Genomic DNA, 72,089 nt, shown 5'->3' on the forward strand with positions numbered 1-72,089 from the left:
CGTGGACGTTATTTCACTCAGACTGCAGTGGCAGGCCTGTGTAAGAATTGTCAGAGCTCCCTATGGGTGGCAAAAGAAATGCTGCAGCCCATAGGGATCTCCTGGAACCCCATTACCCTGGGTACCTCAGTACCATATACTAGGGAATTATAAGGGTGTTCCAGTATGCCAATGTAAATTGGTGAAATTGGTCACTAGCCTGTTAGTGACAATTTGTAAAGAGAGAGCATAACCACTGAGGTTCTGGTTAGCAGAGCCTCAGTGAGACAGTTAGGCATCACACAGGGAACACATACCTGTAGGTCACCAACCTATGAGCACTGGGGTCCTGACTAGCAGGGTCCCAGTGACACATAACAAACATACTGAAAACATAGGGTTTTCACTATAAGCACTGGGCCCTGGCTAGCAGGATCCCAGTGAGACAGTGAAAACACCCTGACATACACTCACAAACAGGCCAAAAGTGGGGGTAACAAGGCTAGAAAGAGGCTACTTTCTCACACCTGTGCTCCAAATAGCTAAGGCTCTACCCGGATGATTTCATCCGCCGTGACCCTTAGCTCCTCCTCTGAGAATCAGTGGTGTCTTTGTGGTGCCATGGGTGTTGTGTAAGTAGTGTGCGTAAGGGTGTTTAGGGTGATGTGTTGGGGTGTGTGATATAAGGTGTGTGGGTGGTGTATAGGTGATGGTGGTGTGTGGGTCTGGTCTTGTCTGTAGTCGTGATGTCAGTCTGTTGGCAATGATTTTTATTCGTAAGGGGTTGTGGGTAATGTGGGTGTGTGTTTTATAGTCGTGTGGGTTTGTGGGTGTGGTGTGTGTAAGTGTGTCAGGTGTGTGTTGTTTGAATTGTCCAATGTGGTGGTGTTTTGTATGTGTGTGTGTATTCTGGGTGTGGTGGTGTGTACCGCCAATGATTTACCGCCATTGAATGTCCGCCATGGTGATTTGTGGGTCATAATGTGGTGGGCATAGTTCTGTTGGCGTAATTGTGTGGGTTTGGATACTGCCAGTTTATCACTGACCTTTGGTGTGGCGGACTTGTGACTGTGGCTGAATAGTGACGGATTGGTGTATGTGTGTAATAATATGGTGGGTGAATGTCCACTGCGGTGGCAGTAGGTTGGCGGCAGTCAGCGTAGTGGTAAGTGGGGTTTTCCACCAATGTCATAATGAGGGCCTATAGGTCTCGACTACAATATACACAATATACCTCACTCTACTGTACCCCAAGCAACACAGTAGCTCTAACACAATTTACACCATTCCAATTTACAACAACCCAACAAAAACAACTCAAACCCTCTACCTTTTAGCTACACTCAACACCACCTTCACTGATCTACAACATAACTAAAACACATATCTAAAAAAATAGAACTCATAGGCAAAACCTATTGGTTTCGCCAATGATTGTTTTTCATGGGCTTATGACCTCTAGGAGCTGACAATATGGTTACGTGACCATGTTTCTTACAAATTATACTTTGTTTTGTTATATTTTGTTATGATGCTCTGTAGGGGATGTTTTAGAGCTTTACAGGCAAATGCCAAAAGTTTATTTCTGAAAAAGGTTTATATGATAATTGTATATGTTTTAATAATCTCTCCTTATTATAGTTATGACCATTATGCAGGCCAACTTATTACAATATGACTGTTTGAACGCTCTTCATATGTTTGGGTGACCCTTCTAGTTTTATTTTCTGCTCTGTGACTGTCATGTGTCTTTTTTGGGGAATTGTGTTAGCCAAAGAGCAACTCCGATGGTGGGGTGGTGAAAGTGGTATTCTATTTGAATTAGCATGGCAGATTTTTTTGCTGCACATAGAGGAAGAAGGTAAATGGAAGTGCTTTAGTTATATGCAGAGCCACTGGAATTATATGGCAGGAAAAGATGAAATTATGAGGCAGGATTGACCAATTTATGCGGCAAGGAAAATCCAGTTATGAATTTACAGTGCCAGTAGCTCTAACTCAAGTAAATGTGAGACCTCTTGCACTGCAAATGCTTGTTTTACGATGTTTTTTACCTGAATAGTCTCTGAAAGAGAGTAATTCCTGGAATTAATCACAAGGTACTCAAGCAGTGCGCAGATACCCTTTCAAGCATCCTTAATTCCTTACATACCACTTTTGAACAAACTCAATAAAGTCCTCTAAGGCAGGTGACAAAGTAAGAATAAGATGTTTTTCACATATGCCATGTTCGATGTGGTTAATCAAATGTCAATAACCAGGCAATTGCATCCTTACCAATACCAACTATAAGATTCATAAGTGCTGGGGAAAATGTTCCACAAAAACCACATGTGGAAATAACAGTACCACATGGCATTTGATTGTTCTTTTAGTGCGATTTTCTGATTCCGCCTTTTTAGAATACACTGAGGTAAAGGTCTTTGCAACCAATTTTACTGCATACTGCAATGTATTCTCGTTACCACATTGTTTTGACTGAGAAAGTTCCTCTAGATATTACATGTAGATAATTTCAAACACCAGGGACTGAGAGCAATTTGTGCAGAGCCCGTGCAGTGCTTGATTTGTGAAGGAATAAGTGCCAGTGCCAAAAGCTGTGCTCAGAAGCCCATGGCCAGCAGTGTTAAATATTGGCACGATTGTCGTAGTTTGGACTCTTGCTCTAGGCAAGACTGCTGGTTAAAGGATGACAGTACTTTTGTTTGTAGGCGACTACGTCTTCTCCTACAACAAGTCGCAACTGTTGTCCCAACCTTACCGGCTCACTAGTAGCACCTCACCAGACTCTAACAAGGCAGCCATCTTAGAAGGAATAAATAATTAAATGTGCTAAGACAGAGCAAGCTAAGTAGGTTAAAAGTCACTAGGTGATGGGGGCACGAGTCTGCAAGCCAAAGGCTAAGCTAACTCCTGTTATCCCATTAAAACGAAGTAGGATTCACTACATGATGAATGCTAAAGCTGTGCAGTCTTGAATCTACCTCATGCCTGTTAAGTCACCAGACACTCCCTACTTCTTTGTCTACCTCTTGCAGGTTCCTGCTTTATGTCTTTCTCTTCCTCTTTCTCTCCTCTTCCTGTGTTTTGCCCACTCTTATTTTCCGTAAATGTCTGCTGAGGAAAAATAAGTGCCAGTACCCAAAAATGAGTGCTGGTGAATCCCACTGGCAACCAGCGACTCAAATTAGGCCCATGCTTTAAAAGTGGTTGCAAGCTCTGTTTGCACTACATTTTAAAATAACCAGATCTAAAATGTATGTGGTTTTCTTTTAGACCTTTGACATAGTTGGGATGGAGTTAATATACTCTAAATTGTACTAGACTCTGGCTCTTAACCTGGGAGTTTCAAAGTTCATTCCGGTGCATGATCTTTTCTCTTTCCTCTGACTCTTTTTGGTAAGCTGAGTGGCTAATGTCTACTACCAGACTTGTAGTTGATCCCTGCAAAATATTCTTCAGCTTCACTATCTGATAAACTGGCCTTAACCAGCCACACTGGTGAGTCACAACATCTGCAGCGTTTATGGCGGGGGAGCTTGTTGGAGAAGCTCTACCAGTGGTGTACCTGTACAGGTTGAGTCTGAAAATCTAGATCACTTCAGAAGGCTTTTGAGTGTCCACTCGGTTTTACTTCTGATGCTGGGCTAGAGGTTTATTGAGGAGGGCTTTAGCGGCAGAACCTTTGGAGCTTCAAGCATCTAAATAACACTGGGCAAGATTCTTGAATAAAAAGTCTGTCTGCACACCTTGATCCGATTCTTTGTGCATGTGATTTCAATTTATACATTTAAAAGGTCTAATGTATGAGTGGAAGATGTTTATAAAAGTCGACTGTGCATTTTAAACATGTGTAATATTACCCCAAGTGAGCAGGTATTCCACAGTGGAAATGCCATGAAAAGGTGGAGAAGATTCACAATATTGATAGTCTGTGGGTATTCTAAAACATTGACTCAATCTTATTGTGGAAATCGTCAGAGAGTTAGTCCTGTCTTCATACCTTATCTAGGCTGGAAATGTACATGAGCACCTCAAATTTGAGGGGGATAATCAGGAATGTGTTTCTGCATGAGGACATATATTGTCCGCATTGAAAGAAATAATAATCTGTCACAGCAAGAATGTGATGGAATTTATTTTAGACGCAGTGACCTTAACATCAATCCACACTCCATAATAGGGGACGAGCTGGTAATAAAAGAAGACAATGCTTGGAATATTCCATATACCCCCACAGAGCAATGCGGAAGCTCAAAAAAGGAAGATCTAATTTTCGAAGCCTTAATTGAATACCCAATGAGCACATTAAACAGAAGAACTAACTCAGATAGAGTACTGAAACCGATGTTTTTAGCTGGCAGGGCGCAAAGTACCATTGATTATTTAGTAGTAGTTAACATTGAAGCTTGGCACAATATCATAGATATGGAAGTTGAGGACAGGATTGAAAGTGACCATGATCCATTACTATTGGAGTTGACGTACTCAGGTATAGGCCACCCGAAACCTGTATCAATGTACAATAGAAATTACCCAACGATCACCCTGAGGCCAAATAGAAAACATATTCAATCAGTAGACAAGTGTGACCCTTACAATTTCACTCCAAGTGAAACCTGGTATGCATCATATACTCCAATCTTAGATATGCCTGGCGATTATGCGTCTCTATGGCTGCTTAAAATTAATGATCTTTTGGAACAATCATCAAAGAAAAGAGCTACGGTTGTTAGAAACATCCAGCTGGCCAATCAAGGGTGGTTTGATGGCGATTGCCTAAAACTAAAAAAGTCTCTATCACAGGCTCTGCAGAATCGGCATACCAGCAAGATAAACGAGCAATAATTCTTAGAATGTAGGTATCGATACAAGAAATTCTTAAAATATAAAAAGAAGATCTTCCCACACAAGTTTCGGGGAGAACTTTTGGATGCAATCCCTGCAGGAAATTCGAGAACATTTTGGGAAATAATCAGGTGGGGATGTGATGGGACGCCAAAAAACCTAGAACTGAATATCAACCCACAACAATGGGTTGACCACTTCACTGCCCTGTATCGAGGTGATGACAAAATAGCAATGAAATTCTTTATGGATCCAAAAGACCCTTTCACAGCCCAATACCAAGGAGATGATAAGTTACCACCGGAACTCATTACGGACCCAAAAGGGCAAAAACAAAGATGGGAAGAAAGCAGAATCAGCACATATGAGACAATGATGCTGCCAAAGAATCATGAGACAATGGCCCAACGGTCTGATAAAGCTCCCGTAAGTCAATTATTCGATCAGTCAGTTTGTACTAATAACTCTCAGACCAAGCCTGGACATCTGACATATGCTATGCCTTGTGTCAACATGCTAGTGCATGAATTAAACGAAAAAGAAGTAGAACAAGCCATCCTCTCACAAAAACCACATAAGGCAGCGGGTCCAGACAGAATACCTCCAGACACTTAACTTAGCCATCTAGCCCTATGCCTACCAGTTTTAACTCATCTATACAATACTGTCTGGTGTCTTGAGGAAGTCCCATCTTCATGGACAAAATAAATAATAGTCCCAATACACAAAAAAAGGTCCACAAAATAATCTGTGTAATTTTAGGCCAATCTCTTTGCACAACAGTGCAGGAAAAATCTTTGGCAAGCTGCTGCAATCGCGTATAGCGCTGTGGCTAGAAGAAGGAGATTTATTATCACCATACCAAGCTGGGTTCAGAAGGGGCCAAAGCAGTGGACCAACTCTTTAGAATGACTTTGATTTGTTCCAAATATGTCTTTCTAAAGAATACATCATTGTACTTGGTATTTGTCGATCTACAGACCACATTTGACAGTGTGGACCACCCAAAAGTATGGCACCTTTTGTCAGAGGTGGGTATCTCAGGAAAAATCTTAAGGTTGCTAATTTTATTACACACTGGAAACTCTACAAGGGTTATATACAGTTTGCAAAATGAGCTCACAGCGGAGATACCAATCCAACGAGGGGTCAAACATGGGTGTGTACTTGCCCCACTTTTATTCAACTGCTATTTAAACAAGGTGGCCCAAAAACTGAAGAACCTAAACCTTGATGTGCAAACGAAAGTATACCAATACTGCTTTTTGCGGACAATGCTCTGCTACTGGCACAAACTGAGGTAGCAATGCATCACTTAATAAAAGGTCTAGAGGACTTCTGTGCATCAAAGAATCTGATGATAAATGCATGTAAAACAAAATACATGATCCTTAATCAAAAAGAGAAACTGCAAAAAGCTTTCAAGGTTAGGAAAAGTCCTCTGGATCATCTGACGACCTACGATTATTTGGGCTGTTGGGTTGATGATAAAATGAACAGGTACCCTCAGATATATAAAAGCAATGTCTCCTTAACAAAACAAGCTGGAGCTGTATCAAGATTTGCTAAAGCCATAGAGAACCATTGTGTAAAATCTGCAATATTAGCATGCGAAATGAAAGCAAGGGCAGCAGCATTGTATGGCAAGGAGATCTGGGGATTTAAAAAGATCCCAGATAAGCAAATAACTGAAAATCACTTCATTCGTCACCTACTTTGCCAAGGCTGTGGTACTCCTAAGGACGCTATAGGAATAGACCTACAAATGGAGAAAATTGAAGACCATGTAGCACTGGCATCAATAAGATACTTCTCCTGTGTCTGGTCCAAGAAGGATCTAACACCATACAGGCTCCTCAACTCACCTGGCCCTTTGTTAAGACGTTACTTATCTTTTAACCCAGAATGTAAACAAGTTACTTTAATTGATACTATGTACCCAGCGAAGAAAATCCCTTTATCACAAATTTCGTATGGGCACACTACCAGTGACCTCAGTGACTAATAAATGGCATACTGCTGGGAAAGGGAGGTTGGCTCGCTGTCCCTGTCAGTTGGGCAGCCAAGAAACACTTTTCCACTTTCTTTCACTATGCCACCTTACAATTTCAACCCACTGTCTGTTTTTCCATCCACTTTTTAAAAAGTACGGCGTTAGGAATTGCAAGGAAGCTGAAGCCCTGTGTATGCATAGTAATGATAAAGACATAGGCACTCATTACAACTTCGGTGGTCTTTTAAAAAGACCGCCGAAGCTGCGGGCGCCAGTATACCGCCAGTGCTGGCGGCTTATCTGGTCCCTATTATGACTTTTCCGCTGGGCCAGCGGACGGAAACAGTGTTTCCATCACCTGGCCCAGCGGAAAAGTCACATCAATATTGCAGGCGGCTCGTAATAGAGCCAACGGCAATGCTGATGTGCAGCGGGTGCAGTAGCACTCATCGCGCATTTCACTGCCCCAAATTCGGGCAGTAAAATGCGTGATGGGGCTGTGCCTGGGGGCCCCTGCACTGCCCATGCCAAGTGCATGGGCAGTGCAGGGGCCCTCAGGAGCACCCCAAGTCCCCCTTACGGCCAGCCTTTCCTTGGTGGTGTTTACCGCCGTGGACAGGCTGGCGGTTTGGGAAACATAATCCCCAGGACAGCAGTGCTTGCACCGCTGCTCTGGGGATTATGACCGCCAGGCAGAAGCCTGGCGGTATGTTGGAGGGGCCGGCGGTATGGCCGTGGTAAATGTGCCACGGTCATAATAGCTGGCGGAACACCGCCAGCCTGTTGGCGGTGTTACCGCCAGCTTACCGCCGGCCGCCAAGGTCGTAATGAGGCCCATTGTGTTGGCTGTCTCAGCATATACCCATGAGGCATGGAATTTAAGAGCCTTAAATTATGTATTGTTTTTACCGCCTTCAGTCTACCAAGATTACAGATTGTTAGAACAGCTGGTCTAACATAGTTTTGCTGAGAGATGGTTGGGGACACTGCTGTTCTCTACAAATGAAGCAATTATTGCAGATAGGGTTAAAGTAGTTTAGAGAGAGGAAGTATGTGTAGGATGTTAGCTGTTTAGCTGTTTAGGGGCCAAGCATATTACTATTTGTGGTAAGCATCAGGACAATTAGATCCACTATTTTGATAGTGATATGAGTGACAAGGGAAGGATACGAGTACCAGTAGCCACATTCTGCAAATGCTTCAGTTGTGTATGGTGCCACTAGGACTGCCTAAATATAAGTGAATTGTAACTAACAATAGAAATTACTAAGATATATTACACATTTTTATTATTCATTTTAAAATATTGTGTTTTAAATGTTTGTAACTTGTAACTTTGAAATTGTTATGGCCGGATAGGCTGACAACAATAAAGGTAAAGAAAGAATTTAGGCGTAGTGTATTGTTTACCTGCTCATGTGGAAATGGCTCCTCATTGTCACCAATGCAAAGTTGGAAAAGTTTTTTAAGAATACTCCTAATCCTTGTCACTAGCCCAGGCTTTGTAAACCTGCTGTATCTCACAGCCTTTATCAACAGTTCCACCTCACACCTGTTCTTTCGAAACAAACTGTTCTTTCTCAGCCTCCCTATCTCACTCGCACCCACATACTCACCTCTTCTATTACATCTCACAGTCACTTACATCCTTCTGACACTTGCATGCTTTCCTTTCTGCCACCAACTCTCACATGTGCTCATCTTTCACGCCCTCACTCAAGACCTTTTCTCTCCTAACTGCAAACTGTCATAGGCTCTCACCCACTGCTCTCAATGATTCTCTAACCTACAGTTGAACTTGAACTTTCTGCAGGGTCATCCACACACTTTTTGCCTTCACCCTCCTGTTTTCTGAACACGTTTTTGTTGGCTTTAGGACTATGAGTATTTTAACACTGTCAACCAGTGCTAAAGTGCTTATGCTTTCTCATTTAAACTTGGTAAAATTGTCTTAAACCTAATTGGCACATTTAATTTACTTGTAAGTCCCTAGTGAAATGGTAGTACATCTACTGAGGGCTTGAAATTCAATGCTACTATTGGGCCTGCAGCACTGATTGTGCCGCTCACTTAAGTATCCCTTTGGTTCAGGACTGCCATTGCAGCCTGTGTGTGCACTTAAACTGCCATTGCGATCTGGCTTAAAAACATTTTGCCAGCTCTAAACCTTCCTTTTTAATGTGTAACTATCACTCCCAGGGTAGGCCCTAAACAGCCCAAAGGACAGGGTTCAATGTATTTAATAAGTTGGTCATATACTTCTAACTTTTACATGTCCTGCCAGGGAAAACATCTTAAATTCATTTTTCACTACTACAAGGCCTCTCCCATATGAGAACATTGGCTTACCTCAATACAAGTAGGAATGTTGAGTTTGGTGTCTAAAAATTGTAATTTAAAACCCTCTTTAATCGTAACACCGGATGAAAAGTCACAATTCTGAAAATGCCACTTTTAGGAAGTTGGCATTTTCTTGTCCTAAACATTTGGTGCCTGCTGTCTGTATTCTGAGTCACATGATTAGGTTTAGTTGGTATTTGTGTATTTCTCCCAGACAATGAGGGAATAGGTGTTAGCAGAATGAGCCATCTCTGACTTGATGAGGGGGAGGAGCTGTCACCTATCAGACTTGCACATCACATAGACTCTGCCTGAGCACACTCACAAAGGGTTTGACACTAGTTTTTTGTGACTTCAAACAAGCTGGGACCAGGGCAGGTGGCAGGAAATTGCAAGGATCTCTGGGGATGGAAGTCTCTAGAAACTCCTCCTACTCCAAAGTGGGCCCTAAGTATAAATAATGGAACTTCAGACCCAACTCTTCAGTACAACTCTGGCCATGTGGAAGACTCAGAAGGACTGCTGGTGCTCTTCAAGAAGGACTGCTACTCTGATGCCCGGCTATGTTGCTGCCCTGCTGCCTGAGTGTGATGACTGGACCTGCATTGTGACCCCAGTACCACCAGAGTGACTCCAAGGTGCTTTTGGTGTGATAAGATCCTCAGGAACAGCTAAGACCCTTGAACCCAGCATCTGGACTCTGTCTGCTGTGAGACTGACTCCCCGAGTCATGCCACCTTAGTCCTGGACCCTTGGAAGTGGGCCTAAATGTGCTCTGCCATACCAGCTGTGGTCCTGTTGGAGGAATTGATGCAGCGCGATGCATCTCCTCACAGCTCAACTTTGGATCAAGCGCAACAAGACGCATCCAGAATCCTAGATCTCGCATTGCATCCCACAGCTTCCTTGAAACACCTGCTGCTTGATGCATCTTCAATGCAGGACTTCGCATTGCAAGCCCCTCGTTAACTGCATCCTTGGTGATGATGCAGGACTTCGGATTGCAGCCCCACAGCTTCTTCGGAACAGCCAGTACACAGTGCATCTTCGTGATTAAATGTAAATTAGATTATGGGGGTCATTCTGACCCCCGCGGGCGGCGGGCGCTGCCCGCCTGGAGGGAGCCGCCATATGGCCGCTCCGCGGTCGAAAGACCGCGGAGGCCATTCTGGCTTTCCCGCTGGGCTGGCGGGCGACTGCCAGAAGGCCGCCCGCCAGCCCAGCGGGAAACCCCTCCCCACGAGGAAGCCGGCTCCGAATGGAGCCGGCGGAGTGGGTATGTGCGACGGGTGCAGTGGCACCCGTCGCGTATTTCAGTGTCTGCAAAGCAGACACTGAAATACAAAGTGGGGCCCTCTTACGGGGGCCCCACGACACCCCTCACCGCCATCCTGTTCCTGGCGGTCGGAGCCGCCAGGAACAGGATGGCGGTGAGGGGGTCGGAATCCCCCATGGCGGCGCAGCAAGCTGCGCCGCCATGGGGGATTCCCAGGGCAGCGGAAAACCGGCGGGAGACCGCCGGTTTTCCTGGTCTGACCGCGGCCAAACCGCCGCGGTCAGAATGCCCTGCGGGGCACTGCCAGCCTGTTGGCGGTGCTCCCGCATCCCCGGCCCCGGCGGTCCTTGACCGCCGGGGTCGGAATGACCCCCTATGTTTTCTAAACTGAAATGTTTATATTTACTTTTTTTTAAAAACGTTTTTTAATTAGATTTTTGAGTAGTATGTTTAACATGTTCTTAAGAATGTTTTTAGTAGTATGTTTTTATAAATGTAATTTTCAAACCTTTTTTGTTCTTTGTTATTTACATTAAAAATGTTTGTCTTTAGTTACAATTTTTATTTATAATTACATTTATTACACTAACTTATGTATTTTTTTTTGTTTAAAATAATGTTGTTGTTGCAATATGTGTTTTTTATATTTTCCTCAAATTTAAATTTCAGGTAATTTTTTTAAATTGATTATTGTCAAATATTTTTATTTAGTTTATTTTAAATTAACTATATTAATTATTTATTTTTATAAGACAAAAAGTATGAGGCTTTGTTTTGTAAGCTCTTCCAAAAATATTTCAATAATTCATTTTTTTAGATAATTAAAATGTATTCATCAAAAGTATTTTTTAGTAGAGCATGTGCATAGAATTATGTGGGGGTAGTTAGTTATAAGTTCTCAAAGGGCAACACTTTGCAGAAAGTGGTTAAATTTAGAAATAGTACGTCTGACTCCACCAAAGTCAACACTTCCCCAATGTGATCAAATCTGGAGTTGAAATAGTAAATCTCACCCCCTAAAAGTCCAACATTTTTTACAGTGTGTTTAAGTTTGAAGTTGAAAGAGTAAATCTGCCCCAACACTTTTCCCAATGTATTTGGGTTTGGAGTGAGAATAGTAAACCCCACCACCACCCACAATTTTGAACAGATTCGCCAACGTGGTTAAGTGTTTTCCCCAATGCCCCAATGTAGTTAAGTGTGGAGTGGGAATAGTAATTATCATGGCCCCAAAGCCCAACACTTTCCCCAATGTAGTTAAGTATGGAGTGGGAATAGTAAATCTGACTGCCCCTTCCCCAAAATACAACACTTTTTTTTAATGTGGGTAAGTATGGAGTCTGAATAGTAAATCTGACTCCTTCAAACGCTAACACGATTGTCAATGTGGTGAGCTTTGGAGTGGGAGTAGGAAATCTGATCCCCCACCCTAAAGTTCAGTATTTTCTGCAGTCAATGAGTCTAAATATGATAAACCTTGTTTGTTAGCAAATGCTTGGAGTTCACAGATTCCTTTAGTTTGTATAGATATTTGAGTACCATCCCCTGGGTTGCAGTGTATAGGTGTTCAGCTCAGAACACTTACCTGCAATCCCGATGCAGGTCTTTTGCTGCTTTGGACAATCGCAGCCATTCCCTGAAGCCACAATGTCACCACGCACTGGAATATGTGCTTGTCAAGGGTCGTTAAGAAGATGCCACCTTCTCATAAAGGAATAAAATTCCTCCTCGCTGGATGTAGGCTTCAAAGAACTGAATACAACCAGGAATCAGGAACCCAACAATGGATTCTTGGGAACCGAAAAGTAAGGATCAGCAAGTTGAGGTAGTGAGGAAACAACCAAAGGAACACAGCTTTGTTGCTACACATCCTTCAACCAGACTGAAGGCCTTAAATAGCAAAATAATAGAAAAAGTGAATAACATTAAACATCACATGACAGAATCATAATGTATTATGAAAATCAGGAAGAAACAAAGCAAGAGATAGCCATGATGGAAAAGGAAAAAAAAGAATGAAAACCTGAACTGGATTAGCTGTGGAGTAGCTTTAAAGGGCAGCTGCAAACTCTCAGACAGGTGGATATCATTTTAGAACAAAACGTAATCAGGGGACCAGAAGCACAAGTGAAGGCAGTGCAAGGTGAGTAATACCCATGGCCTGCTGGTGCAGGCTTCATGTGGTGTTTTCTGATGCATAGAGAACCATGGAAGGCTTCATGGATCTCTGATGCTCATATGTCGGAGACCACAGCTGCAACAGTAGGTAGGTTTTAAGTTCAGTGGAAATAATTGCCTTTTCAAAATCTATGATAATGTTTTGAGGGGTATTGTTGTTTATTTGTTGTTTAACCCCTTCACTGCTAGGTCTCCCCGTGCTAATCATCTTTTTGGCTGTTTGGGGTAGTTTGTGCTTATACCCCCGATAAACATTTGTTCACGTAAGGTATCCACACCAATTTGTCCATATATTGTTGTGGTGTCCAGTCATTATGCTCTACTGGGCAGATGTTTTAACCAGCATCAAGACGGTGATGGGATGGACAATTCCCAAACACAGCAAGCAATGCCTATTAAGCTAATCACCTCAGGGGGGCAGAACTCTGTTTTAAGGTGGCTGTACTGGTTTTGAACAGTAAGTGCCCGCACTAGGAGTTGGTAGGTTTTCCAGGGGACCCCTTTAAGGTGCACTCTGAGTATATGTATTAATAAATCCTATTAGATACTAATCATATTAGGAATGATGGTCTCTAAGAGGCATATTGCGATTTACTGGCTAAGTCCTAGACCCCTAAAGATGCAGTGGTGGAGAGATGACTTAGTAAAATGTGCGGGGCGGAGAAGAAGGTACATATGTGATCCACTAGACATGACCACTAGCTGTCAGATGACCTACTTTATTGGGAAGTGATGACACAGGCCCTGACAATGCTGCCAGATGACCCTCCACCCTCACAATTTAACAACCTTTAACCTGCAAGGTGCACAAACATACTTGGAACTGTATGTGTGGATTGGAGGGATTATGGCCCGTTAACCGGAATGTTCACCATAGCCAAAACCACGTACCACCCATAACACGAAACAATGTAATGATTCAGTCACATTCAATAACCTATGGAAGCAAAAGGGTGGAGTTCTGTTGAGACATGTTAGCTCTCATACGCATGCTCTAGTTATGCTATTGTTGAATGACAGTACATTGAGTGGAGATTGCATAAAGTGGTATAAATTTGGGGTGAAATCGAGTGGGTAGTTGGGTGGTAGACTACACAGACATGAGACTTCTTTACTAATGTTGAATATGTACCACTTCCCCTCTATAAGACAGATATCTGTAACATTTGAAATGCCCATTAAAAACATTTGTTTTTAAACTATCCACGCTAAATTTGCTTCCTTTTTTCCCCCAAACATCCTTGGGATTCTAAAGGTACCCAAGGCTTGTGGATTCCTCTGGAGGGGGCTGAGATATTAGCCAAAAAACAGCTACATTTTGCTTTTTTGGGGGAAAAATGTGAAAAAAAGTGCTGCAGAAGAAAGTGTCTGTTTTTCCCCCTGCAAATGGCATTGCCAATTTACCAATTAACAATTCAAACAATTTACCAGGGGGTTTGCAGTGCTAAAATCACCACTTTCTTTTCAGACTTAAATCAGAAAAACAAATATTTCAACTGTTTTTCACATTTTCCTGGGACATACCCAAATTGTCCTATTTTTTGTGTGCTTTCAACCTCCTTCCAGTTAGTGGTAGAAATGGGTGTAAAATAATGGGGGATCCTGGACAGCTATACAGTTCTGAAAAGTAAACAAAATCCTGAATTCAGCCTGGGGTAATTTTTGTAGATCCTTCAAGGTTTTCCTATAGAAAGTAACAGTTGAAATAAAAAATATTGACATTGAATTTAAAAAAAACAGCTCTTTGTGGCTACGTTTTCATCTGTAACTTTTCTAAGTATGGCAGATTTTGCAAAGCTATATATCGTTATGTTATGGGGATTTAAGGGGCTTGTATGTTCACCAAGGTACCCAGAGCCAATAACTGAGCTACACCTTGCAATGGCTTTTCATTGTGTAAAGGGTACACAGACATTCATTTAGTATAATATAAAAAGTGAAAAAAAGATATCAAGGAAACATATGTATTTCCGAAATGGGCATAAGATATGGAGTTTAGAAACAGTAGTCATTTGCACAGCTCTGAATTTGTGGGCTATCCATGCTAGCATGTGAATTAAAGGACATTTCTCAACATGACTTCGTTCTTACACACTGTCCTACATTTGGAAGGCACAAATGCAGAGAAAGACAAGTGATAGTAACACTTGTTCTGCTATTCTGTGTTGCCCAAGTCTCTCGATAAAAATGGTGCCTCATGTCCGTGACAGGAAACAACCTAAAATGCAATTTGGATACATCACATATTTGTCCACTGAGAACTGACTCATTTTTTGCAATGTGCCTACCTTTGGAGTTTGGGGTCTAGATCAGTCAGCACCTAGGGAAACCTAGCAAACCTGTACATTTCTGAAAACTACACGCCTAGGGGAATTTAGGATGGGATGACTTGTGAGTCTCTCTCCAGTTTCTGTCCCCCAGAATCCCTTGCAAACCTACAAATTTGTCTAAAAAACACATTTTCTCCACATTTCTGTGATGGAAAGTTCTTGAATCTGAGGGGGACAATACATTTCCTACCACTCAATGTTCCCCTTGGTCTCCTGATAAAAATGATACCTCACTTGTGTGGGTGGGCCAAGTGCCTGTGACAGGGAAGTGCCAAAAAACATGTAGAGTTTGAGGGGGAACCCAAGCGGGTCCAAAATGGCAGTTTTAAAAAAATGTTTTTGGGCTGCATCTGCTGTGGGCACCCACACAAGTGAGGTACAATTTTTATTGGGAGATCTAGGGGAACCCTGGGTGGTAGGAAATCTGTGGTTTATTTTGGTTTATGGAAAAATATCACACAGAAATTCAAGGAAAATGTGTGATTTTAGTCGCATTTTGAGATTTGCAGGGTATTGTGGGTGAGAAAACTTCATGTCTAGTTTTCAAACATAGCGTTGGTAGATTTTCTCTAGACAAGAAGTGAGTTTTCTACCACATCTCTTAATTCTGTGATGTCCCAAACACTCAAATTGGGGTAAAAATGTCCTAGTTGGGGCCCCACCCCAGACACCTAGCATGTCAAGGGTGTGCTTCGAACGCCTGATTATACCAGAGTGTTTTTTTATTGAGTTGAATTCCCAACTTATAGGAGACGTACAATAAAATTGTCTTGTGCTTACCCACCAATATGGTGTGTTTTAATTGTGGTAACCTTGGACAAAGGTTAGAAAAAGTAATTTTCATAATTTGAGTGTTTGGGACATTACAGAAGTAAGAGACTTGGAAGTGTGCTTGCTTCTTTTGGTTCTTGATAGTAATTTGGGATGGTGAGAGAACAGTCTGTTCTCACTTGCTTCATTATTACCCAAACATATTGGTTGGATTTGGCATGAGGGTGAGTGATGGTTCAGTATATAAAAATGTTATTAACAAGAGATTTCACAGAAATGAAATGAAATAGTATTTGATAGGTCAATAAACTAGACCAATCACTCACAGTTTGTAAGTTGTAAAGCCGTGACAAGGTACCAACTACTTTACAGGCCATTCACATTCTTTTCATGTGTGACACAGACCAGACCATTCACACCACCAGTCACGGCCCAGCACATTCCAACACTCACATCAACAGATAGTGCCATTCAATTTCCCATCACTGTTATGCACCCACATGCCTGCCACAGCAGTCACCATGGCTGATGCAGTGTGTGGAATCGTGTTTGGCTAGCAGTATGTGTAGTGACCAGAAGCAAGTCACTACTCACACACTGCCAGCCAAGCAGCAGCTCACACACACACTGTAGACAAGCACTAGCTCACACACACCAGCAGCCAAGCACCAGTCCATGCACCCTGTGAGCGAAACACCAGCTCACACACACCGCTAGTCAAGTGCCAATCCACGCACACCAGCAGCCAAGGAGCCAAGCCATGCACACCAGCAGCCAAGTTCCAGTGCGGGCACTTGTCTGTTACACTACAACAAAGCTAACTATCACAGACTCCTGAAACAAATTACATCTTTGACTCTGGAGAACAATCCTTGAACCCCACATAAGCATTAAAGGTTGCGAAGTGGAAAAGATGGATAGTCATCTTCTTATACCAAATGTAAGTCTTATGAACAGCAGTGTAATGTTCCAACTTCTGATCTACTCTATCAATACCACCCATGGGTTTTTTATAGTTTAAAATGCACACAGGTTTGTGTACTTCAGTAACTTGATCCTAAAAAGTCGCAGGTGAAGTACTTTCATCATGGATGCTAGTCAGCATCTAGACATCTCTCCTGTCTGCAAATTTCACAGCTAGAAGTTCATCACTACGCAAGGCACTGCACTGCCCCCACTGTTTCACAAACAAGCTTTTACAGTTAGAGCCGATTGTGTCACAAGCACCAGTGTCCACTCTGACCAATTCCCTAGACAATTGCACAACAGTGTAGAATTTATCTACATATAAATGGTGCCCTTTGTTAAAAAGCTCTCTACCAAGTTCCCACACAATTTTCTCACTAACTCCGAAAGTGGACGGACCACCAGGGTGGGTCAATACTGGAATCCCTAAAATTGTACACCCTGAAATTATGCATATATCCAGTCCTTCTCTCAGACAGCATATATATCTTAATTCCATAAAGTTCCCTCTTGTTAGGAATGTACTGTCTAAAAAACAAAAGTTCCTTGAACAGGACCAAACACTCGTCTTGAGCTATTTCTTTCCCTGGAATATAGATCTTTGAAAAACGATCAACAAAGTGATCAAGGAGAGGCTGAATCTTAAAAAGATGGTCACAATCTGGGTGATCTTCTGGTAATGCTAAAGCATTGTCAACAAAATGCAGCATCCGAAGCAGAAGCAAATACTGATCACGACTGATGGTTGCAGGAAATATAGCTGTTGCCATCAAGGGACTAGTAGACCAATACGAAGACGGCGGGGCTTCCTTATCAGGCCCATCAAAAAAGTTAAACCCAAGAATTTCTTCAACTCATCCAGATTTGTGGGAGTCCACCGGCTAGTTCTAGAGTGGGGCTTAGGTCCGGCACTGTTGTCCCACATATACAAATGAGTCTGTTCCACAGTCTCATTCAAAAATACATTGTCCATAAACAACTGAAAGAAATTTATAGGCAAAAAGTTTTCAGTATTCACTCGACACCCTGCAACACCAGTAAGGACAGACAGTGCCAGCTACACCATGTTTAGGGCAATCCAGGATTCAGCTCTGCCATCGCGAAGCCCTACAGCCCCAGGCTACAATCCATGTGTCTTTTGCTGTACTATCAGCATATCAGTCTCCTCCTCTAAAAGAGGCACTTCCTCTGCAATGAGAGTGGCTTCATTACCAGATGATTCCCCTCGGACAGAAAATTCACTGCCAGAATCTTTCACTTCCTCCTCTGTCTCAGATGCAGAGGCAGTATCATAATCATGGTCAGTGGAAGATTAGAAAAGTATACTAACAACATGCTAGTGGCAATCCTGTGGCTAGCCATAGTCCTTAATAATTAAAGTAACTTGACAAATAAGTCAACAATAACCAAACAGTGTAAAATAAGTAATAAAGTGTGGCTTTATCACAAAAACCTAGGCCCATATTTATACTCTTTTAGCACCGCGTTTGCGCCATTTTTTGATGAAAAAGTTGCGCAAACTTACAAAATACAATTGTATTTTGGAAAGTTGTTGTGGCTTTTGCGTTAATAAGTGGCACAAATGCGTCGCTAAAAAGGATAAATACGGGCCCTAATTTCTCTACAACAGCTAGACTCACCAGCATTTACTGTGCAGAGACACAACAAGCACCAACGATATCCCACCAGACAGGGAAAACAAAAAATATTTACTCACAAGCAGGGGTGTCTTGAACCGTTTGAAAGTGGTGGGGTGACTGAAATGCCCCACCACTTCACCCAAAAAATTAAATAAAACACCCCTTCCCTCCAAAAGCCCAAATAAAACCATAACACTAACTACAAAAAAAACACAACTACTACACTTACATGCATTACACACTTACATACATTACACACTTACATGTGTTACACACACATGCATTACACACATAAAACAAAAAAAACGAACTTACCGATGTGCTGTGCATCCTCCTTGGTGCTCCTTCAGGTCTTAGAGGCCTGTGTTTGGTCTACACCCAGCTGTCTTAAGACAGCTGAGTGAAGAGCTTCAAAGTGCGCATGTCACTTTGGCTGGCTCAAACCAGCAGGGACAAAGTGACATGCGCACTTTGGAGCATCCAGTCAAGCCACTGCTCCAGTACAGCAGAGGACATGCCCCAACATGTCTCTGGGCTGATGTGTGGTGCTCCAGTAAAAATAAAATGGCAACAAAATCTTTTCATTGTGACAATCCCTGTCCTCGAGAAGAAACCGCTGCAAGGAGTATTATATTCACGATAAAACAGAAGCTAAACATTCTGATAATATTACACCATTTACAAAAAACTCTTTCATGCAGGGAAATGATACTCATTTAGAGTAAACAGTACAAAAATGTTTTTGTACTAAACACATGCAACTACACAAACTGCAGATCAACCGCAAGCAGGAGTCACAGGATATCAAAAGCTTTGCACTAGAAGAAGGAAAAATAAAACATTACAATCACAAATGCAAATGCTAGTAAGAAATAAAACAGTTAATGTGATAAAACGCTATCCATCACCACCCAAATGCCAGTACACACACAGTCAGCCAGACACCAGTGCAAGCAGACCAAAACTTTTCCTGGTGTCTAGTGGCTTTCGGACTGACGTGGGGGCAAATTGGCCTAGAAATATGGCTAATCTGCCCTCAGGAGGGCAGAAAATTGCCAAAAGTATACCAATTCATTCTGCCACTAAAGGGCCTTATGGAGCCACCCGACACATCAAAAAGAAACCGGTGTCTAGTGAGCTAGGCCAAGGGGCCGCTCCCTACAAATCTTTAAAAAAAAAAACCCTGTAGTCTAGTGGGTTATGAACCTCCTCCCCCAGAGGGGGGGGGGGCAGATCAGTTGAATAATTGGCCAATCTATCCCAGGGTGGGGAGAGACACGGAAAAAACGTTGCCCCCAGGGAACAATCATTACCTAAGGGTTTGCTCGCTTACTTTTCCTAATATAAATGATCTCTGGTGGCCTGATGGTTTCAACCCCCAGGGGGTAGGTTGGCCAAGAAAATGGCTGATCTACCATAGGGGGCGAAACAGAGAAATAGAGGCCCTAGAGAGCGTCTCTTGCCTAAGGGCTGGCTTCCTTACTTTTTTCCTAAAATTAAAAATCCCTGGTGGCCTAGTGGTTTGATCCCCCCGCAGGGGTCAGATCGGCTAAAAATACAGTCAATCTATCCTTGGAGGGTGAAACATGAAGAATCATTGCCCTCTGGGGAGCGACCCTTGCCTAAGGGGTCGCTCCCCTACAAATACCAAAAAACTCCCTGGTGACCTAGTGGATTGATTCCTGCTCTGTGATCATGGGGCTCACCCACGATCGCGGAGCAGGAATCAGTTCAAGACAGGCACAGTGGAAAAGAACAACTCCTCCTTTCCCTTTGTGTCTGTTTTGAATCCCAAATCCTCCCCTAACCCCTGGAGAAGCACTTACTGTGTCTCTCTCTAGCGCACTGGACGCAGAAATCGACTGCATGTGATGATGTCTGTGCGCTGCCATCCCTGGTGGGGATATGGAAATGGGCGACCCATGGGAGGAGCACTAACACTTCCCCCACGGGTGGGTGCTAGGATGGAACTGTACCATCCTCATTATGCGCCCACTGCAGCTGAGGACGGAACTGTTCCATTCTCAGCATGCAAGGAGTTAATATGTGTTAGGATTTTATTGCAAGTTGCACTTTGTTTGTTGGACAACATGCACATAATAATGTGATGTTTAAATTTTGATATTGACTATGTATCACATTACCGAGGTTGTTGAGAGCAGACATGCCGAATTCCCAACCAACGATACTGGTGAAGGTGGCCCTATACTCCTGGAAAAGGAGTCAGGTGAGGGCTTGTAGGCTAGTGGCGTATGCACCAGGTCTTCAAATAGTGGGTCTCCCATATGGCACGCCAGTTACTTATTCTACGGCAGTGGAGCTTCTGAGTTGGTCTGCTGTGGGCCTAAGGACTGTTGCCGATTGTTTTCAAGAAGGTGGGCTTATTCCACTGGGACATCTCATTGACACACATGGTCTATCTGACGCCCAGTTTCTGTCCTACAAACCTGTAGCCCATGCTTTGGCAGATTTATGGCAATGCGGTTGGCATGAATCCCCTACACAAAGTACTGAACTTATTCTTTCCTTGGTGTCAGCAAGGAGGGTGATTATCTGGTTATATAGAGCTTTGAGTGACATGGGGCGTACACTCCTAACAAGAATGAGAGAAAGATGGGAAGAGGAAAAAGATACCGGATACAGAATGGAGCAGGATGATGTCTTCCCCAAGAGTGTCTCCCGTAACACTAGACTTCAGTATATTCAGTTTAACTTCCAACACATGACCTACCTGATGCCACATAGGTTACAAGTGATATATGGTGGGGAGGACCTGACCTGCCCGAGATTTGGACCTGCACCTTGGAGGTATGTCTGTTGGGGAAGTTCCTCAGAACTAAGAAAAGCAGGGTTGGGTCCTGATTCCTAGATCTAGTGCTAGCTTTGGCCAGGAGGTGTATTACGAGGGTCTGGAAATCGGCCGGCGGTCAAGTTTTATTGCATGGGAAAAAGATCTCACGAAGTGGGCAGGAGCGGAAGGACACTTTGGAAAGCGGATGCTAGGGGGATTCAGAGGCGCCCTATAGCACATCTCTGGGATGAGATAATTGAAGTGTGGCTAAACCCTGCTGTAGTGACTGAATCTGACATGGGGAGAACTCTGACTAGAGACACAAGCCACAGAGAAAAACTTGCTGAGGAAAACCTATATAAGTTGAGTGATAAACCAGGACCAGACAGAGGTGAAAAAGGGAACATGAGTACTGGCGGACTGAGCACAAGAGGGACAAAACGTTGGGCAACCTGGCCCTTGGCTCTTAAACATACCTATTCCTTGAGATTGGAAATAACAAATTTATCGTGGTGGCTTGACTGATAGGAATAAGTAATGCAACATGACCCCCTCTGACCTTCGGCCTTTAGCTGATACCTACAGAAGAATAGATGGACTTAACACTTCCTGTCTGCCTTTCCATGATATTTTAGTTTCCTTTTTTGTTTTGTTTTCCTTTTGGTTTAAGTTTGTTCAATTAGTTGATGATTAAATACATAGGCTACAAGGTTTTCGTAGAAATGTTAAATAGACTGGTGCTGATGCAATACATTGACAATGCTTAAGAATTAAGACTCAAGAGTGATTGGACATTTCTGTGACAATAACATGCTGTACAGGTCTAATACATGCAAAGAACTGCTACCTATGATTTTTTACATGTTTAACTTACAGCTGAACTAGTTTAATGCCAAACTGTTTAAAAATGGCAATAAAGAGATTTGGAAAAAAAGAATATGGCCCTCATTACAACCCTGGCGGTCGGTGTTAAAGAGGTGGTAGTACTGCCAACAGGCTGGCGGTAAAAAAAATGGAGTCACGACCACGGTGGAAACCGCCAACACAGCCAGCCACTTTAACACTCCGACCGCCACGGTGGTAGCAACAAACACTGCGGCGGTAACCGCCAACAGACAGGCGGAAGACAATGTACCGGCCACCGCATTAGAACCTGCCCATCCGCCAGCTTTTCCGGGGTGATACCAGCGCCATCAAAAGCACAGTGGAAACAGTATTTGGAAGGGAAACCACTCATCTTTCGACACTCAATGAAGAACCATGATGCCATGGAGCCCGAGCTGCAGGTCCTGCCCATGCTGGTCTATCTTCTCATCTACCAGGTGTACGAATGGGGTGTGGCGACGACCACGGTGAGTACTGCACCTAGCACACAAGGGAGGGGGGAGGAAAAAGAGAGTGACACACACGCAACATGCAACACCCCCACCCTCACCCACAACACCATACACACAAACACATGCATCAACATTACATTTACACCCCGTAGCCCCCTGAAAGAACGCAAGGACAAAAGGAATTGAGTCAAATCAGTGATATTTTAGAAATAGTCAGGTATACGTAAAAATTTGAAAAACAGTAGTTACAAAAATATACAATATGTACATAAGGCGGTACATGGTCCACTCAAAATGTCTGTGGGACACTGGCGCAAAACGCATAGGCCGATCCCACACTTGACTCCTGCCTCAAAACGGAGAAAATACTGCAGGGGCATCAGGTCGAAAACACACAGGCACCTCAGGGGGAAGGGGGGGCACCTCAGCCGGAAAATGGAATAACGCCACTGCTCCTGGAGGAGGCTCCATGCCCACAGCGATGTCCTGGGGAGTGCAAGGCCACAGTCTCTCTAGTGGGTGGTTTGCCCACTGCTTGGTCCTGGGGAGCACAAGGCCACAGTCTCTCTAGTGGGTGGGTTGCCTACTGTTTGCTCCTGGGAGTGCAAATCCACAGTCTCTCTAGTGGGTGGGTTGCCCACTGTTTGGTCCTGGGGAGTGCAAAGCCACAGTCTCTCTAGTGGGTGGGTTGCCCACTGCTTGGTCCTGGGGAGTGGGGGAGTGAAAAGCCACAGTCTCTCTAGTGGGTGGGTTGCCCACTGCTTGGTCCTGGGGAGTGCAAGGCCACAGTTTCTCTAGTGGGTGGGTTGCCCACTGTTTGGTCCTGGGAGTGCAAAGCCACAGTCTCTCTATTGGGTCTCTCTAGTGGGTGGGATGCCCACTGCTTGGTCCTGGGGAGTGCAAGGCCACAGTCTCTCTAGTGGGTGGGTTTCCCACTTTTTGGTCCTGGGGAGTGCAATGATACAGTCTCTCTAGTGGGTGGGTTTCCCACTGCTTGGTCCTGGGGAATGCAAAGCCACAGTCTCTCTAGTGGGTGGGCTGCCCACCGCTTGGTCCTGGGGAGTGCAAGGCCACAGTCCCTCTAGTGGGTGGGTTGCCCACTGGCTCTGGAGGGGGCTTGGAGCCCAGTCTGCTTCATCCTGCCAAGGATAGGGTGAGTGGATGCTCTTCTCCACTGGTTCTGGAGGGAGCTTGGGGCCCAATCTGCTTCATCCTGCCAAGGATAGGGTGAGTGGATGCCTATCTCCACTGGTTCTGGAGGGGGCTTGGTGCCCAGTCAGCTTCATCCTGCCAAGGATAGGGTGAGTGGATGCCTACTTCCACTGGTTCTGGAGGGGACCTTTGTGCCCAGTGATGCAGCACTTGGGGGGTGCCAGGTCACAGTCCCTCACCCGGGTGTCTGAGGCACAAAATTTGCAGGGACCAGGTTGCATGATAGCCAATGGAGGCAGGGCTAGACTCCACCCGGCAGCGGCTACGGCTGCAAACTGGTGGTAGTGCCGGTGCAGGTGGGGGTGCTGCCAGTGGTGGAGTGAGGCTCCAGCCCTTCTCTTGCAGCCTCGGACGGCTGCCCACTAAGGCTGCTGCTGCCGGCAGCGGTGCTACTGTCAGTGGTGCAGGTGGCGGTGCTTGCGTCGGGGGTTGCGGCGGTGCTGGCAGCGGTGCAGGTGGCGGTGCTGCCCGCGGTGCAGTGTGCTGCCAGTAGTGGGGGAGGCTCCAGCCCTTCTCCTGCAGCCTCGGACGTCTGCCCACTGGGGATGCTGCTGCTGACACTACTGGTGCTTGTGGCAGGGCAGGTGGCGGTGCAGGTGGCAGTGCAGGTGGCGGTGCAGGTGGCGGTGCTTGCGGCGGGGCTGCTGCTGGTGCTGGCTGCGGTGCAGGTGGCGGTGCTGGCGGTTGTGCTGGTAGCCACCAGGCCTTCACCTGCAGCCTCAGACGGCTGAAGTGCCTTGCCTGGTGTTTTGTGCCCCTTCTTCACCTTGGCAGATGGTGGTGTGACCTTTGGTCTGGCAGCTGGAGTCTTTGAGGTGGCCTTGCTGGGTGATTGTGGCTCCTTCCCCTTGCTGGGTGCTGTCCGCCTCTTCACCTTGCCAGGTGGCGGAATTATTTTGCCCTTGGCAGGGGCTGGTGGCACACTGGCTGGGCTGACGAGTCCCCCCTTTGAGGCTCTGATAGCTGCAGGAACCACAGAGGATGTCAACTTGGTAGCTGACTTTCTGGGCTGGGTTCTAGCCATCCTGGCCCGAGGGGAAGACGGGGGGAGGGGAGGAGGGGAGAGAAGAGGTCAATGTTTGCCAGGAAAAGCTTCTTAGACACACTGGTGAGGGAAGAGGGACAGGGTTCGGGAGTGGAGGAAGAGGGAGTGGTTGTCGGAGGTGTCTGTCTGCTGAGTTTGGGTGCAGGTGCATGGGCTGGATGCTGTTGAGAGGTGGATGGCTGTTGGGTGGGTGGGTGCTTGCGTTTGTGTACTTTGGGAGGAGGGGTCACAGACACAGTGGGAGAGGACACAGGGAACGTGTGCCTGGATGTGGGGGTGGTGAATGCCAGTGAGGGGTGTGTTGTGATGGGCGTACTGGTGATGGAGGTAGTGGATGAGGATGTTTTGCATGCAGGTGTGAGTGGAGACGCTACTGGGAGGGAGGTGGAAGACAAGGAGGAGGGGGACACAGTGGAGACAGTGGATGTTGGTGTGTCTGCATGGGGATGGTGCTTGTGTGAGTGCCTGTGAGATGAAGTGTGGTGCTTGTGTTTGCCTGAGCCACTTTTGTGTGTTGATTTGGGTGAATGCTGGTCTGAAGGTGTGCTTGGGATAGGCTGGGGATGAGGGGATTGGGACTGGGTAGAGGAAGTTGGAGGGGGAGGCTGGAGGCTAGAGACAGGGACAAGGGCTGCCTCAGTGCTGAAGCCAGAGCCTGAAATGCTCTCTGTTGGGCCACCACGCCAGAGTGAATGCCCTCCAGGTATTCATTTGTTTGTTGCACATGCCTCTCGACACCCTGGATGGCATTCAGAATGGCTGACTGCCCAACAGTGAGGGATCTCAGGAGGTCAATAGCCTCCTCACTGAGGGCAGCAGGGCTGGCTGAGGCCGGGCCTGAGGTGCCTGGGGCGAAGGTGATGTCCTCCCTCCTGGGTAAGCGGGCATGGGAAACACGCTGAGGGGCTGCTGGGAGGGCGGTGCTGGTTGTGGGGGTGGTGGCTGTACCTGTTGTGGGGTGGGCACAGAGGTGTCTGCCACCGCCAGGGAGCTTCCATCGGAGGAGGAGTCACTGTCTGTGGTGCCCCTTCCTGTCCCTGTCGTGGTGCTCCCCTCGCCCTCCGTCCCACTGGTGCCCTCACCGTTGGTGGATTTGGCCTCCAGCCCCATGTGGGTTGCAGCTCCTTCCGTCGCCGGTGCCTCTGCTCCTCCGCCAGATGATGCTAATGCACAAGGACAGGGTGACAAAACAAAAGGGGGGGAGAGACAGAGGATACACTTGGTCAATGCCAGCAACACCACTACCGTTGGCATACACAACACACAGGAAGCAGCCCTATGCACTAGGCCATGCACTACCAGTTACTAAAATAGTCACCAGCCCATGGGGTACAATGTCTAATGCCATTAGCTGCACACCAGAAACCCACAGGACCCTGCCCAGTAGTAGATGCCCACTAACACTATTGGGGTAGGAGTGCTTCAGAGCCTGCCCAACAAGGGACCTACCCTGCCAGTTCGCCCTGGCCTAGGGGCACCCACAGCCCACATCCCCCACCCAGGTATAACATTAATGCGTGCAAAGTCATGATTCTGAATCTGGACTCACCCCCTTGTGGCTGCTGTGATGCCTTCAAGTACCCATCCAACTCCAGATAGGCCACCCGCCAGGATGCGGAACATCAGAGGGGTCAGGGTACGACGGGCACCCCTTCCTCGTTGGGAGGCCAGCCTTAGCTGGGTCTCCGCCATCTTCCTTGCACAGCGGTGCAGGTCCTCCCATCGTTTGCAACAGTGGGTGCTCCCCCTGTCAAAGACCCCCAGGGTCCGCACCTGCTTGACGATGGCACGCCAAATACCCTTCTTCTGGTGGGTGCTGACCTGCATGGAAAAGGCAACAGAAAAGGAAATTAGTCAACCGTCCGGACCGTCACACTCATGGCCCACCAGATCCCTCCCATCCCCTGACGCACAGACATTGACCACCATGCATGCAGCACACTGGCTAGGACACCTCAGCCCCCCTGACACATTTGGCTTACACACACAGAACTCTCTACATTCATGGGCCACGCTTAAGCTCACAGTGTACTCACCTGTTTGTCTGGAGGACCGTAGAGTAACATGTACTGGGGTAGGACCTCATCCACTAGTTTCTCCAACTCCTCTGCAGTGAAGGCAGGGGCCCTTTCCCCAGACACATGAGCCATTGTCGCTTCCGGACACAGGTCACAGCAGGACTTGCAGTGTAGTTTCTCTCTTGTTGAAGGTCAGGTAGCAAGTGAGTGAATAGATAGAAAATGGCGGTCATGTCCGCGGCGGTGCGTACCGTCACCGCCGGCATACATCACCATTGGCTCCTGGAATCCATAGGGCCCAATGATAACGAATGCGAAGTTGCACGGCGGTCGTCGACCGTCTACCGCAATGGCACACAACGCCAGCAGAATTACCTCATTTCCACTTGTCCTTCCTCACAGGTCAGGCAGCCGCCATTTTAGGGGGGCACAGGACATGCCACCTAACTGCATCACAGCAGACATTGGCACAGCAACTGACTCTCGGATTCACATACTGGTTCTGTAAATGTAGAAATGCATCATTTTTGCAATAGATATGTGATTATGACCGTCTGCTCACCGTTTTCCTCTATAGGCTTTCACCGCTGATGATGAATATGAGATGGAGACATCCTCCAGTGTACACACCCCTGGTGGACCTTGCGACAATGGAGGACAGACACATTATCATTACATACAGACTTGATCGGGCCACAATCCAAGAACTGTGTGCCCTATTGGAGCCAGACCTGATGTCAGCTATTTGCCAGCCCACAGGTATCCCCCCTCTAGTGCAGGTCCTGTCAGTGCTCCATTTCCTGGCAAGTGGTTCCTTCCAAATTACAGTGGCCATGGCATCAGGGATGTAACAGCCAATGTTCTCAAACGTGTTGACCAGAGTGTTTTCTGCCCTGCTGAAACACATGCGCAGCTACGTCGTATTCCCCCAGATGGAGGATTTGGCCACAGTGAAAGCTGACTTCTATGCCCTGGGACATATCCCCAACATCATTGGTGCCATTGATGGTACACATGTGGCCCTTGTCCCCCCCAGAGAAATGAACAAGTGTTCAGGAATAGAAAAAGCTATCACTCTATGAATGTGCAGATGGTGTGTTTCGCTGACCAGTACATCTCCCATGTGAATGCCATGTATCTTGGCTCTGTGCATGACGCCTTTATCCTGAGGAAGAGCAGCATCCCATATGTGATGGCTCAACTCCAGAGGCACCGGGGGTGGCTAATAGGTAAGCCCAAGGTCCCCACTCAGTATACATTGGTGTATGGGTATGGGGTTGTCCCTAGGGGTGAGTGTGTGGCTAACAGGTATTCCTCAAATATTTGCAGGTGACTCTGGTTACCCCAACCTCTCATGGCTACTGACCCCAGTGAGGAATGCCAGGACAAGGGCAGAGGAACTTTACAATGAGTCACATGGGCAAACAGGGCGGATATTAAAAGAATCTTCGGCCTTCTGAAGGCCAAGTTCAGGTGTCTCCATCTGATAGGTGGATCCCTGTACTACTCACCCAAGAATGTGTGCCAGATCATCGTTGCATGTTGCGTGTTGCACAACCTGGCCTTGAGACGCCAGGTGCCTTTTCTGCAGGAAGATGAGCCTGGAGATGGTCATGTGGCAGTGGTGGAGCCTGTGGACAGTGAGGAAGAGGAGGCAGAGAAAGAAGATGTGGACAACAGAAGTAATATAATACAACAGTACTTTCAGTGACACATGTAACACACTGTAACTTCACTTTACTTTTCAGTTTTCTGTTGGACATTGTACATGGCAGCCTGATTTCTCTATGTCTATGCCACTTACTGTACCCCTTGGCATCTCTATTTTCAGATCTCTGTGGCCCACTCTGTCTCCTGGTGTGTTTACTGCCTCCCACTAAAGGTCATTCCAATGGAAATTTTACTGTACATATGATTTGCAATGCTTTGATAATGTTGTACTAATACCTATTTGAATCATTCGACAGACTCCAGATTTGTATTTGTTCCAAGGGTGTTTATTTAAGTGCTCATAAGTAGAGGGGGATGTGCAATGGGCTGGGGTGATGGTGGAGTAAAGTCCAGGGTAGAGTCAAGTCTCTTGGTATCACAGGTGCATTGTCCAAAGGGGCATAGGAAGGGGACCAATGGCAGTACAAGGTGGACAAGGTGACAGAGTGGGACACAAGGGTGACAATCAGGAGAGTCTAATTTCCTGGCGGGGGTCTTGGCAATGTTCTCTGGCTTCTGCCTGGATCGCAGAGACCATTTGCGGGGTGGTTCTCTTTCTGCAGGGGGTGGGGTGATGGTGGCCTGTTGGTCCTGTGGTGGGGCGTCCTGTCCACTAGCACCGGCGGAGGTGGAGGGCTGTTCTTCGGTGTGGCTAGTTTCAGGGGCCCATTGGTGTGCCACTTCCTCCTTCTTGGGTGTTGTCCATGTCACCCAGCAACCCTGCAATGGTGACCAGGATGGTGTAGATGAGTTTGTGGTCCTCCCTGATCCCCAGGGACTGTCCCTCTCGCTGGGTCTCCTGCAACTTGGCCAGTATCTGGCCCAAGGTCTCCTGGGAATGGTGGTATGCTCCCAGGATGTTGGTGAGTGCCTCCTGGAGAGTCGGTTCCCTGGGCCTATCCCCCCCCTGTTGCACAGCAGTCTTCCCAGCTTCCCTGTTGTCCTGTGCCTCTGTCCCCTCAACCGTGTGCCCACTGCCACTGACCCCAGGTCCCTGATCATCCTGGGTTTGTGGAGTTGCCTGGGGTCCCTGTAGTGGTGGACACACTGCTGACAGACGTGATCTGGGGACAGTGGCATGGGCCCGCTGGGTGGGTGCTGTGGTGGCGTTTCCTGAAGGGGGGGGCGTTGTGGTGGTATGGGACTGTGGCAGGGTAACTGACTGTCCTGAGGTTCCTGATGGGCCAGGTTGGTCATCCTGATCCAGGCGTACAGAACTGCTGTCATCACTGTGGGCCTCTTCTGGGAGGGGACTGGATGTTGCTGGCAAGTCCTCTGCGGTGACATTGAATAGGGATGCTGTGGGGATGTAAATGCAGTGATATTGTATCTGCGTGTGCCATCTTGTGCATGGGTGTGTTTCCCTGTATGGTTGTAATAGCCCTGTCAGCTTTGCCTTGTGTGCGTGATGATTATGTGGGCCAGGTGATTCTCTCTAATGGGCATGCTTTAGTGATGCGTGTCCATGCAGGTCTGTGATGGGTGTCCATGCATTGGTGTTGCATGCAGGGCTTGGTATTGGGCTGGGTGGGTTATGATAGTGGGGTATATGTGAGGTGGTGGAGTGATGGGGGTGTGGGTAGGAGTTTGTGATGGCATGCAGGTAGGGTGGGGGATATAGTAGTAAAGATTTGACTTACCAGAGTCCAGTCCTCCTGCTACTCCTGCGAGGCTCTCACGATGCATGATTGCAAAGACTTGCTCCTCCTATGTTGTTATATGGGGGGAGGAGGTTGGGGTCCACCGGCAGTCCTCTGTACTGCTACTTGGTGTCTTGCAACCACGGAACGCACTTTCCCCGTAGGTCGTTCCACCTCTTCCTGATGTCATCCCTTGTTCTGGGGTGCTGTCCCACGTCGTTGACCCTGTCCACGATTCTCCACCAAAGCTCCATCTTCCTAGCAATGGACGTCTGCTGCACCTGTGACCTGAAAAGCTGTGACCCTACCCGGATAATTTCCTCCACCATGACCCTTAGCTCCTCCTCTGAAAACCTAGGGTGTCTTTGGGGTGCCATGGATGTGGTGTGAGTGATATGTGTGAGGGTGTGTGGGGTGCTGTGTTGGGGTGTGTGGTGTGAGGTGAGTGGATGGTGTAAGGGTGATGGTGTTTTGTGACTCTGATTGAGTGGGTGCTCCTGGCTTGTCTCTCTCTGTTTGCTATCTTTTTTTCATTGTAAGGGGTTGTGGGTAATGTGGGTGTGAGTGTGTGGAAGTGGTGTCTGTATGTGTGTCAGGTGTGTGTAGTTTGAATTGTCCAATGTGGTGTAGTTTTGTAGGTGTGTGTGTATTTTGAGCGCGGTGGTGTGTACTGCCAATGGTTTACTGCGGTTGAAAGACCGCCGCAGTGATTCGTGGGTCGTGATACTTTGGGCGTATTCCAGTTGGCGTAATGATGTGGGTTTTGCTAATGCCAGTTTATCACTGACCTTTGGTCTGGTGGACTTGTGTTGTGTTTGTATAGTGGCGGATTTCTCAGTGTGAGTCATAATACCCGTAGCAGAATACCACTGCGGTCACGGTATGTGTGCGGCTGTCAGCATGGCAGTAGACAGCATTTACCGCCAGGGTTGTAATGAGGGCCTATGTATTGCATACATATGTTTGAGAAAATCACAAAGGAAACACCTTAAAGTGCCATCCTCATCAATGTTTTACATTGGGTTAAGATTAGTAATTGATTATTATTTTATCTTTATTGTAGTTGTCATACATTACAGGGATTTCTCCTTTATGTGTTATTAGTAAGTGTTGGGGTATCTCTGCTTCTTCACAATTTTAGGGTTCTACTTGTGTTTCCCTCAATGCTCTATGTGTTCTGGCAATGAATCTTTTTAGGTTTTGTGCACTGGGGCTTTGTCCTGTTCAGGGACAACACTTTTAAGTATTGTTCCTGTTGACTATTGCAAGCTTGTACTGGCCTCTTTCAGGTTTTATAAAATATGTGTTGCTTCTATTTTAGAATTATTATGTGGCTGGTTATGTTCAATAACACTTTCTACATTTTCATTTTTAGTGATGCCCCTGCCATAGCGTGGTTCAGAATAATGTTTTGGGCATTTCCAGTGTGTTGATAATGTACTGATATTTGATATTTATTTTTGTTTTCAATGCTATATTTTTATTTTTGTCAACAATATGTTTGTTATTAATATTTATGTCTTTGCTGTTTAAGTATAGTGTCACAATATTTTGGTTGCTGATATTTGGGTATGTCGATATTGTTTTTCTCATCATAGTCTCACACGAGTTACTGCTGCAAAGCCTGATGAAAAATACTTCCTTGCCTCCAAACATGAGCGTTGGTGTCCACCAGTGCCACAAACCTGCACTATAAACACCGTACCTGTCCACACTCTTTCCCTCTATTTCCTGCTTTCAACTATCTGCTAAAACATTTGCCCTCAGTGACCCACTCTAATTCCTGCCGTCACTCCTGGACTTACTCCTCCTTGGACAAAACAGTGTAGCAATCCGGGTTGGAGAGGGCTTCGGTTGTGCAGTTTTGGCCTCTGAGCTATGATGCATGGTGTGCACTACAGCGGCAGTGACACTTTTCGCAAGACATGCTGCAAGTCAGGCAGTGGCAATCCAAGTTCTTCCGGGATCAGTTAAATGTTGCTGTATGGAATGCTGTTCATCTGGTTTGCATTTTTCTTCACACATTTCACTACATGACCTGCGCACAGGGACCAGGTGACCTCTCATGCCTTCTTCGGTGCTGACTGTGCTCCCAGTGTCAGTTGACTTCTGCTCAGTGCCCCACACACCGGCAACATGGCTGGGTTTCTTCTCCTAAATATTTTCTGCCCTGGCAGTGCCAGATATCTTCATTCTTTCTCTGAGCAGCCATGCAAGATCCTAGATGATAAGCAAAACAGATTTCACCTCATTTCTCGGAAACTGGCCTTCCTGTAGACACTAGCTCTGGTCTCACAAAAGCTATTCAAGAACTCAGAGGAGCACGCCCTTCCTTAGTCAAAGAGGCAATTTGAAACTTGAATCTAGGACAAGGCGATGGCTCAGAGCCCACCTTTATACCCATTTTTAAGTAGGAGATGTGGAGCAACTGTCTATGGTCCAGGAACCAGATTCGGGTGGTTCTTTCTCAAATGTAATTTTCTTCCCGTAGTGCAGACGCAGCATTTATTCAAACTAGTGGCACTCACAGCACATAGTGATGATACTGGATCCATGTAGGAGCATCCAAACCATGGGCACATTGAAGTGTGAAGATTGCACCTGGCAGTCATCAGCCTTCTTGAAGTAGCAATCTGGCCCAGACAAAAGGGACGAGTCATACCTAGAACCTTCCTCACCCATAACAGCGAAATCTGCTGACTCACTTCTGTCCCTACATCCAGTGCAGTGCGCAGGAGAAACTAATTAGCAATCCCCAGACTCTTATCACACAGGGAGGCCTTTTACCCTGCATCGGCCACAAATCCACACACTCAACACAAACACAGAATTCCAACTAGAAGATCCTCGTGTTCCAGTTTAGCAGAACTTTACACGAGGAGGGCAGTAGGCCACTTGACCCTAGAACATTACCAGGTATGTTCAGGACTGCCAATTTACAAAAAGGGGTACGCTGCCACCACAGCTTTACATCAGCAACTAAAGATATATAAATGTGCCATGTAACTAAGAAAGACATTTGTAGTATATCCCTCTAAGTTACATCACATGGTCTGGACCTCGTCTTCCCCATGGAGATACCCAGGCACACACTACATTGAGTGTGCTGGTTGTGCCAACATTAAGTCATGATACCAGTTTCATGCCTAGGTGGTCCAGTCAGGGCAGGTGTACATGCCCGCATGAACAAATAGTGCATACCAAGGGTTACAAATGTCTTTCTTTTTCAGCAAAGGTAGTCTCTCACCATTTTAAGTTGACAGTCTGGTCCAGTTCTCACTCCGATGATAGCCCTAGTGGGAAAGAAACTTTCGGGGGACATACTTTTGCTGGTCACATGGTGTAACAGATAGTTTGTTTAAGAAGTGCTTAGAGGGGGGAGGGGTATATCCAACCTTGTAATAACATAATTATTCTTCATCTAGTACATATTATTCATTGTGTTAACAGCAGTAGCATTTTCCCAGCTGAGAAATGCCAGCCGTCCAGTTGGTTGCGAAGAAGTTGCGAGAGTCATCATTGAAAAAAATATTTCCAATTGAGGTTCTGTTCTTTTGATCAAATTGGAGCCGAAATGGGTGAGCTGCGATGTTGTGTTTACAGCTGGCAAACTGAACACTTTGTGTTATTCAGGTAGCAAACTTGACTATTGTATAATGTTAAAGGTAAGGGTGAGTATTGTGTGGTGCATGTGTGTGGGCACCTATACGTTGTGCTCTATAATTCTTGTCTGCTCTTGAATATGTTGATTTGTAAACTGGATGATTGAAGTGCCTTCCCATTTTGTTCTTTTCTCTTTGTGTTTGGGAATTGATATTTTAAATTGCTTTATGAACAACTGACCTTTCCGATGATTGTCCGGGCCGGTATTTTTAGACTGTTGTACTGCTTACAGACTATTCTAATAAATCCCACTTCAAAATGAAAACAAGGTTGACTTGATCTTGAGCTGTGCTTGTTGGTGTTGAATAGAACAGGCTTGATTTTGACCTGTGCTCGCTGGTGTTGGGGGTGTCGCATAGAGCTGGTATTGACTTTAGATACTGGGAGTTTCGTGTTCGTGATGCTCCTGTGACTTGTATTGCTCTATTTAGCAATGAAATAAACAAAACACTCATTCTCATCTTTACCCTTTTTTTGCAATCAGCTTTGTGCATGACATTGGTGGCTAGGAATCATATCTTTCGTTTTGTAATAATGCAACATCGCCTCTGAAGTGGGAAGACAATTGGGTAGTGAAAAAGTGTAGCATAGATCAACAAGCATTGGCAAATCAGCAGGTCTTGCACTTTGAATTTTACAATGCAAAAGTATTGGCTTTGCTACTGCTGTTTGCTAATGCTATTCAGAATCACCAGAAAAAAAGCGTGATGAAGTGTTCGCATGCATGCATCATCATTCAAGCACTTGTAGGTGTCATGGCTTTATTGTATCTTAATGCAATGAAGTATGCACACACATTCCTCCTCAGAGCAGCCAATTTATTTGTTTTTTATTTTCCATTCCAAATGTCGGATGACAATGTTGGAGTGGTAAATATATCAAAATGCAATTAAATGTGAGGGAATGTATATTTTTAAATGGCCGAAACAGAAAATTGTAGCTGTCGGGCCTCCAGAAAAGGAAAATAAATAAATAATGCAACTGAGAGGGACCCGGGAACACCTGGGAAGACTTGGTGAGGGGGATAAATGCCAACAGGAAGTGAGAGAAATAGTGAACAAGGTGGGGGTGCAATGGAAAAGTTGGGTTACATTTATTTATTTAAAACATTGCAAAAAAAGCTGAGCGTAGGAAGCACGGGATGCACTATCATCACAGAGAGTGCAAGGTGGCAAGGGTTGAGGAAGGGAAAGCAGCACCTGGGGAGAGAGCAACAAAACTACAGGCACTGAAGGCAGAAGAATGTAAGTGTGAGCATAGGAGAATTCAAGTCATTAAGTAAAAAATATGGTAAAGAAACTATGCTCCATGGGAGTGACAAAAACAAGAAGAGGAATTCAAGGCATCGAAGAAGAAGCAAGCGAGATTGACGAAAAACAAACTAATAGAAAGTAGTGTGCTGGCCTAAAGCCAACGGTAAGTATAGGGAATGTCCACAATGCGTCTTCGACAACAGTCAGCTAGTAGCTGTCTCTGGTTGAGACCTGAAATAGTGGTTCAGGTGTACTTCTAGCAGAAGAATATCTTGATCGTGGACTTTGTCTCTAAGCGAACAGGTATGCTTTCGAGCTCTCAGTCTACTCTCTCAAGCTCTGTTTTCTAGCGGGCACCATCATCGGCATCTGGCCGTGCAGTATATCAACCATTATGGTGTCAGGGACATGATAACATTGTCACTGCTGAGGAAGCACAGACATATATTAGCCTGTTATACCTATGTCCTGCATTGCATAGTGGTTGATGACACTGTATTGTTCCAACAGGTTTTGCACTAAATGTTGCATTCTGTTGGGACAAAACTTTCTGCCTCAGATCGTGAAGAGCCATCTTTGCAACTTCTTTAACAGTGTCAAAACTTTAAAGGAAAAGTTTAAATTATTCTTTGATTTTGTGACTAAGGACCATTTTAGACATTCTCTGTTTCCTGTTTTTGAAGATTTCCTGAACAATGGAATTAAGATAGCGCCAATAACAAGGCACAGGGAGACAGTCCACAGCCTGAAGTATACATCAACTTAATGATAGAATCCCGTCATCATTCTGGAAGCTGAGTGTGCCTTCTCTGAGCTGCACATACTGATATATTTTTAGGTTTTTTTGACAGTGGGTATGCTGGTTGATAGTTTCAAGTGCTAAGGATGTGGCACAGCATGCACTCCAATCTGTAGCCTCCACACGAATATTTGTAATGAGGTAAATGGCTTGCACAGCTGGCTCCTTGCGAGCATTCGTAAAATACAGTACCAAGCGAAAGCTCTGTGTTTGCACTGAGGCTTTGACAAAAGGTCTCATGGGCTGCATGGGAGATACAGTGGGTGACCGGGTGGTGTACTGAGGTGTGTCCCCTACAAAGAGGTAACATGGGGCTTGAAGTTGGAAGACTTAAGGACTGTGGAGCATATTTATCATGGTTTTGTGTTGCCCTGGTGCCTCACAAGGGGGTGCAAGGGCAGCACAAAGCCTAAGTGAGATTTATCAAGCCACACAAGGCCACCTTGCATGGCCATGCATGGCTTGGTAAATCTAAAGTATCAAAAGGCAGAGAAAATTGCTGCCTTTAGTGACTCTGCGGCAGGAAGACAATCCATGGGTGGAGCATTTGTGTTCCCATTCATCCACCCATGGATTTTGGTGCATTCCCAGATGTACCATTAGTGGTAGACTTGGGAGCGTGTCAAAATGCGATGCCTCCTCAGGTGAGGTGTACTGAGGGGAAATGTCTTTATTGCCCCTTGTTTTGTCTCTTCCTACATGTGCTTCATTCTTCAGCACACTTTGGGTGCCGCCCGCCAATGTTCCCCCTCCAAAATACCGCTCCGCGGTCAAAAGACTGCTGAGGGTATTTTGGGATTTGCCCTGGGCTGGCGGGCGGCCGCCAAAAGGCCGCCCGCCAGCCCAGGGCAAATCGACCTTCCCACGAGGACGCCGGCTCCGAATGGAGCCGGCGTAGTGGGAAGGTGCGACGGGTGCAGTTGCACCCGTCGCGTATTTCAGTGTCTGCTTTGCAGACACTGAAATACTTTGCGGGGCCCTCTTACGGGGGCCCCTGCAGTGCCCATGCCATGGGCATGGGCACTGCAGGGGCCCCCAGGGGCCCCGCGGCACCCCCTACCGCCATCCTGTTCCTGGCGGGAGACCCACCAGGAACAGGATGGCGGTAGGGGGTGTCAGAATCCCCATGGCTGCGGAGCGCGCTCCGCAGCCATGGAGGATTCTGTAGGGCAGTGGTAAACCGGCGGGAGACCGCCGGTTTACCCTTTCTGGCCGCGGCTGAACCGCCGCGGTCAGAATGCCCTTGGGAGCACCGCCAGCCTGTTGGCGGTGCTCCCGTGGTCGGTGACCCTGGCGGTCACCGGCCGCCAGGGTCAGAATGACCCCCATAGAAAGAGAACAATGTCTCTCAGGATTGTTTTTGTGCAGGATGGTGTTCCTTCATGCACAAAACAATACTGCCTACAAAGCAGGCACCCTTGCAACATGACACAAGGGAGTCTGCGTTGGCACTAGGCAGCCAAAAGAGCACCAGTGCTGGGAAAAGACAGGAACGCGTCATGTAATGTTAAATCAAGCAAAGGCCTGCCCTTTCCTTTCCACACAGCTCAACACAGCAAGGTTGTTTGCTGTATTGCGATGCTTAAAAATTGATAAATATGTCCCTGTATCTTGAACTGTAAAGGTAAGCCTGCCATTGTGGAAGTCATGTTGCTAGTGTCTACAATCTTTGCGCAAGATCAAACAAGCTGACTTATGAGTTGCCTAATATACAGGCCGATCAGTGAACTTGCACCTCTGCATGTTGTTAAATATGACCTAATATTATGGCTAGATATCATAGATATTGGGAACATCCTTGGACCCAGGAATAGGACTTTAAAGGTGGCAGAACTCTTAGCCAGAAACTGTAGACAGCACCATAGAACTCTGTGGTGAACCCCCATTAGGCTGTGTTGTATTACATTTTGCTGTCACATTAAAACACTTTTCTCTTTATAAAGATAACCACTGGGCTAGATATTTTCCAATCTGCTGCTTATTCAAGCACTAATCATCCAAAAGTTAGTTTTTTCACCTTCTCTTTCCTCCAAAGCACACATACTTTAGGAAAATCTCATTAATCAAAAGGTGTTCAATGCGAGAAAAAATGTGTTACAAATAAAAACACAAATCATTTAGCAATTTTTAAGATATTGACGGCAGAACAAGATGGACATGAAGTTATGCCAAACATCGAATGTGCTATTTGCTAAAGTTAGTGTTTGTTGAGGATTCTATTTTCCTAGTTAAAAGAAAACACGACTACTTGTCGATACTATATGTTAGATTAAAAAAAATCTCACTGTACCTAAAACCTTTGTCATATTGAGCTTTTAAGTCAATTTTTTTTTCATTTATATGACTGATAACGCGTCCCAATCTAGATAATTTATTCACTCTGGGACTCGTTTTAGGCCGATGAATCTTTTGACCCTGATTGAAGACACCTTAGGACGAGGCAATTAATCAACATGCCAATCAATAGATCAATAATCGTCAACAACATTTACAATAGCAAATCGATCCAACTCTGATAGTGACATTAAGATGAATTAAGACACACCATGACCCTTCGATCATTAATAACCACACAGAATTTAGTAAGATTTATGATATTTATTCCCTATTGATTACACTTCTAAGCAAAAATCATAAACATTAGAACAAAGCATGACGTCAACATGGATTAATCTTAGCAGAGTATCATTAGCACATTATTCAACAAAGCATAGAGTCAGTCATTTGTCTATTTGCGTCCGTCAGTGAACTCCTTAACTAGCCTCGAATTAGCATTAGCATGTTGGGCTTCATACAAAACAATTTAGCAACACAAATTTTAAAAAAACATCTAACTATGGTCTCTATCAAAAGATGGCAGTTGGTACGTAGAAGAAAAGGCAAACAGACAATTACAATTTTGTCATCAAATAGTTACTCTCCGTAATGGGTCAGCATACAGAGTCAGTCTTCGTCCTCAGGACATCAGTTGATTCGCCATCAGCCAGGAAACACAGCAAAGTTCAGCAAGACAGGGCAATAAGAGAGAATTCCCTCATAAGGAGGAAAAGTATGAATCGGGCAAGGCAAAGTAAGGATGGTTTGAAGGATCAGACAGCAAAGTCAGAGTGACAAAGTGGATGGGTAATAGCAAAGGCACGTAATGGCTACGTCAAAAAGGCAGCATGGAATGGCAAGGGTAGTGGCTGATTTCTCCTTATGTCCAAGAATTATATCGATCTTGTGGTACAGTCTCCTAATTTCCAATTGGGCAAGTTTTGGTGCATCATTACCTCCATCCAATGGTTTACTTGTCACCTCATTAAGATTGTCACCTTAGAACAGTTCTCACGTAGTTAATTGGCTCCTGTAATTGACATCTCCAATGGGTAGAATGTCAGGTACAATTTCATGTTCGCGCGGTCCTCCCAGTCAGTAGTTCCATTGTCTATACCAGTTCGGGCGACCTTGTACCTGTTGCAAGTTTATACTGTTGCATTCAGCAAGAATGTCTCCTTGAGCAAGTCGAGTCTCATGAGAAAGAATTTACTACGGTTACACACATCCTCTAGTCTTCTGGAAAAGTACGGCTACATGTCCTTCAGCAAGTCAGCACATTGCACGTTAGAAAAACACATTTAATATGAAACCGAGCAGCTAGGCCTGACTCATGCTAACTAAGGCCTAGTGATTTATTTAGCAAAGCCTTCACCTATTACTCTTAATGTTAATACAGAATCATACATTAGTACCTTAATAATTCATTATTAGTCAGTTCCATTTATCATTGGTGACCACTCCCCGTGGGCACATTTCACACGCACGTTTAGTAAAAGCACATTAATTCATTTTCTTTGCGGCCTCATTACACATTGATTTGCAAACATTTCATGTTCATTTTGATTATAAAAGTTACACTCCAACAATCCCTCCTCTGATGACACTTGTCATCACACAAATACATTCTTTAATATTTCTTACATTTGTTCATTTCCTTCATCTCAATTTCTTCCTTTCGTTTCGCTTTTTCATATCTTGCTCTGAACATCTTCTCCCTTTTCTTGTCTTCCCTCCTCTCTTTATATTTTGCACATTTTACTTTACTTCTTTCGCAAATTTTGTTCATAACCATAGTCCAAATAAACAAGCCAATACAATTACTATTCCCTGTATTAATTTTCCCAAGAACCCATGCCAAAGACCACTGAACCAACTTCCCACACACGCAAATCCTTCTCCAACCTTTTCCCAAACTCCTGGTTCCTTCAGTTCCTTCAAATCTGCCCTATCTCTTGTTAGGTTAGTAAGCATACTTCTAATCTCATTACTATTATCCGGAATATAAGCACAACAATGGCGCTCATAAAGCATCTTACAGACTCCGCCACTTTTCGCTAAAAGAATGTCTAAAGCAAGCCTATTTTGAAGAGTCATAGCCCTCTCCGCAGCAAGTTCAGTATCCATCAGGAGTATAGCCGCTGTGAAGTTTGTCAGCATGTTATCCACAATAGTGGACAACTTTTGAATCTTTACGGAGTTCAAAATAACTCCCACTGAAGGAATTATTGCTCCAAATATGTCTCCTACTACACCAGCAGCAGTTTCTCTCTTTTGTCTAGCACGAAGTAATTCTGTCACTTTTGGAAATTTCTTTAAATCATCCAGTTGATAGATCTTTGGAAAAACTATTCCCAAATAACATGTCCCATACCATCCCTTTGGAAGACGGTAATAAGCACTAAGTCCACAAATATAATAGACCCCTGGGATCGCTTGATCCATTCCATTTAGCATGAACGTCCATTTATTCTGAAACAAAAACACATGCTTACACTCACTCGTTCCCACAAACACATTGTCATAGTATGACTTTGGTCGCGTAATGCAAAGTCTTCCTACATGTTTCACATCTAAAGCTAATTTCCCTTGTTCCCTAACTCCATTATTGCTATTACTAAGAAATGTTCATTGCTGCAAGCCCTTTTCTAATTTCCCTTTTAAAACCCTGTTTCTATCTTCAGTGTGATCTAGAAAGATCTTTTCTACAGGCGTAAGCAAGCATGTCAAATTATTGCGGTGCGCATATGATGTACTAATTGTCATTTTAGGCTTGAAGAAACCCTTAACCAACTTTATGGCATAATATTTAGCTACACTATTCAAATCTTCTATGATAGGCACATAAGAAAACACTAAGGGGGTCATTCTAACTTTGACGCCGCGGTAATTCTGACTTTCCCGCTGGGCGGGCGACCGCCAAAAGGCTGCCCGCCCGCCCAGCGGGAAAGCACCAGCAACGAGGATGCCGGCTCCGAATGGAGCCGGCGGAGTTGCTGGTGTGCGACGGGTGCAGTTGCACCCATCGCGATTTTCAGTGTCTGCCAAGCAGACACTGAAAATCAATGTGGGGCCCTATTAGGGGGCCCCTGCAGTGTGGCATGGGCACTGCAGGGGCCCCCAGGGGCCCCACGACACCCGTTACCGCCAGCCAGGTTCTGGCAGTGAAAACCGCCAGAACCAGGCTGGCGGGAAGGGGGTCGGAATGCCCATTGCAGCGCCGCCGTGGAGGATTCCCTGGGGCAGCGGGTTTCCCGCCGGCTTCCCTTTTCTGACCGCGGCTTTACCGCCGCGGTCAGAATAGCCCCTGAAGCACCGCCAGCCTGTTGGCGGTGCTTCCTCCGGCCCCTACCCTGGCGGTCTCAGACCGCCAGGGTAGGAATGACCCCCTAATTCATAATTCGAAGAAAAATATTTCACTTCTTCTTGATTATAAAAATGCGTTAGTAGCAGACTACAACTAATCCCGTACGTTAATGGCAATCTCTGATAGGTAACTCCCTCCTGGACTGAAAGAGGAATTTGTGTACACACATAACAAGCCTTCGCATCCATGGTATCAACATGCTCACTTAGCAAGCAATAGAAAAACGTTAGTAAACAGCTTCCCTTTTGCATTATTCTCGCCATGCAAATACTTTACATCCTGCTCAAACCTGTCCCACGGTGTTTACGTAGCAGTTTCAGAAACTGTAGCATTGTTAGCTTCACTCTCATCCACCAAACGCATTTCTACAAATATAGCCATAAGGAATATCACACATACAACAGCCAAAGCAACACCCAAATATTTACCACGCTTATTTCCCTCAACGTCATCTCCTGACCTAGGCATGATCTGTAAAGAATCAGAAAGTAGAGTACTATAAATATAATCAACTAATATGAGGATGGTTAGTAAGTCTCTTTTCCTCCGCAAAGCTAAGCAAAGTCTTTCTTCAGCAAGTATTTACAGCTTTCTCATTCACTCCAGGGTCTTTGTCAAATCAGGTTAGCAGCTTGTCACAATCGTTTTTCAAAAGTCAATTCAGGTTAACAGTGTTGCATCCGGTAATTTTCACTAGTCTCTCTTTTCAGGTTTCCCTTTATTCAATTCCAGCTTTAACACAGTCTCTTATTTGTGGGTAATCTCAAGTAGCATAATATTAACCTGGAACTTCACGATCAAAACAGAATGCCAAAAACTCTTGTTGCCACTCAGCTGACGTTGCATAAGCCCATTCAGGACCCGCGTACCTTCTGTTTGCTATTCTCTTTCTTTTCAACTTGCGGTCACCCTGCAATTCTCCTTCACTCAAATCTTCTGTTCTTGTGGTATCGACCTCTTCCTCTATTGTTTTATTAATGACCACTTTCCCTTTCTCAGTTTGCGATTCTGGCCACTTATCTCCCTTCAGTATCTTTTTAATGTTTGGTTTTTAAGGTTGCTGTTCACTGCCCTCCTCTTGTGCTATGGTGTTTTCTCTTGCTGGCTCTGCAAGTGGCTCAGGAGGAGTCTGAACATTTCCTTCCGCCTCAACTCCTTCGCCCTCTGGGTCAGTCAGGGGCTCAACTTCAAACCCGTATCCGTCTGCTTCTGGGATAACCTCTCTTTGGGTCGGTCCTCCTGGTGCCTCAGTTGAGATAGGCTCACCGTCACCCTTCTGGATCTCGTTTACTGTTTGAGTGACCAAATCGTCCTCAACGGGCTCTCCTTCAGTCTCAGTTCCCCTTTGATTACTTTCCGGCCCTGAGACTTCCTTTTCTGTAGCTGTTATCTTCGACAATTCAAGTTCCTCATCAGTTGGACTCGTCACCTTCTTTGTGTGACTGGCATGGATCCAGTTTGGAATTCCCGCACATTTCACAGCAGTAGTAGTTGTCAGTATCACTTGATACGGCCCCTTCCAAAGTGGCTCCAAACACGACTTCCTCACGTGTTTCTTGACAACAACCCAGTCACCAGCTTTCAGACTGTGTCCTGGATCATTTACCGGTGGCAATGTGGTTGCCTCCACCTGGTGAGAGAAAGAGCGGACCACATCAGCCAGACCCTTGCAGTAGTCCAACACCATATCATCCATGATATTCACAAGAGCATTCACAGGCACTGCGGGCAGTCTCATAGCTCGACCCATAAGAATTTCATGAGGAGACAGTCCTGTTTTCTTGTTGGGTGTATTTCTCATTGACATTAGCACTAAGGGAAACGCATCTGACCATTTCAAATTCATAGCTGTACACATTTTTGCCATTCTCGACTTCAAGGTACCATTCATCTGTTCCACTAGTCCTGAGGCTTCAGGACGGTAGCTACAATGCAATTGCTGCTCAATGTTCAGTGCTGCGCACAAGAGCTTAACCCCCTATTGTTGAAGTGACTTCCTCTATCTGATTCTAAATAGATCGGAAACCCGAAACGTGGTATCAATTCCCTAAGCAGCAACTTCTCTACTGTGAGACTGTCATTCCTACATGTAGGGTAAGCTTCATTCCAGTGACTAAAGATGCACACAATCACCAACACTTATCTCAGACCTCCACGCACAGGCATCTCAATAAAATCCATCTGCATTCTGCTAAATGGACCTCCTGCTCTCCAAATGTGGCTCAAATTCACCACAGTCCCTTTCCCTGCATTCATCTGCTGACAGATGATGCACCTGTGACAGATTACTTCTGCAGCTCGTCTGAATTACGGATTGAACCAATCAATTTTGAACAGCCTGATCATGGTATCACTCCCGATATGTGCTTGACCATGGTAGAACCTTGCAAACTGTGACAGTAGACTGTTTGGCAAAACCATTTTCCCTTCATCTGAAACCCACAAATCAGCAGGTCTTTGTACACATTGCATTTTAAGCCAAGAACGTTTCTCTTCTCTGCTGGCACGTCCCTGCAACAATTTTAGTTCTTCCATTGTGTCAACCACCCTCAATGCGTAACCTGTGCATGTCTCATTTTCAGTTTCAGGTAACAATTCCCACTGATCCTTGAACGATATACAGTTCAATGCACAAAACCTTGCGACTTGATCTGCATACCCGTTCCCCATTGACACAAAGGGGGTCATTCTGACTTTGGCGGGCGGCGGAGGCCGCCCGCCAAAGTCCCGCCGTCAGAATACCGCTGCGCGGTCAAAAGACCGCCGCAGTAATTCTGAGTTTCCAGCTGGGCTGGCGGGCGACCGCCAGAAGGCCGCCCGCCAGCCCAGCGGGAAACCCCCTTCCATGAGGATGCCGGCTCCGAATGGAGCCGGCGGAGTGGAAGGGGTGCAACGGGTGCAGTTGCACCCGTCGCGATTTTCAGTGTCTGCTTGGCAGACACTGAAAATCTTGGTGGGGCCCTGTTAGGGGGCCCCTGCAGTGCCCATGCCATTGGCATGGGCACCACTGCAGGGGCCCCCAGGGTCCCCACGACACCCATTACCGCCAGCCAGGTTCTGGCGGTCAAAACCACCAGAACCAGGCTGGCGGTCGGAATCCCAATGGCGGCGCTGCCTGCAGCGCCGCCATGGAGGATTCCCTAGGGCAGCGGGAAACCGGCGGGCCACCGCCGGTTTCCCGTTTCTGACCGCGGCTGTACCGCCGCGGTCAGAATGCCCATGGATGCACCGCCAGCCTGTTGGCGGTGCATCCGCGGTCCCCGGCCCTGGCGGTAGTCAACCGCCAGGGTCGGAATGACCCCCAAAGTCTTGTGATTTCACATGAGCATTGCATTTCACCACGGCAATTTCAAGAGGTAACTGAATCGTGTGCAGCAATTCCTTAATTCTTTCAGAGATCATGAAATCCCTCTGTGACCATAGCTGGCCATAATCATGGACAATTCCAAATCCGTATCTGCTGTCGGTATAGATAGTCACTTTCAATTTGTCAGCTGCATGGCATGCCCTACTAAGAGCAACCAATTCAGGCACTTGAGCAGAGTATACTCTTTCGAGCCAAGGCGCTTCTAGGATAGCGGTGATTGTACACACAGCGTATCCGGCTCTCACCACTCCTACTGAGTCTCTCAGGCATGAACCATCAACAAAGATAATGTAATCGTTTCCCTCCAATTGAGTATCTTTAATGTCAGGTCTCGGTTTGGTGCACAGTTCTGTTACCTCAAGACAATCATGTTCTACTTCCTCAGCATCATCAACATCTGTATTCTCATTAGGAAGCAAAGTTGCCGGGTTCAATACAGTACAGCGTTTCAGTGATACATTAGGTGACCCTAATATAATTGTCTCATATTTGGTCAATCTGGCATTTGTCATATGCTGTGTCTTAGTTCGGGTGAGTAATATTTCAACTGAGTGTGGGACCATTACTGTTAAAGGATGTCCCATCACTATGCCTTCACACTGAGTAAGGCTTTGACCAACTGCTGCAACTGCATGCAGACACCCCGGTAAGGCTGCTGCAACTGGGTCCAAAGTAGCTGAAAAATATGCTACTGGGCGGTTTGCACCTCCATGGACCTGTGTCAGGACAGACAAACAGACAAAAAGAACAAGCATCATGTTCATGACAAAACAGGACAAAAGGCTTTGTGTGGTCAGGCATACCTAAAGCTGGAGCCCTGCACATACACTCCCTCAGCTCAATGAATGCCCTCATCTCTTTCTCGGACATAGGGTATCCGGGCCATCGTTAACCTCCTTAACGGTCAACCTCACTAAGGGCTTAGAGATAATTGAGCAGTTCGGAATCAATTGGCGACAGTAGCCCACCATTCCCAAAAACATCCTAACGTCTCTCTTAGATGTCGGTGGATTCATCTGTAGTATGGCTGTTACTCTCTCTTTAGAAAACTTCCTTGACCCTTTCTCAATTAGATGGCCTAAGTACTTCACCTCTTTCTGACAGTACTGCAGCTTCTTTGGGGACACTTTATGTCCGTTCTTTCCCAAGTGATTCAGTAAGGCAATAGTATGGTACCTGCAGACATCTTTCGTTTTGGATGCAATCAACAAATCATCAATGTACTGTACTAAAGTGGAATTAAAAGGTATTTCCAATGATTCCAAATCCTTCTTCAATATCTGATTGAAGATGGAAGGCGATTCTGAGAACCCTTGAGGAATTCAACACCAACTGTAAACCTTGTCCAAGAATTTGAAACTGAAGAGAAATTGGCTCTCCTCATGAAGGGGCACCGAAAAGAATGCTTGGGACAAGTCCACGACTGTGAACCACTCTGCCTCACATGGAACCTGGAACATGATCACGGCTGGATTTGGCACTATAGGGCAACACTTCACCACTATTTCATTAATTTTCCTCAGATCCTGGACAATTCGGACTTTCCCACAAGGCTTTCTCAATCCCATTATTGGTGAATTACATGGGCTGCTCATCACTTCTTTTAGGACCCCTTGCTTCACAAAGTCTGCAATTATCTGCGTCACCTGTATGAGAACATCTTGTGGTACTGCGGTACCTGGGGAAACACTGCATTTGGCTTCACCTCTACCTTGACTGGTTCTACTCCTTTTATCAGTCCCACTTCTTTTCCTGTCAAGTCCCACACTTTCTCTGTCACTGTTCCCTGTAATTCTATGGGCAAATCGGTCACTGTGAACATCGGGAAGAAGCTTATCAAAGGGTACACCTCATCTGTGGTCTCCGTCTCTGAGATCTGTCCATCATCCCCTTCATCATCACTGTTTGTCTGCACCTCAATTCCTTCATTGGAACAAGTGATTGAACACCTCGTTTTACACAGCAAGTCTCTTCCCAGTAGGGATACGGGACTTGAATCACAGACTACAAACCAGTGCAATCCCTGGAAGGTACCAATCTCGACCTGAACTGGATCTATAATCGGATTTGTCAGAAGCTGATTTGCTACTCCTACCACCTTTATAGTACACCCTGAAAGTGGCAATTTCGGAACCTCTGCAATTCTGACTGTCGAGCGTGTAGCTCCTGTATCAACCAGGAATGAAACCTTGTGACCCATCACCTTTCCCTGTACATACGGTCCCCTCTGATCTACTTCTAGGGACGCTGCAATCCTGCACTCCTCACTATCTGAACAATCATCTGACCATTAATCGTTTATTCCATTCTCACCACGTAATGGGAACAGTTGTACTGTATTATTTTGACTCATTGTTTGACCTGTGACCTGTTGAGGAAGCATCACCTGTTGCTGTCCCATCGGAGCTAAAGGCAACTGCATTTGCTGTCTAGGTACCAAGGGAATCTGCTGCTGCACTTGCTGCATCTGCGCTGGTTGGACACGTGGCATTTGCATCTGTTGCATGGGCTGGAGACCCTGCATCTGAACCATGTTATTCTGAAAGTTCGAATTTGGACCCCTCATTCTGGGACTCCTCACATTTTGAAACGTACTGACATCATTGCTTTGTTAAACAACACCATCCTGCACCATCATCGGACATTCCTGCTTCCAGTGTCCCACGCCCCCGCACGCATGGCATGGCGACATCTTTTTTATCCCTTGCACGTCATTTTGAACCACAACCGTATTCAAATCTGGACCACGGTTCACAAAACCTCCTCGACCTCGGCCTCTCGTTGCGTCTGAAACGTCCCATTCCCTTGCGGCTGCTGTACCATCTGTTGCACTCCATGTCCCTGCATCCCTGCTTGAGCTGCTTTAATTTGCATCACCATCACTTTCTCTTTCAGCTTTCTCTGCTTCAATTCAATCTCGTCACTACAGTATTTTGCAAACTGCAACACCTCATCAATCGGCTTCGCTTGCCAACAGATCAAATGATTCTTAATCATCTGGCTAATCTCTGGCCTCAATCCTTCAACAAACCTGAACACAAGATGATTCAACTCTTTCGGCTCTATGACCTCCGTGCCACTGTAGTGTTTGAACGCCTTTAACAACCTCTCATAATGAGCATGTATCGATTCTTTGCCTTCTTGTGCCGTTCGATCAATCTTCTACCAGTCAATATTCTGCGCCAACACCTTCTGCTTCAAAAACTCAATCACCTTATAGTAGTATTTCATCACCTCAGGATACGGTGCTCCTGTAGTCCTGTCCCTTGCCAGTTCCACTGTCGGCCCATCCACACTCCTCTTGCATTCAAGCCACAAATCAGCTGGAACTATAATCTCAAACAGTGTATTCAAGTCTTCCCGAAGACACTTCGCAAGCTTCACAAACCTTTCTGTCTGCTGATACCATTCTATCGGCTTTTCCCTCAACCTGGGATAGTCATTTGTGAATGACAAAATGTCTCCCCTAGACCATGGTACATGAACTAGGACCCCTCCAGCTGTTTCTCTCATTGGTAACATCTTTTTTGTTCCCGTATCTTGCACAGCCTTCGCCTGCTGCAGTCACTTTTCCTCTTATCTCTCTTCTTCGCCCACCTGCCTTCCCACTTCTCCAAAGCTCCCCAAACTTGAGCACTCTGCAGTATCTCTTTAAGGTGTGCCTTCATTCCGGTAGATCTCATGTGATCAAAATCTTTAGGCTCGAAGTCTAACCTGTAACTCCTCTTCAGATGCTTGGTATTATCTAAGTCTATACCATATTTGTCTGCCAAGTTCGCTAACCTCTAGTGCACCTTACTCACTTCTTTGGTTATTTTCGGGCACAGATATCTTAATTCTGCCTCAGTATATGACTCTAATCTGTTCACTCCCATAGTTCCTTCAACTAGCTCAGCTGCTTCCACACCCAACCTCACAAATTCAAGTATTCCTCTCTCTCCGACCGCTCTGCTGTTGCAGGAGTAGTCTGCGGAGTGTTAAGCTTGTCCAACCATTCATTCAGCTGTTGCGCAGTTAAACCTTGCAAGGAGATATTTCCAGCCTGCACCATTGGTAGTTGTGACACATTTACACCCAGTACCTGTGGAGTCAGTAGGCCCAAACCTGCTTGTCTCATGGTCTCTAACGGAACCCCAATCGGACTGAAGTCCAACAAGGATATAGATCTCTCAGCTGCCGGTTCTCCCGGTGTTATCCCTTGAGAGTTTCCTGTGAACCCTCCTCTTATCACCTCTTGAGTCATTACTCCTTGGTCGCATACACTGGGCTTCGCCTGCGCATATAGCGGTACTGGCGGACCAACAGTAATTGGCAAAGATATAGCAGCTGGTGCTTGTCTGTTTCCCAATCCTGGTGGAGCATTTTCCCCCATAGCTTGATTCATTACAGGTGCTGTAACTGATTGTGGTTCTGCGACCGAAGTGTAATTCGAAACCGTCTGTTGCTGCGGCTGGGGCAGCAAATGTGGAGTTGGCTCAATCTGCACTAATCTTGATCTCGTGTATGCTGGATCAGGCGGCACCATCAAATTTGTAGTCGTTTCTAATACTGGGACACCAGGGTAGAGCCTCTGAACTGGTGGTGACTGCAACTGTATCTGCGTCTCTGGTGCAGTGGATACACTAGCACCATTCGGTATCGGAGCTGATGTGGTAACATTATTTGCCTGTACTGTATTTGTGGTCCCCTGATTCTGGGTCGAATTTACAGGACTTGCACGGGTACTTGGTCTATTGTCATTCATGGCATATAGTGGCGGTCGATCATGTAACAACTGATTAAGAAACTCATCATCATCTGAATCATCTGCATCTGCCCAAGACTTCTGAGTCTCCTTCTGCTTGTTAGAGCCCTTGTCTGTTTTACAAGTGGCCTTTCTTCCCTGTGTTTCGGCTTCTTGAGTTATTGCCGGAAACATCCTAACTCCATCTATTATTTCCCTTCTCCACATCCTGGTCTCACTATCCCATCTAGCCTCCGCTAGAGTCTTTTCTGCTTTCCTCATTCTCCTCTCGAATTTCTGTTGTCTCTGTCGTATGGCCATTAATTCCCAAATTGCTAACGCCTCAAACTGAGCTGGTCTCGGAGGCGGCTTCTGCTCATTTAGCGCTTTCCGCAAATTTTCTAGAACCCCTATGTTAAATGTTCCATTCTCTGGAAATGCCAAACACCAATCTTTCTCTGTTAATTTGCACCAATGCTTTAGCCAAAGACAAGGCGCGACTCCCTTCTCCTCTATTACGGCATAAGCCGGAGTATCCTCTGGCGGTGTAGGCTCCCCCACACTCGCGGTAATATATGTATCTCCCCTCAAAGCACTCTTTAATGCCTTGAAAAACTTCATTCTTGCATCTTTTATTTCGTTTTATAACTGAACCAGGAATGACTTTAATTCCCAGAACACTCTTCGCCTACCTTCTCAACCAATTGCCTCTCACGGAAGGCTGCCAATCCGTGCGCGACCCTTCTCACTAACCGACCTCTCCCAGCGCGGCTCCAATGATGTCACACTCACACACACTCCTGCTGACAAAGTCTTGCGGCTTGTCCTCCTCACTTTGAACCCACACAAAAACGAATGCAATATTGGGAGCACCTTAACAATAAAACCCAAATTTGCCGGTTTACTACAGGAAGGGTAACACAATTGCTTCAGGACTTTACAGAGATTTCACTTGAAGCCTCGGCCACTGCTCTCTCTTTCTCAGATCCCGCACTCGCAAGCAAAATTTGACCCGCAAATTTCAATCTCGACTTGTCAATGGTTCGTCCTAGTGCACTTTAGAACTTGCCAAATTTCCATCGAAGGTTTCACTCACACACTTTTGACTCAAACTCGACTCATCAAACACGCCCGATTCACCTATTAAACCGTGCAAATTACAACATAAACCAAGTGTCTCATACACTTATCAATATACTCCGTAGTCTTAGACCACGCTGGGTCCGTACATCACCAACAACCACGTGGACAATTTTCGAGCACAAAGCGCCACACTCACATGAAGTTCAATGACTTCCCTACTCTCATGCTGCGGAGTACGCCCACTCCTACTAAAACATTACCTGGCCTAAATTCTCACAAACCTCACAATTCACCTGCGATATGCATAAGCTGAGCAAGCGCAAATTATACGTCACACATACTTATCACTAAAACGCCGAGAACATACCCAACTTACTCAGGCAAGCTCTGAGATTCCGGGAAAGTAATTTGGGACTTAGGGGCACATCATACTTCCAATTTGCATTATTTCGAAAACAATTCTAAAACAATAATCCCTCGTCCTAGGGCCCCAAAGGGCCTTAACCGTCCTCTGCTACCAGAACTGATAACGCGTCCCAATCTAGATAATTTATTCACTCTGGGACTCGTTTTAGGCCGATGAATCTTTTGAGCCTGATTGAAGACACCTTAGGACGAGGCAATTAATCAACATGCCAATCAATAGATCAATAATCGTCAACAACATTTACAATAACAAATCGATCCAACTCTGATAGTGACATAAAGATGAATTAAGACACACCATGACCCTTCGATCGTTAATAACCACACAGAATTTAGTAAGATTTATGATATTTATTCCCTATTGATTACACTTCTACACAAAAATCATAAACATTAGAACAAAGCACGAGGTCAACATGGATTAATCTTAGCAGAGTTTCATTAGCACATTATTCAACAAAGCAAAGAGTCAGTCATTTGTCTATTTGCGTCCGTTCAGTGAACTCCTTAACTAGCCTCAAATTAGCATTAGCATGTTGGGCTTCATGCAAAACAATTTGGCAACACAAATTGAGAAAACATCTAACTATGGTCTCTATCAAAAGATGGCAGTTGGTACCTAGAAGAAAAGGCAAACAGACAATTACAATTTCATCATCATATAGTTACCCTCCTTAATGGGTCAGCATACAGAGTCAGTCTTCGTCCTCAGGACATCAGTTGATTCGCCATTGTAGGAGGCTGGACTGGCTTGTAGTGAGTACCAAGGGGTACTTACACCTTGCACCAGGCCCAGGTATCCCTTATTAGTGTATAGGGTGTCTAGCAGCTTAGGCTGATAGATAATGGTAGCTTAGCAGAGCAGCTTAGGCTGAACTAGGAGACGAGTGAAGCTCCTACAGTACCACTAGTGTCATATGCACAATATCATAAGAAAACACAATACACAGATATACTAAAAATAAAGGTACTTTATTTTTATGACAATATGCCAAAAGTATCTGAGTGAGTACCCTCAGTATGAGGATAGCAAATATACACAAGATATATGTACACAATACCAAAAATATGCAGTATAGTATTAGAAAACAGTGCAAACAATGTATAGTTACAATAGGATGCAATGGGGACACATAGGGATAGGGGCAACACAAACCATATACTGCAAAAGTGGAATGCGAACCACGAATGGACCCCAAACCTATGTGACCTTGTAGAGGGTCGCTGGGACTGTAAGAAAACAGTAGGGTTAGAAAAATAGCCCACCCCAAGACCCTGAAAAGTGAGTGCAAAGTGCACTAAAGTTCCCCAAAGAGCACAGAAGTCGTGATAGGGGAATTCTGCAGGAAAGACACAAATCAGCAATGCAACAACGATGGATTTCCAAACGAGGGTACCTGTGGAACAAGGGGACCAAGTCCAAAAGTCACAAGCAAGTCGGAGATGGGCAGATGCCCAGGAAATGCCAGCTGTGGGTGCAAAGAAGCTGCTACTGGACAGTAGAAGCTGAAGATTCTGTGGGAACGACAAGGGCTAGAGACTTCCCCTTTGGAGGATGGATTTCCCACGCCGTGGAGAGTTGTGCAGAAGTGTTTTCCTGAAGAAAGACCGCAAACAAGCCTTGCTAGTTGCAAGTCATGTAGTTAAGGTTTTTGGATGCTGCTGTGGCCCAGGAGGGACCAGGATGTTGCCAATTGCGTCAGGGGACAGAGGGGGCGCCCAGCAAGACAAGGAGCCCTCTCAGAAGCAGGCAGCACCCGCAGAAGTGCCAGAACAGGCACTACAAAGAGGAGTGAAATGGTGCTCACCCAAAGTCACACAAAGGAGTCCCACGTCGCCGGAGGACAACTTAGGAGGTCGTGCAATGCAGGTTAGAGTGCTGTGGACCCAGGCTTGGCTGTGCACAAAGGATTTCCGTCGGAAGTGCACAGAGGCCGGAGTAGCTGCAAAAGTCGCGGTTCCCAGCAATGCAGTCTGGCGTAGGGAGGCAAGGACTTACCTCCACCAAACTTGGACTGAAGAGTCACTGGACTGTGGGAGTCACTTGGACAGAGTTGCTGGATTCAAGGGACCTCGCTCGTCGTGCTGAGAGGAGACCCAGGGTACCGGTGATGCAGTTCTTTGGTGCCTGCGGTTGCAGGGGGTGATTCCGTCGACCCACTGGAGATTTCTTCGGAGCTTCTAGTGCAGAGAGGAGGCAGACTACCCCCACAGCATGCACCACCAGGAAAGCAGTCGAGAAGGCGGCAGGATCAGGGTTACAGAGTTGCAGTAGTCGTCTTCGCTACTTTGTTGCAGTTTTGCAGGCTTCCAGCGCGGTCAGCAGTCGATTCCTTGGCAGAAGGTGAAGAGAGAGATGCAGAGGAACTCTGATGAGCTCTTGCATTCGTTATCTAAGGAATTCCCCAAAGCAGAGACCCTAAATAGCCAGAAAAGAGGGTTTGGCTACCTAGGAGAGAGGATAGGATAGCAACACCTGAAGGAGCCTATCAGAAGGAGTCTCTGACATCACCTGCTGGCACTGGCCACTCAGAGCAGTCCAGTGTGCCAGCAGCACCTCTGTTTCCAAGATGGCAGAGGTCTGGAGCACACTGGAGGAGCTCTGGGAACCTCCCAGGGGAGGTGCAGGTCAGGGGAGTGGTCACTCCCCTTTCCTTTGTCCAGTTTCGCGCCAGAGCAGGGCTGAGGGGTCCCTGAACCGGTGTAGACTGGCTTATGCAGAAATGGGCACCATGTGTGCCCATGAAAGCATTTCCAGAGGCTGGGGGAGGCTACTCCTCCCCAGCCCTAACACCATTTTCCAAAGGGAGAGGGTGTAACACCCTCTCTCTGAGGAAGTCCTTTGTTCTGCCTTCCTGGGCCCAGCCTGGCTGAACCCCAGGAGGGCAGAAACCTGTCTGAGGGGTTGGCAGCAGCAGCAGCTGCAGTGAAACCCCGGGAAAGGCAGTTTGGCAGTACCAGGGTCTGTGCTAGAGACACGTGGGATCATGGGATTGTGCCAACTATGCCAGGATGGTATAGAGGGGGCAATTCCATGATCATAGACATGTTACATGGCCATATTCGGAGTTACCATTGTGAAGCTACATATAGGTAGTGACCTATATGTAGTGCACGCGTGTAATGGTGTCCCCGCACTCACAAAGTCCGGGGAATTGGCCCTGAACAATGTGGGGGCACCTTGGCTAGTGCCAGGGTGCCCACACACTAAGTAACTTAGCACCCAACCTTTACCTGGTAAAGGTTAGACATATAGGTGACTTATAAGTTACTTAAGTGCAGTGTAAAATGGCTGTGAAATAACGTGGACGTTATTTCACCCAGGCTGCAGTAGCAGGCCTGTGTAAGAATTGTCAGAGCTCCCTATGGGTGGCAAAAGAAATGCTGCAGCCCATAGGGATCTCCTGGAACCCCAATACCCTGGGTACCTCAGTACCATATACTAGGGAATTATAAGGGTGTTCCAGTATGCCAATGTAAATTGGTAAAATTGGTCACTAGCCTGTTAGTGACAATTTGAAAGAAATGAGAGAGCATAACCACTGAGGTTCTGGTTAGCAGAGCCTCAGTGAGACAGTTAGGCATCACACAGGGAACACATACCTATAGGTCACAAACTTATGAGCACTGGGGTCCTGACTAGCAGGGTCCCAGTGACACATAACAAACATACTGAAAACATAGGGTTTTCACTATGAGCACTGGGCCCTGGCTAGCAGGATCCCAGTGAGACAGTGAAAACACCCTGACATACACTCACAAACAGGCCAAAAGTGGGGGTAACAAGGCTAGAAAGATGCTACTTTCTCACAGCCATCAGCCAGGAAACACAGCAAAGTTCAGCAAGACGGGGCAATAAGAGACACTTCCCTCATAAGGAGGAAAAGTATGAATCGGGCAAGACAAAGTAAAGTAAGGATGGTTTGAAGGATCAAACAGCAAAGTCAGAGTGACAAAGTGGCTGGGTAATAGCAAAGGCACGTAATGGCTACGTCAAAAAGGCAGCATGGAATGGCAAGGATAATGGCAGATTTCTCCTTATGTCCAAGAATTATATCGATCTTGTGGTACAGTCCCCTAATTTCCAATTGGGCAAGTTTTGGTGCATCATTAACTCAATCCAATGGTTTACTTGTCGCCTCATGAAGATTGTCACCTTAGAACAGTTCTCACGTAGTTTATTGGCTCCTGTAATTGACGTCTCCAACGGGTAGAATGTCAGGTACAATTTCATGTTCGCGCGTTCCTCTCACAGTCCCAGTCAGTAGTTCCATTGTCTATACCAGTTCGGGCGACCTTGTACCTGTTGCAAGTTTACACTGTTGCATTCGGCAAGAATGTCTCCTTGAGCAAGTCGAGTCTCATGAGAAAGAATTTACTACGGTTACACACACTCTCCAGTCTTCTGGAAAAGAATGGCTACATGTAATTCAGCAAGTCAGCACATTGCACGTTAGAAAAACACATTTAATATGAAACCGAGCAGCTAGGCCCGACTCATGCTAACTAAGGCCTAGTGATTTATTTAGCAAAACCTTAACCTATTACTCTTAATGCTAATACAGAATCATACATTAGTACCTTAATAATTCATTATTAGTCAGTTCCATTTATCATCGTATACATTGGTGACCACTCCCCGTGGGAACATTTCACACGCATGTTTAGTAAAAGCACATTAATACATTTTCTATGCGGCCTCATTACACATTGATTCGCAAACATTTCATGTTAATTTTGATTATAAAAGTTACAATCCAACACGACTACATTTCAACTGAATGAAAATCATGATGTTGAATATATCACTTGGACGAGTACCTCTGTCAGCCGTTTTCGAACTTTGGAATTTGCTGGGCCAGCCATAGAGGAACACCAAGATCTGTCAGAGTATGAAATGTGTGAGTTATTAGTGAGAAACTATCTCAAGGAAGAAGAGACAGACATCTGAAAGGGAAACAGGTGATTTGAAATTATTTAGAACTGCTGACTACCGGAACCCTGTCTAATTCTAAAGTAATGACTGAAAGAATGCAACACCCTCACAAGAACAACCCCACAAGCCCAAACCAAAATCCTATTACATAGGTTACAAGCCAAGAAAATTAATAAAGTATCACAAAAAATAAAACATCAAGGCACAAAAGAACTTGTATTAAACTGTGCCCCCAAACATGTGGTTAGCCATTTAGACAAGAGACATCACTGATAAATGTCGGTTCTTTTTTTAATATTGTTAAATTCCTTCAAAGAAGGTGATCTGGAGAAATTAGAAGGCCAGACATACTGTCTGATTTGAATACAGCTGTATTACTTCATTCTGATGCTACGAACGAAGGACAGTATAGCATTTTGGAGTACAGTAAACATTTCAGAAACCTATTCATCCACATGACAATGTGTAAATGTCCAATTTGTGGTGTATAAATATTTTCATGGTAACTAGCCTAAACTTAATTTTAAAAAAACAGATGCTTGAAGGTGCATTTTTCAAACACTCAGACGACCTCTCACGGTTTCTGAGCATTCAGTCACTACTTTTAAAATACAAATGGGTGCAATAGATCTTTTCTGCTTCATGTCATGCCCAACATTTTCACTAAAATTACACACAATTAAGCGAATTAAGTGGTATGCACTTCTTTGGGTCTGATGTAAAATCGACCACAAGGCCATACATACAAACAAATGTCTTGTGAAATACCAATGGAGACCTATTTGAACAGAAAATGGTTGTGGCACACATCAGTTTCAGTGTTCCTGTGAGACATTTTGCACCAGACTCGGTCTCCAGTGGTAGAAAAATTACACATAAAAGAGTATCCACTCAAAATGTTATGTGAGGGAATTAATCAAGATTATTTTCTCATAATAAACATTTCACCTAATCTCATTTGAAGCTAGAATCCAGTAGTTAAAAGTTAGGATCAGTGCTTGAATTGGGAAAAATATTCTGGAAACCAGTAAATTGGGGGTAAAGGTGTGCAGGTGAAAGGGGTGGAGTCACAGTGAACTAAGTATGTATTTAAAAAAAAAATCTACTGCAAACAAATTGGCAACAAGGATATATGTGACAGTGACTCTGTTCTAGTTTACTCAATTAGTTACAGAGAGGCTGCATTTACAATATCTTACACGGTTAATTCACCTGATGCAGAGATCATTGATTGTATGCTCATGGATTTTTACTGGATTATAACAGTTGGTTAATTCTAGTGGTTAACACAGTTCTGGAGAGTTTGGTATTTTGTACATTCACAGTTTTAACTCATAAAGTCTCACCAAAGGTTTATGTCCCTGCACATCATGTAACATGCAGTTCACAAATTTGTATTGTATTTAGAGTGGTGAGTAGGCTACTGCTTTTGACACTGGGATCATTTTGTAAATTCCAGTTCATATGTTGCAAGCCATGTACTATAGCACACTTATCTATTTGCAGGCATCAAGGGGCAGCATGCAAAATATAAGTCGTAGATCCTTATCGTTTTTCTTTCTTAATTAGTTGTTATTCTGAGATTGCAAAGAAGGGCTCCTTTGGAGAGTGTCTTGTTAGTACAGACAACCCCAATCACTGTGTTACATTTTATATGATGACCTTCTGTTTCTTCCAACTATTTACTCTCAACATATGTATACAAATATGGATAATATGCGACTCAGACACCTTATAACCTTCGTTGTCTAATATAACATTTCCTGCGCATTGATTTTCAAAGTTGTATCATTTATTGTATTTCTGTCAGTGGTGTACAGTGGTCTAACACCCTACACTGGGATGATCAGCACTATAAAGAAATTAATTACAAAACAATAAGATGTGTTAATTAATTTGGTATTTGTGCAATTACCCACATACATAGATACCATTAACAATCTTACAGGGCATGTACATTTCTTACATGGGGCAGGTGGTTGAATGAAATTAAAAATGTGCCTCCAATAGTTTCTTTTAAGTACTTATGAAGTGGTAACAAGCGGTGTGCCTTTGTTTACTTTCATTGCATCAGCGTATAGGTGTTAGACTCCAGATGGCTGATTGCCTTTTAAATCAGGCCTTTGGTTTGGGCCTAGCTGGATTTTAAAATAATAACACCCCACTGCCATCTGTTCAAAACAGAATGCAGACAATGTGTGGGTGCTGCTGAATTGTGTCCCGGTGCTGGAAGTGACATGGGAACAAGTTCAGCATATTTCCTTGTGTAGGCTGGATCCCAGATCAGTCCATAAATAGTTACTGGAACCAGGATCTGTCAGGATCCCCCTATTTTCTAGCACTGGCTAGTATTCAAAAGCAACACACTGATACTTGCCATAATGCATCTATAAATTGTTTATTAGAAATTATGATATATTGTAAATGCATGATGTGCTTAAAGCACAAACATGACTATATCCATTTTCCCATGTGTATCATCCATGTTCCTGAGATCTGTGTTTTATAATAAATTCCTGCAAAGTTTTGCCTCTTCCTAAATAACATTTCATTATTTTATTCGTTTGTTAACCATGTCTTTTTTGACTCCTGGGAAGTGGTTTACTGACCTATCTAAGTAAAATACATTGTGGCCACCATATATCATGACCTTTTTCACCAATTTGTGCTCAAGTGTTTGATACAATATAGATCCGACCGTGCCAGGATACCCTTTTGTTGCAGCAGAGCAAATACCAAATACCAGCACTGCAGGGCCACTCAAAGTTTGAATGTATTGTTGTGTTATGGCTGAGTGGCCATCTTCCTCCTGGGAAATCGGTGCTATATGTGTCCCAACAGAGATGTACGTGTTTCTTTTATCTTTGAAACTTTGCACTCTTCAGCTAAATTCTTGGCTGAGCCATTTGAGTAAATATATTGTTCTCCCTTAAACCTCATCCTGGGCCACACAGAAAAGAACATGGACACCATAACACCCTTTCCCACCAATGCATTGTTAGCTTAGAAAAATCACTCTCTCACCAACGAATCAAGAGTCAAATTAGGGAAATGCAAGAAATGACTATCTCACAACACCACAGTTTTCGTTTTGATTACAGCCTCTAAATTCTGTTCCTCCACTTTGCTTATTTTATCATGCTGTCTTGCTTAGTTTTGTCTCCAAGAAGTTTATTCATTCACCAAAAAAAGACCAGATCTAGCATCTCCTCAAAGACATCTCTCTGTTCTCCTCATATAGGCTTTCTGAACAACCTTACCACAATCAAATCCACTTCACTGGAGGATGACAATCTACAAGTCACCATTATTAAGACCCTCTAAAACACAATACACAGTTTAAAGCAGTCAACAGATTCTTTACATAAAACATCTATTATAATGTATTGAAAAGGATTGAGATCCCCAAACTACTCAAAAAACAAACCTCAACAGTGAAAACCCTGCCAGCTAGAAACCCCTCACAAACCTTCCACTCCTCAAAAAATATAACTAAATATTCTACCAATCCCTAACTAAAAGACAACATTAATATCAATTTAATTCCACAATGTTACCAATGTGGTGTTAGACAACTCTGGACCAGTGAAATAGCAAGCATAAACTTCATGGACGGCACCCTACTCATTTTGCAAGAGGGCGCTGCCTGCGGCACTTGGTCTTGTGTGAGCTGTCAGCCTTCCTATACACGCGTGAATTAAAAATCAATATCTTCTTATCACACAAGGCATTAGATGACTGAGCACAATGTGTTGCATTGCTATCTCTACAACTATTATCAACTAGTCATGTCACACACCTACAGATCACTTTGGCTGCTAGTATCTTGAGGAGTACTCCAAAGAGTGCTAGTAGCTCTATCTTTGATCTCACACAGTACAGACATAACAATGCTGATAATGTGCACTCTTTCTTCACATACACAGAGCATACAAAGCCCTAGAACAAGGCCATTGGAGGTCCCTAAACTGAAAATAAATCACAAATAAGGTGAAAGAGAAAAGCAATAAGTAATGACAACGTATGGCAATGAAGTTTCAAAGGAGCCAAACACAGAGACAGAGATTAAGAAACATTAAGAACAATGATAAAGGAAATGAAGTGTGAGAAACCAATGGAGCACATGAGGGAGAAAGAAAAAAAGATGAATTAATGGGATGGAAAATTAAAGTGCAATACTGAATTGAAGGATGCAAGAGAAGTACAAATGAAAGAAAGCATGAAAGAAGGGATGAAAGAAAGAGTGAAAGTTCTGGATAATGATTAATAAAAGGAAAAACATCATAAAGCAAAAAGAAAATAGTAGGGAAAGAAAGGATAAACTAAAGGAAGGTAAGAAAAGGAAGATGAGTTAAAGGATGAAAGACTGGACAAAAGGTAGAATGGATGAAAAGAAGAAAGAGAGAAGAAAAGGAAAAAAAGCCAAAAGGAAATGAAAGGAAGGAAGAAATGTTGAAAGGGACAAAAGAAGAAAGATGACAAAAAAGGCAGAAAAACAAAGGATGAAAAGAAGAAGTAGAGTTGAAGAAGTGAAGAAGATATGATGAAAGAGAAAGGAAAATAAGTAAAGGGATTTTGGAAACAGGAAAGTTAAGATGTAAGAAAACCGGGAAGAAAAACTGAAAAGGAAGAAGTGTGGAAGGACATCAAAGAACTTAATGAAAAAATGGAAAGGGGAAAATAAGAGGGAGGAGAAAAGGAAAGTGAGAGAACGGACAAAGGCAGAAAGTAAGAAATAAAATATGAAAAATACAGGGGAAGAAAGAAAAAGATGAAAGCAAGATAGGAAAGGCAGGATGGGAACATCTGTGAAATAAAAACAATAATTAAGTGAAACTGAAAAGGAAATGGGGAAAGCAAAATAAAGCAAACCAGTGGGAAGAATGAACCAGATAAAAGAACAAAAGCAGGAGAAAACATGAAATGACAGCAAGTAGAAAGAACAAGAGGATGAAGACTGAGATAAGGGTGGAATGAAAATAATAGAAAGAAGAATAGTGAGTAGTGGATAGGACCAGTAGTTGACAAGAGATAAGAGAGAAACTAATAAATAGAGAACAAAGGGAGAGAAAAAAAGATTTAAGTGAGAGATGTAGCACATGCTGGAATGCAACAAAATGGCCAATGGGCTTTGAGTCTCCAGTAGTCCCTGGAGCTGCATGTCAATTGTCAGTAGTTTGACTACCTTTACTACCATGCAAGCAGTATGTGGCAGACCCAGAGTACCAGGGGAGAAGTGTGGTAATATTCCAGGGCCCTCCATGATCTTTTTCAATACTTACCCATGTCTTTTGCTGCACCTCATGCCGGGCTGCTGCAGCTGTCATTTTTTGATGATATTTCCCACCATCTTTGCAGCGCACTGGGACATACTTTCTACATCATCTGCCAGTGGGAGGAACAGGAGACATCTTCATATTTTCACAGTTTGTTGACCTTCACCAAGAATACTTGTAGACATTCACAAGTGCAACCTTAGAGGCATTCATATATACACGCTTTCGTTTTTTTGCTGGATTACTGGACTTTCCATTGTCACTTCTCATTGGAAATTTATTTGACAACACATTTATTCATTTCTCTCACTGCTTCTCATTTGTGCTGTTAATTTTTCTCATCTGAACTGCGCTATCATATATCATCCTGATTTTTTTCTTCACCATTTATCATGGACCTTTCTGTGCCATCCACATCTAATCATTTTATTTTACCCACCCCTCCTTGTAGGAAAGAAAACAATCTGAAAAAGTCAACAAGAGAGCAACAAAGGACCTGCTTTCTCTCTCTAAATCTCCTTTGCATCTCAGGAGCTTGAAACCTTTTGGCATTGAAAGAAATGCTACCCTTCAAAGAATAGAAGAGAAGTGGTCCACTCTATACTCTACAGTATCTGACATTGAACAATGGATTAGTGATACTCAAGATATTGTGGCTATGTGGTTCTCATGTCTAAGGAAATTTCCAAACGTAAAAAACACAATGAAGACCTGGAAAATTGCAATTGACGTGATAACCTCAGAATCTATGGCTTACCCTAAGGACTTGAGGGACTGGATGTGATTACCTTCCTTCAACATACTATTCCAAAACTTATGGGTCTAAAGGATTGCTCTGCCCTCAACATTCACAGAATGCACCAAGTTAGCTCACCATCCAAATCCTTGGCTGCCCACCCACTAGGTATAGTTGTCTAACTCCTGCAATACTCCAATGACCGTGCTCTCGGCCTCTAACAATGCAAACAAATTATGTGGTCCGGCCAAAGGATTTCATCACCCAGGATGTAACTCGCTCAATGGCTCTCAAATGGAAGGAATTCCTGGATCTACGCCCAGCCCTGAGCTCTATGGTGTCATTCTGTGGCCGTGTACACCCTTGCAACTTCACAGTTACATACAAGGAAAAATCCCATAGTTTTGAAGACCCAGAAGGCTTAAAAAATCATCCATTTGCATAATGAAAAAGCATTGGATGTAGGCAAAATTTTAACTATTGCGCCATTTTGTTGCATTGAGTTTACATAATAGCCATGTTGTTAACTTAACTGTTACAAGCCCTTTTCTTTATACTGTTGAAAAACCTTTCTTCTTTTTTTACAGGTTTCATTTAACATACAGATTCTTCAATGTTGTCTTATGTGACCCCCTGCCTTGTCACTTTCATATGTTACAGTCAGCTGTGTTTAATGTATCTATTTGTTGTTCTGGTAAGTGTTTAACCCGGTTGTCGCAACCACGTATGCCTAAACCACGCATGCCTCAACAATACGGTCTGAACCACCACATCTTTACCAAGCATGCCTTCACGATGCATACCTTTATGACAAATTAAATTGTAAAAGCATTTTTGGTAAAGGAATATGAGTGGCAAATTGCACACCCCAGGTTCCCCTCCTTGTGCCCTAACACCTGATATCCCAGGACTGCAAACCACCAAGACCCAGCCCTTAAAACTATCTTTTCCTCCCCCCCTCACTCTGAGGCCTGTAACCCTGCCCCCCTGCCAATAAGTCTCATGACCCCAGCCTCCCACCCTGAGCCCTAAAACTAACCCCCACCCCTGAAAACTGGCATTTCCTGCTGCCCTGAGCCCCCTGACCGAAACCCTGCCCTGAAAATGACCCCAACCTCCCCCCACCCAGAGCCCCAAAACTGCCCCTAAAAACTGCCCCCACCCAACCCTGGGCCCTCTGACCCCTCCCTGCCCTGAAAACTACCCTGCAATCCCCCTGTCCTGAGCCCTAAAATCGACCCCCTGCCAAAAAACAATCCTGATCCCTAAAACTGACTTGCTGCCAAAAAATAACTCCCCCGCCTGGAGCCCTAAAACCACTCCCCAAAACTGCCCATTCCCCCCCCAACCTGAGCCCTCCAACCCCACCATGCCATTAAAACTACCCCAACTCCCCAACCTGTCCGCAGTACCGCTTACCCGGCTACATGCGGAGCTTCCTTCCTGTTCCTCAAATCACCCCTTAAAACTGTCCCTTCCCCCATCCCTCAGCCCTCCGACCCCGCCCTGCCCTTAAAATTACCCCACAACCCGGCCCCAGCCCCGCATCCGGAGCTTCCTTCCTGTTCCTCTTCCTGCTGTTCCTCAGACAGTTGTGTGCCTTAACCACTCATATGCAAGGTGTCTTAACTACGCATGTGGGTGGTGCCTTAACCACACATATGTGAGGTTAAGCACATGCGTGGTTCAGGCAAGAGTGGTTCCGTTTGCGTAGTAATGGCACGCGTAGCTCTGCCCGTGCTGAAAATGCAGTTTTCCATTTAACCCCTTCGCTGCTAGGCCTTTTCTCCCCAGTGCTAAGCCTTTGTTTGGTACCTAGGCCCCCTAGATTTTTGTCCACATCAGGTATCCACACCAAATTTGAGACTTATTCTTTCCAACATGCTGAGTATTCTACCCAGGGTTTCTGTATTCCCCTGGAGGGGACCGAGAAATTAGCCAAAACACATTTATTCATTTCCCTCGATAAACTTTCAGTTATTTGGGAAAAATGGGAAAAAGGTGCTGCACAAGAAGGTGTCTGTTTTTTCCTTGCAAATGGCATCAACAAAGGGTTTGTGGAGCTAAAATCACTATTGTCCCAGCTTTCAGAAACGGGCATACTTGAATCAGAAAACCACATTTTTCAACACTATTTTTTCGTTTTATTTGGAGATAGCCCATTTTTCCTATTTTTTTGCGCTTTCAACCTCCAGTTAGTGGTAGCAGTGGGTATGAAACCAATGGTAGATCTCGGAAAGCTATACATTTCTGGAAAGTAGACAACATTTCAAATTCAGAAAGGAGTCATTTGGGTAGATCCTTCAAGGTTTTCCTTTAGAAAGTAACAATTGAAATAAAAACAATTGAAATTTAGTTGAAATAAACAGCCATTTGTGTCTACGTTTTCATCAATAACTTCTTCTGTGTATGGCAGATGTTTTAATGCAATATACCGTTACATCCGCTGGACCCATCTGATTATGAGTATAAACAGAGGAATAGAGCTTATAGGTTCACCAAGAACCCTATATATCCAGAGCCAATAATTGAGCTGCACTTTGCAATGTTTTTTCTTTGTGTACCAGGAATACAGAAACCCTTCCGGGTGAGTAGCACGCTTAACAAATTACTGATTGATTGATTGTCCCACTCTGTCACCCTGTCCACCTTGAACTGCCATTACTCCCCTTCCTATGCCCCATTGGACAATGCACCTGTGATACCAAGAGACTGACTCCAACTGGACATTCCTCCACCATCACCCCTCCCCCTCTATGTATGAGCACTTAAATAAACCCCCTTGGAACAAATACAAATCTTGAGTCTGTCAAATGATTGAAATATGTATTAGTACAACATTCTGAAAACATTGCAAGTCATATGTACAGTTATATATACATTGGTATGAACTTTAGAGGGCAGCAGTAAACATACCAGGAGCCGGAGTGGGCCGCAAAGATCTGAAAATAGAGACGCCAAAGGATACAGTAAGTTGCCATAGACATAGGGAAATCAGGCTGCCATGTACAATGTCCAACAGAAAACTGAAACGTAAAGTGAAGTTACAGTGTCTTATCTGTGTGTCACTGGAAGTACTGTTGAATTATATTACTTCTGATGTCCACATCTTCTTCCTCTCCTTCCTCTTCCTCACTGTCCACAGGCTCCACCGCTGCCACAAGACCATCTCCAGGCTCATCTTCCTGCAGAAAAGGCACCTGGCATCTCAGGGCCAGGTTGTGCAACATGCAACGATGATCTTCTTGGGTGAGTAGTACAGGGATCCACCTGTCAGATGGAGGCACCTGAACCTGGCCTTCAGGAGGACAAAGGTTCTTTCAATTATCCTTCTTATTCACCCATGCGCCTCATTGTTACGTTCCTCTGCCCTTGTCCTGGCATTCCTCACTGGGGTCAGTAGCCATGAGAGGTTGGGGCAACCAGAGTCACCTGCAAATATCGAGGGATACCTGTTAGACACACACTAACCCTTGGGGACAACCCCATAGCCAGACACCATTTTATACTGGGTGGGGACCTTGGGCTCACCTATTAGCCATACCCGGTGCCTCTGGAGTTGGCCCATCACATATGGGATGCTGCTATTCCTCAAGAAGAAGGCTACATGCACAGAGCCAGGATACTTGGCATACACATGGGAGATGTACTGGTCTGCCAAACACACCATCTGCACCTTCATAGAGTGATAGCTTTTTCTATTCATGAACACTTGTTCATTTCTCCGGGGGGGGGGAAGGGAGGACAAATGCTACATGTGTACCCAGGGCATAAAAGTCAGCTTTCACTGTGGCCAAATCCTCCACCTGGGGGAATACGATGTAGCTGTGCATGTGTTTCGGCAGGGCAGACAACACTCTGGTCAACTCGTTGGAGAACATTGGCTGAGACATCCCTAATGCCATGGCCACTGTTGTTTGGAAGGAACCACTTGCCAGGAAATGGAGCACTGACAGGACCTGCACTAGATACCTGTGGGCTGGCGGATAGCTGACATCAGGTCTGGCTCCAATTGAGCACACAGTTCTTGGATTGTGGTCCGATCAAGTCTGTATGTTAGTATAATGTGTCTGTCCTCCATTGTCACAAGGTCCACCAGGGGTCTGTACACCGGAGGATGTCGCCATCTCATATTCATCCTCAGCGGTTGAAGCCTATGGAGAAAAACGGAGCAGAGGATCATATTCACACATCAATTGAAATAATGATGCATCTTTTTCTTTACAGAACCTGTATGTGAAACCGATAGACAGTTGCTGTGCCAATGTCTGCTGTGACGCAGTTAGGTGCCATGGCCTGTTCCCCCATGAAATGGCGGCTGCCTGACCTGTGAGGAGGGACAAGTGGAAATTAGGTAATTCCCCTGGCGTTGTTTGCCGTTGCGGTAGGCGTTGACAACCGCTGCACAACTTCGCATTGGTTATCATTGGGCCCTATGGGTTCCAGGAGCCAATAGCGATGTACGCCGGCGGTGACGGTACACACCGCCGCGGTCGTGACCACCATTTTCTATCTATTCACTCACTTGCTACCTGACCTTCAACAGGAAAGGACCCACACTGCAAGTGCTGCTGTGACCTGTGTATGGAAGTGACAATGGCTCATGTGTCTGGGGAAAGGGCCCCTGCCTTCACTGCGGAGGAGTTGGAGAAACTGGTGGATGGGGTCCTACCCCAGTACATGTTACTCTAGGGTCCTCCAGACAAACAGGTGAGTGGGCCATGAATGTATGGATTGCTGTGTGTGTAAGCCACATGTAGGGGGGGGGGGCTGAGGCATCCAGCCAGAGTGCTGCATGTATGGTGGTCAATGTATGTGCATCAGGGGATGGGAGTGATCTGGTGGGCCATGAGTGTGACGGTCCGGACGGTTAACTAATTCTCTTTTCTGCTGTCCTTTCCATGCAGGTCAGAACCCAAAAGAAAAAGGATATTTGGCATGCCGTCGCCAAGGAGGTGCGGACCCTGGGGGTCTTTGACAGGCGGAGCACCCACTGCCACAAACGGTGGGAGGACCTGAGCCGCTGGGCAAGGAAGATGGCGGAGGCCCAGCTGGGGCTGGCCTTCCATCGAGGAAGGGGTGCCCATCGTACCCTGACCCCCCTGATGTTCCGCATCCTGGCGGTGGCCTATCCGGAGTTGGATGGGCGCTTGAAGGCATCACAGCAGCCACAAGGGGGTGAATACAGATTCTGAATCATGACAGTGCGCGTGTTAAGGTTTACCTGAGTGGGGATGTGGGCTGTGGGTGCCCCTATGCCAGAGCGAACATGGCAGGGTAGGTCCCTTGTTGGGCAGGCTCTGAAGCACTCCAACCCCAATAGTGTTAGTGGGCATCTATTACTGGGCAGGGTCCTGTGGTTTTCAGGTGTGCAGCTAATGGCGTTAGGCATTGTACCCCATGAGCTGGTGACTATCTTAGTAACTGGTAGTGCATGGCCTAGTGCATAGGGCTGCTCCCTGTGTGTTGTGTACGCCAACGGTAGTGGTTCTGCTGGCATTGACCAAGTGCATCCTCTGTCTCTCCCCCCCCTTTTTCTTTTGTCACCCTGTCCTTGTGTGCATTAGCATCATCTGGCGGAGGAGCAGAGGCACCGGCAATGGAGGGAGCTGCATCCCACAAGGGCCTGGAGGCCGAATCCACTGACGGTGAGGGCACCAGTGGGCAGCCATCCGAGTCTGCAGGAGAAGGGCTGGAGCTTCCCTCAACCACTGACAGCACCCCCACCAGTACCAGCACTACCACCAGTTTGCAGCCGTAGCCATCGCCGGATGGAGTCTAGCCCTGCCTCCATGGACTATCATGCAACCTGGTCCCTGCAAATCTCATGCCTCAGACACCCAGGTGAGAGACTGTGAACTGCCACACCCCAAGTGTTGCATCACTGGGCACAAACACCCTTCAGAACCAGTGGAGATATGCATCCACTCACCCTATCCTTGGCAGGATGAAGCACACTGGGCACAAAGCCCCCTCCAGAACCAGTGGAGATATGCATCCACTTGAGAGACTGTGGCTTTGCACTCCCCAGGACCAAGCAGTGGGCAAACCACCCACTAGAGAGACTGTGGCTTTGCACCCACCAGGACCAAGCAGTGGGCAAACCAGAGGAGATATCCAGGAAAAGAAGATACCATCAATTTTGCTTCCTGTTCTCTACCCCCCTCTGAAGAAAAATATTATTTTATTGAGCATTTGCATGTGTTTGAGCTTTGGAGCATTTCCGGCAATACATTTGGGGAAATAAAATCACCTTGTGAAGTGCCCATAAACCCCTCATAAAAGTTTTAACAACAAAGGGGCTGTATAGAGCATCTCCTAGATTGGGCAGAATGTCAGTTCGACTATTTCACTACAGTTATGATGGTGCAATATGTTCCAGGGTGAAGAATGTAGTAGCAGATCTTTTAAGTTGCTTGTCATTGCATGCTGAGGTAAATGATAAAGAAGCATGTGAAGGTTTCTGGGTGGCGAATGTGGAAGAAGGATGCCAAGATATTTCATGTGAAGAATGGAAGGATGAACAGGAATAAGATGTAATACTAAGAAAGGTGCAGACCATGATAACAAAAGTGTGGCCACAGAACAAAACTGGTAGAAGATGTGCTGATACCTTTCTGGGAAATAAAGGATGAACTGGAGGAGGAAGGGTGATTCCTCCTATATCCCTAAGATCTAAAATACGGAGATATGTCATGAAGGACATCTAGGTATCAGGAAAACTAACAATAGGGTGAAAATGTGGTATTGGTGGCCTGGTGTGGACAAAGAAGTGGACAGAAAGGTTAGGGAATGTATACTATGCAAGAACTCTGATGAAACACAAGTGACACTTAGAACACCTCTACATTCCATTCCTGTCCCAGCATGGTATTGGAGAGTGTAGTCATAGATGTAATGGGACCTATTGGGGAAGGAGAGAAGCAGGTCTACTTCTTGGTTTTAGTGGATCTTTTCAGCACAAACAGCCTGAGGTAGAAATTGTAAGGAAAGCTGGTACTAATAAGATTGGTAAATCTTTAGACAAAAATGTTCATGAGATAGGGTTTACCCTAATGCATAATTACTGATAATGGCTCTGAGTTTACATCAGAAGAGTTCAAGGAGCACTTGAGAATAAATAGTGTGAAGCATAGAACCACTTCTGTGTGTCATCCTGCAGGAAATGGGGCTGTAGAGTGGTTTATCCGCTTGCTTAAAGGAATTATCCAGTTAGCTAGCAATAATCATTTAGTGTGGGAAAGAGAGTTATGGAAAACCATGTAGGCATTTAGGGTTACTCTGTGTGCAAGTACGGGATCCAGTCCCTTTGAACATATGAGGGGAAGAACTCATATGTCCAAGGACAATGTTGGTTGGCTTAAGACTGCCAAGAGAGTGGAGTGGACTCCAAAGAAAATGAAAGATAATATAGAAAAGGCACAGAAAATGTGCAAGGAATACTATGATTTAAAACATAAATGCAAGACTTTTATGTTAAGTGCGGGTGACATGGTGAGAGTTAGAAGTATAGACATGTGGGGAAGTGCCAAAGTAAATTTTCATCACCTTTGAGAGTGGAGAAAGTGTTTTGCAATTCGGCAAAACTGAGCGATGGCAGAGTGTGGCACATGTCTTCCTTATCTATGTGTAAGAACAAAGATGTGGATGTTAGACCTTGTAAAGGAAAAAAGAGAAACACACTTGGAACACAGGCTTAGAACGTGGTTGGCTGATGGAAAAAATGAGATGAGAATAATGGAAAAGTAAGTCCTCAAGAAATGAAAGATCATCATAAACAAGTGACGCCAATAGGAATAGGGGAGTGGAAATAGGAATATTTGCAAGGAATATGGGTAAGGAATCAAGTGCATGTGAAAGAAGAAGTAGAATAGGTAGAGAGGTTATTAGGCCTAAAAAATCTCAAGACTACTGTTGCTAAGAACATGTAGAGGAAGCAGGAACAGATTTCTGCATTACTACTCTTGTGTTGATTTTGACAATATGTCCTTTGCAATTATTTTTATATATTTAGAGAGGCAGTTTGTTATATAAATGCATTTTAAGAATATTATGTTTAGAGTTTATGCTTTTGTTTAGACAGGGGATAGATGTGTAGAGTTGTGCAAATGTTATGTAGAATGTTCCCCTTTCTCTATGTCACCCATGACATAAAGGAGTTCTGGAATGTTGAATTGTAATATAGCTCCGGTGTCGCCCTCATTTCGCGTGAAGTTATCTAACAAACAGCATTTACCTTCATCTGGTGTGTGAGAATCTTTATAGAAGCACAATGAAGCAAGACTTACGGCTTTGTTGAGCATTTGTTTCTTTTGTACAGTTGGATTAATTCTGCACTTTTCTGAGAAACATTACAACCTCACATCTTATTCACTCAGCTAATTTTAAGATTCCAACCATTCAGTTGTAAGTTTTTTTCTTTGGTCTTTTTGGTGGGCTCTAAGTTTTCCTCTCTGACATCAATTATTAGTTTTGCTTAGTATTAGTAGTATGTTTTTGTATCTATAAAAGAATTATGCTATGCATGTTTCTCAACAGAAGAATATCTACTTTGTAGTCAGATGGTGTTTCATGGGAACTACACTGATTAGCAAGATTGCCAATGCTTGTTTATAAATTGGAATATTTTAGTCCCTTTATAAAGTTTCTGCTATCTCAGTCACCCTCACTGTGACAATAGAAATTGTGTTTAATATATAATCCCCTTTCGACCAGCTCAGAGCAGTGAAGGTCAGCAGGTATCCTATCTAAGCCAGATGCTTTCCGCTTTTTCAGAGACTCAATAGCTGTTATAGTTTCTGTCTTGGAGAAGGTATATGGAGAAGCACTGCCCCAGTCCTGAGCTACAATTAATCCACTCCTTTAAACATCGGCTCCCTTGGCTATCTCTAGGGTAGAATACAACTTGGTAAAATGTTGTTCCTAAATATGTTGTTGAATGCTAAAATAATCTTTGCTTACAATGAATGGTGCCCCTTTAGCCAGCCAATGCCAGAATGACTTGCTATCTTTCATTGTAGCTGCTCTGACCAGTTGTCTCAAGTTATTCTCCTCCTGGTTCTTCTTGGCAATTACCTGCGTTCTTTTATACAGTTTACTCCATTCTGCTATGGCGATTCTACTGCCACTTTTCACAGCGGTCATAAATTCTGCTTGGCGACCTCACAATGATTATCAAACCATTCAACTCTTTTATTTTAAAAGTTTTCGCCATTGAGTTTCTGTAAAAATGCTGATGCAAGTAAGTTGTTGAATATGTACATAAAGACAGACTCCTTTTGCACTTGGTTACCAAGCAGACTTAAAGAGGAAGTGACTGTAGTATAAATACAGGCAAGGGTATCCTCATCCGATTGTATAGAGGACAATTACCACCATTGGAGGATACAATAGGTGGATCCAACATACGGGGGAGTGATTATAAGCCAAGTATGGGACATTCCTCAACTCACTATCAGATCTATCAATGACCCTCATATCCCGCAATTTGGACCATAGGTTTAACACAAGTAATACATAATTAATCCAACTTCTAGAACTCACTCTCTTAATTGTATAATTATCTCCCCCTGTCAGAAATTGTACACCCATTAAACGCATGTAGGCCATATGACAACAAGATCGATGCTATCTGCAGTGCTACCCTAACATTTCTCTTTAGGGGTGGAATCAGCAATCTTGGAACACCCCTTTCCTCATCTTCCTCTTGCATAAGATTTTGAATAAAATCCAGTGGTTCAAATGTCGCTTTGAAATCCCCAACTAAAATGAGATGACTTCTGGTATTAGAGTTCTCCGGGAAATCTTTTAGGGCAAATAGAGTTTCTGACTTTATTGTTCAGACTGGATGGGTGGTTATAAATAGTTCACAATCTTACTGCAAATAGCCCTTTCATAAGTGTTAGGAATTGGTTGTAAGATGGAAGCTTGCATGCCTGAACCAAGCATGCCAGAACAACTCTGTCTTAAGAATGACGCATGCCTTTCCCACGCACGCCTTTACAACGAATTCTGTTGTAAAAACGTGTATGGCAAAGGAAGATTTGAGGTAAATTCTCCCCCGCTTTTGG

Source organism: Pleurodeles waltl, chromosome 7, assembly GCF_031143425.1.
Source record: "Pleurodeles waltl isolate 20211129_DDA chromosome 7, aPleWal1.hap1.20221129, whole genome shotgun sequence".
NCBI lineage: Eukaryota > Metazoa > Chordata > Amphibia > Caudata > Salamandridae > Pleurodeles > Pleurodeles waltl.